The sequence below is a fragment of the Capricornis sumatraensis genome, chromosome 2, assembly GCF_032405125.1.
Source record: "Capricornis sumatraensis isolate serow.1 chromosome 2, serow.2, whole genome shotgun sequence".
Lineage (NCBI taxonomy): Eukaryota > Metazoa > Chordata > Mammalia > Artiodactyla > Bovidae > Capricornis > Capricornis sumatraensis.
The window spans coordinates 27,035,495-27,090,293 of NC_091070.1; the positions used below are offsets into that span (position 1 = coordinate 27,035,495).

A 54,799-nucleotide genomic window follows, 5' to 3' on the forward strand; every position below is an offset into this window, starting at 1 on the left:
TTTTTTACCACTCATACATATGTAAACATATACATATATGTGATTAGGTTTCAAAGTTTATCCTGCTATATCATGTTCACAATTTTTAAAAATACATATATATATATAGACATATATATATATATATATATAGACATATATATATATATATATAAAGAAAAGTGTTATAAGATTCCCACTGTCCCTACCTACTATCCAGTGAAACCACAGCCAAGGGAATGGGCTTGGCTGAATCAGCAGGGAGAGAAAACCCTGTTGAGACTGATTCTAGTCTAGCATGGTGAAGAGAAATGAGAGGTGTCGAATAAGTGGGAGGGCCCCTGGTGCCCCACCACCCCTGTCCCTGCGAGGGAGCGGGGTGGGGTGCACCGCCCTTGCAGGCCACCAGTGAAATATTCTGATCATTTTTTCACTGACCAAGTGAGGCACAGGGGTGGGGAGAGCGGAGTGTGTGGCAGTTGCAAGCCCTAACAGGCTCTCATTTCTGGTGCCAAGTGCCCCACCGGAGCCAGTGCCAGGTGGGGAGTTTGACTGAGGCCGTACACCTGCAAATGGTGTCCTAAGGCGAGCTCAGAGAGAACAGAAACCTCCCATGGAACAGAAGGGCAAAAGCTCACTTGATCTTGATTTTTAGTACAAATACAGACCGTGAAAGCGGATCCTCACGATCCTTCTGACCTTTGGGGTTTTAAGCAGGAAGTGTCAGAAAAGTTACCACAGGGATAATTGGCTTGTGGTGGCCAAATGTTCATAGTGACATTGCTTTTTGATCCTTTGATGTCGGCTCTTTCTATCATTTTGAAGCAGAATTCCCCAAGCGTTGAGGTGTTCACCCACTAATTGGGAACGTGAGCTGGGACTAGACTGTGGTGAGACAGATTAGTTTTACCCTACTGATGTGTTGTTGCCATGATAATCCTGCTCAGTAGGAGAGGAACTGCGGGTTCAGACATTCGGTGTATGTGCTTGGCTGAGGAGTAAATGGGTCAAAGCTACCATCTGTGGGATTATGACTGAATGCCTCCAAGTCAGAATCCCATCCAGGCAGAACAATATGGCAGCGCTGGGAATCCTTGGTTGGCCTCAGACAGCCAGTGCCCTGCCATCCCTGCCAGCGGCCTGCCGCCCATGTCCCTCTGTGCACAGCATGGCGTGCCCTGCTGCATGTTGGGACCAGGTCATGTATTAGGACCGGGTCTGGTGCAGAAAGCCTTTCATCCTAAGACAAGGGCCACAGTCAGAAAGGCAGCTGCCCTCTCGCCTGTCACCACCACAGGTTTGTGGGGAACCTGGTGCTAAACCATTGGTAGACGACCTGCTTCTGGGTTGGGGTTTCATAGGCAGCAGAGCAGCTCCCTTGCTATGATCTATTGAAAGTCAGTCCTGGACACAAGGGTTTGAAAAAACGAAAAAAGCAAAAAACAAAAAAAGATTTTTTTAAAAAGTGTTGATATTAAAAAGTAAACACAGGAACTTTCCCTGGTGGTCCAGGGGCTGGGACTCCACACTCCTGATGCAGGGGGCCCAGTCTGACCTGGTCAGGGCAATAGATCCCGTGTGCTGCAACTAAAAGGTCCCTCCTGTCATGACTAAGACCTGGGGCAGCCAAATAAATAAACAAGTAAATAAATAGTTTCAAAAAGTAAACACAAGCAGGGATTGTAATATTCGTTTCCTGTATCTCAAAAGTCATCTTGCATTTCTCTCACTTTGAGGTCATTTCTTAAAACTATTTCCCGACAGATGGTGTACAAAGATGATTCTTGGGTTAAAGGGAAGTAGTGGTGACTGCTGCAATTTCTATTTTTAAATTCTCAGTTAAAAAAAAACAAAACTATTCAAGATATTTCTCTTTAAATGGAATACTTTGAGTGCTTCCGAAATACTCCAAAAGAGTGAACTTAGAACAGTTAATACAGATCAGCCAAATGTGCCCAGGATTCAGTTATTCAGTTGATTTGTCACTCTGCTGAACCATGCTAATCATAGTAGCAGTCTTGATATCTGCAATTTTTATTCTTAGTAATACAAATTTAATGAATATTCCAAATGGATCACTGATTTAAAATAGAGGGCAAAAGGAAAAATATTTTCAAAATGTTAGTTAAAGGAAAGCATTAAAACTAACAAATTTACATTTTTCTGATGGTAATTTTCATACCAATATATTTCACTGAGTACGTCATATCAAATATTTAAAGGAGAAATATAGTGGTGGTTACATTCTGTTTGGCTCTTTATGTACAGAGAATTATAAAAAAAAAAAAAAACACTTATGTTTCTCATGTTTCATTTACAAAGAAAACCTGAGACCTTCTGTCATCATTTACAAGAAACAAAAAATTACAAAAAATTGTAAAAGCAATTATTGCAAGCATCAGTTATAAAAGCAGTTTCTGCTTGGCTTAAATCCTCTAAATTGTACTTAATTTTTTGTCCAGCAACAAGCCCTGTTTTTTCTTACACATATGAATGTTTGTATTACATATTAAATAGAAAAAAAAAGTTGTAAAGGGTCACTCAGAAAAACTTTTGGTGTTTATAGATTTTCACTTTTGCTAAACACAAAGCAATGAAATATTACTAAATGTGCTTACAGAAGTGAAAGGAGTTCATGATTCAATAAAACCAAGGAAGTGAAGTGAAGTCACTCAGTCGTGTTCGACTCTTTGTTACCGCATGGACTGTAGCCCTACCACGCTCCTCCATCCATGGGATTTTCCAGGCAAGAGTACTGGAGTGGGTTGCCATTTCCTTTCCCAGAGGATCTTCCCGACCCAGGAATCGAACCAGGGTCTCCCACATTGTAGGCAGATGCTCTACCATCTGAGCCACCAGGGAAGTCCTAAAATCAAGGAAACTGCCTTAAACCAGCATGTTTCCAATAAGATTGAAAACGGACTTCATAATACAACGTTGAATAATATACAGTGTGTGTGTGCCTCCTGAAACTGGTCATGTTTGACATTTTAACTACAGCATTATTTTCTTATCAACACAGTAGCCAGTTCTGCTTTTATCTTAACACTTGATTTACGTAAACAGACGAAACAGTATATATAACTGTCAAGTTTAAAGCATTTTTCAAATATTGTCGAGTGAACACGAACATGAAAATCAAATACCATTTTGCTGTAAAAGCAAAAAAACCAAGACTTTTACTATCCACTTTGTATGTTAATCACGAACATCTAGCAGAGGGCTTCGCTGGTGGCTCAGTGGTAAAGAATCATCTTGCAATGCAGGAGACCGGATTCGATCCCTGGAGGAGGAGGGCACGGCAACCCACTCCAGTATTCTTGCCTGGAGAATCCCATGGACAGAGGAGCCTGGCAGGTTACAGTCCATAGGGTCGCAAAGAGTCAGACACGACTGAAGCAACTAAACAGCATCAGCAGAGGCACAGTAGAAAAATGTTTTAAATACTAGTATTTACCTTTACATACATGAAGACCTTCTAGTTTTCCTAAGTGTCCTTTGGCTTTAATACTGCTGATAAGCGAAAGGATAAGAAAGCACAACGGAAAACAAGAAAACCACACTATCAGAGGTTGTTAACATGGAAGAAGTAACAACAACAATCACATTCAAAGCTATGGGACACTTGCCCCCAGGACCACAAATCCCAGGATTGCCTGGGGTGGACGCGGAGGTACGTTCAAACTGATAACTTTTTCAGCCAATGACACAGCCACGTCAAAGACCGCGAAAAGGCCAGACTCCTCTGCGTTCCAATACTGAAGTCATTATTTAAAAGTTCTGAGTGTATATGGGTGTTTCAGGGCCCGATTCGAAGTACTAAGTATTTCTCACCCGCAGAAACGTAATGGTCAACGTACCAACTGTCTACCCGAGTCTTGCTCGGTGGTAGTTCTAGCGTCTAAACGCTGAAAGGAACTCACGTCGCCTTCTGTCAACGGAAGGACCCAGTCGCCCAAGGAAGAGGCGGAACTCGCTTTCTTCTTGCCCTTTCTTGGACACGCTGCCAGGAGACATACGTCTTCGTTACAACCAATGAGTTATTAAAACTTCCGTTAACGTAACGTACTTCCGTAACGTAAAGGGCGACGTTGCCCGTCCCTATACGGAAGCTGGGTCTACGTCTGCGCAGATGTCTAGCGTTCTTCCAATCCGGAAAGAGGGCAACTCCCGACGTTTCTCCTCACCTCCCCGCCCCACCTCTTTCCCCTCCCCTGGGCAATGGCCCGCCTCTCGGCTGTTGACCAATCCTCTGCGAGCTCCTTTGCACGTTTACCCAATCAGAGAGATGGAGGGTGGAGTTCCGGTCGTCCGCTCGGCTACTAGTCTGTGCTCGAGTTCGTTCTCGCACCAGTCGTGGGCTTCCTGGTCAGGTATATTTTCCAGGCCTGGGGTGGGTAAGGTTCTTGGGATGGGTAGCTGTCTTGACGGTCGGCGACAGTGCCAGCTGACTCTAAAAAACCGAAGTCGCTGAGCCTGTAGCACTAGGGGCAGAAGGAAATTAGGGGAGGCGGTGAGAGGAGGGAGCCACGTGTTGGGACTTCTGGTGCAGTGATCCGAGCCCCTGGGTAATACCCGTGCTGTCACTGCTCCGCCGATCTTCTGAGGGTTAGGTTGGTGTCGCCAAAGCCGTCCTGTTTGGGTAAAAAGTAAGCGCCTGTTGGTCAAGTGTTCAAGGAGGGGTAGCTGGGACCTATTTTTCCGCTACCCTCACTCCCTCCCCTCGCATTCTTTCCTACCCACCTCCTGGGTTGGTTAATTTTCGGGGTCAGAAAAGCAGATTCTCCTCAGGGAAGAGACGTCCTGGAGTATGTAGTACGAACTGTGAGACTAGCTGCTCTGATAAGCACTTTACGTGTATTATGTCATTTAATCCACACAGCAACACCTAGAAGGGTAGATACTCATTTTCATGCGGAGAAACACATTACTCGTCTACGTGTTCTCTTCAGCTTCTTTCTAACCACTTGCGTGTGATATTCGGTTTCTATGCACGTAAAATTAAATTATGGTATTGCTTGTAAAATGTTGGCCTTGTTTTCTTTTCTAACTTGAAGTTATTTTAGAAGTTAATATAATATGCCTAGACGTAGATCGATTGCTGTTGTCGAGGTAAAATAATCTAGTAGAAAGACATCGGAGTAGGAGCCATTTACTAACCTTTAACTGGGCAAGTCACCCTCTCACGCTGCTGCTTTTTCCACTGCAGAATTGAATTCAGTACCAGATTTGACTGCTTCCTAGAGTTGTGAGGATCAAATGAGATAATGAATATAAACTATTGATGTTAATTACATAGGACTCTCTGATTTTCAGTTTCTTTCCCGTAGAAGCTAGACTACCTTTAATATGCAATATATAATATACTTAAAATATTATACACACACACAATACAGTGGATAACATGCAGCCTATTACCACTTGAGTTGAAATACCTCTTAAGCCTATGTAGCCCACTTAGCTGCTTATCCAGGGTTCAGGATCTTATTCCCTATTAATGCAGAAATGGTACTTGTCTGGTTTGTATTCTTATCTTGCACTGCTGTAGACAGCATAAAGCAAAAATAGTTCAGCTCATTTAACTGCTTTTCTGAGTTCTGATTACTTCTAGAGACTCTGAGAGGAAGTCCCATTTCTTTGCTTTTTTTCAGCTTCTAGTAGCCACTTATATTCCTTGACTTGTGGCTCCTATATTTTAAAAGCACATCTCTGAAATCTCTGGCACCCTCTGCCTTCCTCTTAATGGGCCATTTGTGTTTGCAAATAGGTCCCACCTAGATCAGTCAGTTCAGTCACTCAGTCATGTCCAACTGTTTGCAACCCCATGGACTGCAGCATGCCAGGCTTCCCTGTCCATTACCAACTCCTAGAACTTGCTCAAACTCATGTCCAGCGAATCAGTGATGCCATCCAACCATCTCATCCTCTGTCGTCCCCTTCTCCTCCCATCTTCATTGTTCCCCAGCATCAAGGTCTTTTCCAAGGAAAAAGTTCTTCACATCAAGTAGTCAAAGTATTGGAGTTTCAGCATCAGTCCTTCCAGCAAATATTCAGGACTGATGTCCTTTAGGATGGACTGGTTGGATCTCCTTGGAGTCTAAGGGACTCTCAAGAGTCTTTCCAACAACACAGTTCAAAAGCGTCAATTCTTCGGCACTCAGCTTTCTTTATAGTCCAACTCTTAACATCCATACACGACTACTGGAAAAACCATAGCCTTGACTAGATGGACCTTTGTTGGCAAAGTAATGTCTCTGCTTTTTAATATGCTGTCTAGGTTGGTCATAGCTTTTCTTCCAAGGAGCAAGTGTCTTTTAATTTCATGGCTGCAGTCACCATCTGCAGTTATTTTGGAGCCCCCCAAAATAAAGTCTCTCACTGTTTCCATTGTTTACCCATCTATTTGCCATGAAGTGATGGGACCGGATGCCATGATCTTAGTTTTTTGAATGTTGAGTTTTAAGCCAACTTTTTCACTCTCCTCTTTCACTTTCATTGAGGCTCTTTAGTTCTTTGCTTTCTGCCATAAGGGTGGTGTCATCTGTGTATCTGAGGTTATTAATGTTTCCTCTGGCAATCTTGATGGCAGCTTGTGCTTCATTCAGCCCAGCATTTCGCATGATATAATCTGCATATAAGTACTACTCTGCATATAAGTTAAATAAGCAGAGTGACAATGTACAGCCTTGATGTACTTCTTTCCCAGTTTGGAACCAGTCTGTTGTTCCATGTCCAGTTCTAACTGTTGCTTCTTGACCTAGATTTCTCAGGAGGCAGGTCAGGTTGTCTGGTATTCCCATCTCTTTCAGAATTTTCCACAGTTTGTTGGGATCTACACCATCAAAGACTTTGGCATATTCAATAAAGCAGAAGTAGAGGAGGGAAGTTCATGGTTCATGTACAGTTGAAACCTGGCTCGGAGAATTTTGAGCATTCCTTCACTATTATGTGAGTGCAGTTGTGCGGTAGTTTTGGCATTGCCTTTCTTTGGGATTGGAATGAAAACTGACCTTTTCCAGTCCAGACCACTGCTGAGTTTTCCAAATTTGCAGGCATATTGAGTGCAGCACTTTCACAGCATCATCTTTCAGGATTTGAAATAGCCCAACTGGAATTCCATCACCTCTACTAGCTTTGTTCATAGTGATGCTTCTTAAGGCCCACTTAACTTTGTATTCTGGGATGTCTGGCTCTAAGTGAGTGATCACAGCATCGTGGTTATCTGGGTCATGAAGATCGTTTTTGTATAGTTGTTCTGTGTGTTGCTGCCACCTCTTCTTAATATCTTCTGCTTCTGTTAGGTCCATAGCATTTTTGTCCTTTATTGTGCCCATCTTTGCATAAAATGTTCCTTTGGTATCTCTAACTTTCTTGAAGAGATTTCTAGAATTTCCTGTTCTATGGTTTTCCTCTATTTCTTTGCATTGATCACTGTGGAAGCCTTTCTTATCTCTCCTTGCTATTCTTTGGAACTCTGCATTCAAATGGGTATATCTCTCCTTTTCTCCTTTGCCTTTAGCTTCTCTTCTTTTCCCAGCTATTTGTAAGGCCTCCTCAGACAACCATTTTGCCTTTTTGCGTTTCTTTTTGTTGGGAATGGTCTTGATCACTGCCTCCTGTACAATGTCACGAACCTCCATAGTTCTTCAGGTACTCTCTCAGATCTAATCCCTTGAATCTATTTGTCACTTCCACTGTATAATCGTAAGGGATTTGATTTAGTTCATACCTGAATGGTTTAGTGGTTTCCCACTTTCTTCAATTTAAGTCTGAATTTTGCAATAAGGAGTTCATGATCTGAGCCACAGTCAGCTCCCAGTCTTATTTTTGCTGACTGTATAGAGCTTCTCCGTCTTTGGCTACAAAGAATATAATCAATCTGATTTCAGTATTGACCATCTGATAATGTCCATGTGTAGAGTCTTCTCTTGTGTTGTTCGAAGAGGGTGTTTGCTATAACCAGTGCATTCTCTTGGCAAAATTCTGTTAGCCTTTGCCGTGCTTCATTTTGTGCTCCAAGGCCAAATTTGCTGTTGTTCCAGGTATGTCTTGACTTCCTACTTTTGCATTCCAGTCCCCTATGATTAGTCAACAAAGGTCCATCTAGTCAAGGCTATGGTTTTTCCAGTGGTCATGTATGGATGTGAGAGTTAGACTGTGAAGAAAGCTGAGCACCGAAGAATTGATGCTTTTGAACTGTGGTGTTGAAGAAGACTCTTGAGAGTCCCTTGGACTCTAGTCCATTCTAAAGGAGATCAGTCCTGGGCGTTCATTGGAAGGACTGATGTTGAAGCTGAAACTCCAGTACTTTGGCCACCTCATGCGAAGAGTTGACTCATTGGAAAAGACCCTGATATTGGTAGGGAATGTGGGCAGGAAGAGAACGGGATGACAGAGGATGAGATGGCTGGATGGCATCACCAACTTGATGCACATGAGTTTGGGTGAACTCCAGGAGTTGGTGATGGACAGGGAGGCCTGGCGTGCTCCGATTCATAGGGTCACAAAGAGTCAGACACGACTGAGCGACTGAACTGAACTGATGATGAAAAGGACATCTTTTTGGGGTGTTAGTTCTACAAGGTCTTGTAGGCAGATAATCCACCTAGAGAATTCAGAGTAATCTGTCAATCTCAAGATCCTTAGTTTAATTACAAAATCCCTTTAACTTGCAAGGAAACATTCATAGGTTCCAGAAATTAGAGAAAGGATGTTCTGGGGGTGCATTATTTTGCTTGCCACAAAGGGTATAAAGAAGGGTAAAATAGGTTTTATACTAGTGCAGCGCAAAGACTAATAGGATACGCTGAAAGAAAAAATATTAAGTGACTTCTGGATTGCTGTGAAAAGTGCTTCAGCTTTTCTACTGTGGAATAGAAGAGGTAAATGAGTATTCCTGTGATAATGTGAATACAAAGCCTGAATTAATCCCTTAGAAAAGTGAAATTTCTTTGCATTCTAATGTGCTGTAAAAGTCAATGTGAGTTTTGCATTCAGTTTCATAATATTTGTGTTTGATACTCTTTTGAACTGTTGCCATATCATAATCTTGCTATTCTAGGGAGAATATAGTTTATTTTGTAACTTCTTATAATAGCCAGTTTTCTGTAGTCATAGTTGTGTCCCCTAGTTTAAGAAGCATGACCTCAGAAGATGGAGATGTATTATAAGGAAGTCAGCAAAGATTCAGTCTCATTCCTCCTAAGGCTAGAATATGCGTGAGTCTTCATGGAGACCTGGACTGATAGTCCGTCATCATTAATACCCTCCAGTCCCCCCAGGAAGGAGACAGTAACTCTGATGACTTCAGTTTTTACTCGTAGCTTCAGAAGGTAACAATCTGTTGCTGTCATGTCTGGTTGGAATTAATAATTTTCAAGAGACAGAATCTGATGAGTATATTACCATCCAAGTATAGATATATTGAAATAAGATAATATATGAAAGAACTCAGTTCAGTTCAGTTTAGTTGCTTAGTCATGGACCTCAGGGACTATAGCATACCAGGCTTCCCTGTCCATCATCAACACCCGTTCCCTTCTTCAAGGGATCTTCCTGACCGAGGGATCGAAACTCTGTCTACTGCATTGCAGGCATATTCGTTACCATCTGAGCCACCAGGGAAGCCCAAGTCCTTTTTAAGTTGGCTCCCTTCCTGTGCCATCATCAACTCCATAGGAAAAAACCTCACATCCTTTGCCCTGGAAATAATGCAGTGCAGTACAGCCATTTATCCTCGTTCTGTTTGAGCAGGTATCCAGCCACAGTCTCTTGGACCTTTCTAGGGATGGCTCTTGTATCAACAGTTAGCAGGGTACCAGGTCAAGGTCTGAGCTACTTTTATAAAAGCAGGCATGAAGAAAAAATTCCACAGTAGTTTTCCACAAATAACTTATTCCAAAAAATTATTTTTCAGCTTCTTCCGTGCTTTTATTCCTTAAAATGCATGTCATGCTACTGATTACAAAATTAGTTTTAGGCTACCTTCTTCGCAAGTCCAGTGTGAGTGGTCTGCTTCCTAACTTAGGACTGTGAGGGTATAGTACACAGTCTTAGACTCTAATATATTTTTGTACACTTAAGGTACAGTTTATTGGGTATTTTCTTGGTAATTTTAACTTTTTTTTTTTTTAATCTCCCAGTAGTTTGAATTAAAAAAAAAAATCCAAACCTAAGGCATTTCACTTGGGAGAAGGAAATGGCAACCCACTCCAGTATTCTTGCCTAGAGAATCCCCTGGACAGAGGAGCCCGGTGGGCTGCTGTCCGTAGGGTCGCACAGAGTAAGAAATGAATGATGCAACTTAGCACGCATGCAACGTATTTCACTTACTAAATGTTTCTCTTTGGTTCACTAGTCTTCTGTTTCTTTGCCCTATAGTAATTAATATGAAATAAATATAGAGGAATGAATATTTTTGAAACTGTCTTTGAAACTGATAATCTCTGGGAAGCTAACATTTAAGTGATTGAGATGAATGATAGAAGTGTTATTTTTTTTTAATCCTAGAAGATAGTATTATTGTAGAGTTACATTATTTCACATTTATGCATTTAAAATTGGATTTATTTAGCTTTATTTTATTTTTTGTTTTGTGGCCATGCCACGCAGTATATGAGATCTTAGTTCCCCTGCATTAGAAGTGTAGAGTCTTAACCACTAGGTCACCAAGGAAATCCTCACTTAGCTTTAAATGCAGATTTTTCTTGGGTTCCAAGTTTATTTTAGCTGAATTAACTAGTTCATCATTTCAGTTAGATAACTTGTACATCATACAATAATGAGATTTTTAGCAAATAGACCATAAAACTTCATTATGTTTTCTACTGTACATTTTCCAACTTTTCTTGGCTATAAAGCAACTTGAAAAGTATAAAGCTTAAAATTTTGGCAGCAAAATGTGATAAAAGAAGCACTTGGAGTCAGATCTATCTAGACCGTGTTAACTGTTTAACTTCTCTGAGCTTCCATTTTCTTATTAAAATAAGGATAATAGTATTTGTCCTATTTCAGGGTTTTGAGAAGTAGATGAAATGACAAATACTGTAGTCCTTAGAAAAATGTGGTTCTTTCATAAAATAGGTTATATTAAGTATCAGTAGTGCCTTGAAAGAGTTCAAATATAACACTGATTCTATTGTGAACTCCACTAGTTCATGTGATTTTTGAAATTTTGCTGTTTCATAAGTTGACTGGACCAAAATACAATAAAAATGCTGTATGTCAAGTCTTTTAATTTAATATTAGTGTTAGTTAATATTTGTCTCCAAATTTCATTGTTTTGCTAACAATAGAATTTTGTAGGAAAACTAAGAGCAACCTCTGTGCCATTATAGTTAAAATTGTTTCTCTGGTAGTAGATTAGTTTCTCATATCAGTTAATATATTTCTTTTACATGGTCCTTTGTATTGGTATATATACTGTGGTAAGTGATGGTGCCATTCTCTCTGTGGATGTTCATTCTGATCATTATTACTTCTTATTGGCTTTTTTAAAAAAGGGTTTCACTATTTCTTTTTTATTATTATTTAACTGGAGGAAAATTGCTTTACAATGTTGTGTTGCCGTACAACAATGCAATATAGCCATAACTATATATATATATCACCTCCTCCTTGAGACTGCCTCCCACCCACCCCCATCCCACCTCTGTAGGTCACCACGGAGCAGCAGGCTGGGCTCCCTGTATTACATAGCAGCTTCTCACCAGCTATCTTTCACATATGGTCATCTGTGTATGTTGATGTTAACATTCTCCATTCATCCCACCCTCTCCTTCCCACACTGTGTCCACAAGTCCACTCTCTATATCTGCATCACCGTTCCTTCACTGCAAATAGGTTCATCAATACCATTTTTCTGATTCTATGTATATGTTAATATACAATATTTTTTTCTCTCTTTCTGACTTACTTTCCTCTGTATAACAAGCTCTAGGTTCAGCTACCTCACTAGAACTGACTCAAATGTGTTCCTTTTTATGGCTGAATAATATTCCATTTATATATGTACCACAACTTCTTTATCCATTCACCCTTTGATGAACATCTAGTTTGCTTCCATGTCCTAGCTATTGTAAATAGTGCTGCCATGAACGTTGGGGTACATGTGTGTTTTTCAGTTATGATTTTCTCAGGGTATATGCCCAGTAGTGGGATCAGTGGGTCATATGGTAGTTTGGGGCTTCTCAGGTGATGCAGTTGTTAAAGAATCCACTTTCAGTGCAGGAGACTCAAGAGACTCTTTTCCTGGGCAGGAAAGATCCCCTAGAGAAGGAAGTGAGAACCTACTCCAGTATTCTTTCCTGGAAAATTCCATGGACAGAGGGGGCTGGTGGGCTGCAGTTGATGGGGTGGCATAGCATTGGACACGACTGAGCACGTATGCACATGTGTAGTTCTGATCCTAGTTTTTTAAGGACTCTCCATACTGTTCTGCATAGTGACTGTATTGATTTACATTCCTACCAACAGTGCAAGAGTGTTTCCTTTTCTCCACATCTTCTCCAGCATTTATTCTCTGTAGATTTTTTGATGATGGTCATTCTGACTGGTGTGAGGTGATACCTCATTGTAGTTTTGATTTGCATTTCTCTAATAGTGATGTTGAGCAACTTTTCATGTTTTATTGGCCATCTGTACGTCTCTTTGGAGAAATGTCTGTTTAGGTCTTCTGCTCATGAAGACTCTTGAGAGTCCCTTGGACCGCAAGGAGATCCAACCAGTCCATTCTAAAGGAGATCAGTCCTGGGCGTTCACTGGAAGGACTGATGCTAAAGCTGAAACTCCAATACTTTGGCCACCTCGTGCGAAGAGTCGACTCATTGGAAAAGACTCTGATGCTGGGAGGGATTGAGGGCAGGAGGAGAAGGGGACAACAGAGGATGAGATGGTTGGATGGCATCACCGACTCGATGGATATGAGTTTGAGTAAACTCTGGGAGTTGGTGATGGACAGGGAGGCCTGGCATGCTGCAATTCATGGGGTCGCAAAGAGTCGGACACGACTGAGCAACTGAACTGAACTGAATAGTGATGTTGAGCATCTTTTCATGTTTTGTTGGCCATCTGTATGTCTTTGGAGAAATGTCTGTTTAGGTCTTCTGCTCATTTTTTGATTGGGCTGTTAATTTTTCTGATATTGAGCTGTATGAGCTGCTTATGTATTTTGGAGATTAATCCTTTGTCAGTTGTTTCACTTGCAATTATTTTCTCCCATTCTGAAGGTTGTCTTTTAATCTTGCTTATTGTTTCCTTTGCTGTGCAAATCCTTTCAAGTTTAATTAGGTTTCATTTCTTTATTTTTATTTCCATTATTGTAATTCAGTTCAGTTCAGTCCCTCAGTTGTGTCCAACTCTTTGCAACCTCATGAACCTCAGCATGTCAGGCTTCCCTGTCCATCCCCAACTCCCAGAGTTCACCCAAACCCATGTCCATTGAGTTGGTGATGCCATCCAACCTTCTCATCCTCTGTCGTCCCATTCTCCTCCTGCCCTCAATCTTTCCCAGCATTAGGGTCTTTTCAAATGAGTCAGCGCTTTGCATCAGGTGGCCAAAGTGTTGGAGTTTCAGCTTCACCATCAGTCCCTCCAATGAACACACAGGGCTGATCTCCTTTAGGATAGACTGGTTGGATCTCCTTGCAGTCCAAGGGACTCTCAAGAGTCTTCTCCAACACCACAGTTCAAAAGCATCAATTCTTCAGCGCTCAGCTTTCTTAATAATCCATTTCTCACATCCATACATGACCACTGGAAAAACCATAGCCTTGACTAGACAGATCTTTGTTGACAAAGTAATGTCTCTGCTTTTTAATATGCTGTCTAGATTGGTCATAACTTTCCTTCCAAGGAGTAAGCATCTTTTAATTTCATGGATGCAATCACCATCTGCTGGAAGGTAATGACACCCCACTCCAGTACTCTTGCCTGGAAAATGCCATGGACGGAGGAGCCTGGTAGGCTTCAGTCCATGGGGTCGCTAAGAGTCAGACACAACTGAATGACTTCACTTTCACTTTTCATTTTCATGCATTGGAGAAGGAAATAGCAACCCACTCCAGTGTTCTTGCCTGGAGAATCCCAGGGATGGGGGTGTCTAGTGGGCTACTGTCTATGGGGTTGCACAGAGTTGGACACAACTGAAGTGACTTAGCAGCAACTGCAGCAGCAGCCATCACCATCTGCAATGATTTTGGAGCCCAGAAAAATAAAGTCAGCCACTGTTTCCACTGTTTCTCCATCTATTTGCCATGAAGAGATGGACTGGATGTCAAGATCTTAGTTTTCTGAATGTTGAATTTTAAGCCAACTTTTTCACTCTCCTCTTTCACTTTCATCAAGAGGCTCTTTAGTTCTTCTTCACTTTCTGCCAAAAGGGTGGTGTCATCTGCATATCTGAGGCTATTGATATTTCTCCTGGCAATCTTGATTATAGCTTATGCTTCTTCCAACCCAGCGTTTCTCATGATGTACTCTGCGTATAAGTTAAATAAGCAGGGTGACAATATACAGCCTTGACATACTCCTTTTCCTATTTGGAACCAGTCTGTTGTTCCATGTCCAGTTCTAACTCTTGCTTCCTGACCTGCATACTGGTTTCCCAAGAGACAGGTCAGGTGGTCTGGTATTCCCATCTCTTTCAGAATTTTCCACAGTTGATTGTGATCCACACAGGCAAAGGCTTTGGCATAGTCAGTAAAGCAGAATTATTGTAGAAGGTGAGGCAAAGAGGATCTTGCTGTAATTTATGTCAGAGTGTACTGCCTATGTTTTTCTCTAAGAGCTTTATTGTTTCTGGTTTTACATTTAAGTCTAATCCATTTTGAGTTTATTTTTGTGTATGGTGTTTGGAAGTGTTCTAGTTTCATTCTTTTACATGTAGTTGTCCAGTTTTCCTAGGACCACTTATTGAAGAGGCTGTCTTTTCTCCATTGTATTTTCTTGCCTCCTTTGTCAAAGACAGGGTGCCCATAGGTGTGTGGGTTTATCTCTGGGCTTTCTATCTTGTTCCATTGGTCTATATTTGGGTCTATGTTTCTGTTTTTGTCCCAGTACCATACTGTCTTGATGACTATAGCTTTGTAATATAGTCTGAAGTCAGGAAGTTTGAGTCCTCCAGCCCCATTTTTCTTTCTCAAGATTGCTTTGGCTGTCTGGGGTGTTTTGTGTTTACATACAAATTGTGAAATTGTTTGTTCTAGTTCTGTGAAAAATTCTGTTGGTAGTTTGACAAGGATTGTATTGAATCTGTAGGTTGATTTGAGTAGTATAGTCATTTTGACAATATTGATTCTTCCAATCCAAGAACATGGTATATCTCTCCATCTGTTCGTGTCATCTTTTATTTCTTTCAACAGTGTCTTATAGTTTTCTGCATACAGGTCTTTTGTCTCTTTGGGTAGGTTTATTCCTAAGTATTCTTTTTGTCGCACTGGCGAATGGGATTGTTTCCTTAATTTCTCTTTCTGATTTTTCATTGTTAGTGTATAGGAATGCAAAGGATTTCTGTGTATTATATTTATATCTTGTGACTTTACTGTATTCATTGATTAGCTGTAGTAATTTTCTGGTGGCACCGTTAGGGTTTTTTACATATAGTATCATGTCATCTGCAAATAACACCATTTCTTAAATTTCAACAGAGCTAGTGAGGTTAAGAGCACAGATTCTTAAACCAAACTACCTGAGTTGAATACTGGCTCCAGTTATAACTACTTTGTAGGCTGTTAGGAGAGTTAAATGAGTAAGTATTTGTGAAGTGCTTGAAACAGTGCCTGACACACACTATTTTTTTTTTAATTTACTTAGTTTAATTGGAGGCTAATTACTTTACAATATTGCAGTGGTTTTGCCATACATTGACATGAATCAGCCATGGATATACATGTGTTCCCCATCCTGAACCCCCCTCCCACGTCCCTCACCATCCCATCCCTCAGGGTCATCCCCGTGCACCAGCCCTGAGCACCCTGTCTCATGCATCAAACCTGGACTGGTGATCTGTTTCACATATGATAATATACATGTTTCAATGCTATTCTCTCAAATCATCCCACCCTCACCTTCTCCCACAGAGTCCAAAAGACTGTTCTATACATCTGTGTCTCTTTTGCTGTCTTGCATATAGGGTTATCGTTACCATCTTTCTAAATTCCATATATATGCATTAGTATACTATAAGGCTGACACACACTATTAAGTAAATTCCTTCCTTGAGGATTTTATTCATATATCATTCATCAAGTATTAACGTGAAATAATAGCAAGAAGAGAAGAAGCTCTAGATGATGGCTTATATTTTAAATTATATTTTGTACCTGACATTATTTTAAATCTTTCTTTAAGCCTATAAATACTTGGAAATTTGCACATCTAGGCATCTAAAATTGGCACTGGATTTCACATCATTGATATTGCCACCATCTTTTTAAAAACTTCCTTAGTATGAAGACTTTCCACATATATATGCTTTAAATATTTTTTGTATGAATTCATTTTTGTTAGTGCCAGTAAGAATTATAATAGCACCAGTTTATATTAAACTATTTATTTTTAATTTGGCTACACTGAGTCTTCATTGCAGCATACAAAATCTTTTAGTTGCAGCATGTGGGATCCAGTTCCCTGACCAGGGATCAAATCTGGGCCCCTGCATTGGGAGCACAGAGTCTTAGCCACTGGACTATCAGGGAAATCCTGAATGGCCATTTTAAAATGCTTTGTGAAATATGTTCTTTATATCATTTGAGAGGTAGTATAAGGAAGTATTTAAGACTGTGGACTCTGAAGCCAGGTTTGAGTTCCAATCCCTGTTCTACATTTGTGAGCTGAGTGACCTCTGGCATGTCACCTACCCTTTCAAGCTTTGCTTCCTAATTATAAAATAGGGAAAGTAAGCGTATCTACATTGTAGGGTTGTCTGGGAGGGTAAATGAGATACTCATACAAGGCATTTAGAACAGTGCCTGGATTATAGCATCAGTTCAGTCTATCCTTAGTTACTGTTAATGTCACTGATGTATAAAGAAGAATTGGTAAACACAGTAAGTAGAAATGTGAGGAAACTAAGATTCAGACCGAATCTGTGATTTACTGAGGTTCACATGCAACAAGAAAAAAGTAAGGCCCCTCACTTCTAGTGCAGATGTTTTCCCATGAAAAGAGTGTCTCCTTTTCTACCGTTAACACCTTTTTGCTCACACATAATGACTAGGTACATCGAAGAGACATGTTCCTTCATTTTCCATTGTGTTTCCAACTCTCGGCTGCTTGTTAGAATATCTCTATCTTGGTTCTAACTCTGTCAGACTGCTTCTCTTTCTCCATGAATCCGTCAGTCCTGCGGCATGCATGATAGGCATCTATTTTCAAGAAAGGAGAAAAGAGATCGAAACGGAATTTTTCATAGTTTATTTTAAAACATTTGACTTCATTAGCCTATCGTTAATTTGTATTTCATGTAGCACTGAATTATTTTTGCAGAGCTATTTTATTCTTTCTAAACTTACCCTCCCCCACCCTGCCCTGCAAATATAAAGTCGAACTGAAGTTATTTCTTAGGAACTAAGAAAGGAGCTTGAAAATCACACAAATACCCTGAGCCATTCTAAAAATAGGAAGGATGCAATTTGTGAATCATCAGTTTATTTTTTTTAATTTTGAAAGATTATAATTTGGATGTATTTTTTTGGCATCAAAAACATGTTTATATCATATGAGCAAACCAAGTAGTATTTAGTGCTCTACACTGGAATTTTGATTTTTTTTTTGAGCCTGTAAGATGTTTTGTGAAGGAAGAGTTGTACTTTTGAACATTTTTGCTCCAAATTTGGGTGTGTAGGACTAGTTATTAAATTACATTCAAATCATCAGGTGTTTGTTTGCTAAATACTTTCTACATATAGAGTGTTGTTCCTAAATCCTAGCCCATTCTTCAGTTGTGCTTTCATGGTGCTTTCTAGGAGGTCAAGTGAATTGACCTCAAAACTGTGGTTATGGGTTGTTGTTGTTGTTTAATCATTATTGATAAGATTATTACTATTTAATTTCTCTAGAAAAGGGATAGCTACTTCTAAAGGCTGGTCTGTGTGTGTGTGTTTCCCGTCTTTGGCTATCATTGTTTTACATCTGTGGGTAGTTCCTTATCTTTGCCACCTTGTCTGCCTCTCTTGAGTGTGTTTCGTATGTGCTTGTATTTTTACACACCTCTCATGGGAAGTAGGATTTCCTGAGGCATGCTGTAGAGTTAGTCTCCAGCTGATAAAAGATTGATATTAGAGGACTGAAAAATATAGTTCCTGTCCTTAAGAAATTTATACTTTATACTGGGGAAAGAAGCAAATATAAATATATAACACATACAACTAGGGATAAATAACATTTTAGTATATTTACTATGTGATTGCTGAATGAGTAACAGTTGATAGTTTGGCATTCAGAGTAAGTAGAAACACTTTAGGTTGAGTTAAGAAGGATTTTGTAGTACTGGTGAACTTTTAGCTAGATCTTAAAGCATGGGTATTATCTAGGTAACTCAAAATGATGTAGGATTCTTGGGAAGAGTAGCAACTCTTTTAGCAGCTGTATTGTGGAGAAAATATATTGCCTATTAAAATGTTGTTGAGTCTAGGCTTGCTATAAAATCCATTGTGTAATTCACATGTTCAAATGTCTGCAGCCCATGTGAAACAACAATAGAATATATGTCATACTTTATGAAAGTTATTTAGTTTTATGAACTTAAGAAATGTTCGTGAAATTATATATTTGCTTTTATTTCTGATATACTGAATGTCAATGTTTTTTACAAGATGAAGTTGGCATCTAAGAATAAAATGCTTACATGCTGTTTCTCCTGTGAGAAGTAAGAAATTTTCCCATTCTTGCCATCTTTGTTCAGGAGTCAGTTAGCTGTTGAATCAAGTGTTTCCTGTCGTGCTCTGTATCAGGCACGGAGGAAGTTATTATAGTTGCAGACGAGAGGTAATGGAAAACAGGAAGACAGTGGTAGGACGAACAGTGAGGAGGTGGATGTGAAGGGCGATTTTCAAGGTAGGCTTTATTAGCTGGTGGAATCTTGTCCTTGGCCTCCCTTTAGTCAAAGGTTATTCTGAGATTTTGAGTCTTGGTGACTGAGAAGACTGTGCAGTTAACAGAGATGAAGAATATATGTTTGAGTTACATTTTTCAGTATATTTAATTTCAAGTTTTAGCAGCATGTTCACCTAGTGGGCTACAGTTCATGGGGTCGCAGAGTCGGACACGACTGAGCGACTTCACTTTCACTTTCACTTTTCAGGGGCAGAGGTCTAGGCAGACATTAGAAAAACAGGATTAGAATTTTGAAGAGAGATCAGTGTTGAGGATAAAAGCTAGGAGTTCACATAGAGGTAGTAATTTATTATTGCCAGGGGAAGAGAGGAAAAGAACAACCAAGAAAGTCTTAGTTGTCCTGGGAACAGTTTAAATTTCTTCTGTTTAGAGACTTTGTAGTTAAGTCCTAAATGATGTTTTTGTCATTCTCTAATTTTTGCACTGTTGCTTTTTTCCCTAATAAATTACTTTATTTTAATTGGAGGCTAATTACTCTACAATATTGTGATGGGTTTTGCCATACATCAACATGAATCAGCCACAGGTGCACATGTGTCCCCCCATCCTGAACCCCTCTCCCGCCTCCCTTCCCACCCCATCCCTCTGGGTTCTCCCAGAACACCGACTTTGAGTACCCTGCTTCATGCACTGAACCTGCACTGGTCATCTGTTTTAAATATGGTAATATACATGTTTCAACGCTATTCTCTCAAGTCATCCACTGTCATCTTCTCCCACATAGTCCAAAAGTCTGCTCTTTACATTTGCTGTCTTGCATATAGGGTCATCTTTATTGTCTTTCTAAATTCTATATATATGCATTAATATACTGTATTGGTATTTCCCTTTCTGACTTACTTCACTCTGTATAATAGGCTCCAGTTTCATCTACCTCTTTAGAACTGACTCAAATGCATTCTTTTTTTTATAGCTGAGTAGTATTCCATTGTGTATATGTACCACAACTTCTTATCCATTCATGTACTGATGGACATCTAGGTTGCTTCTATGTCCTAGCTATTGTAAACAGTGCTACAGTGAACATTGGGGTTCATGTGTCTCTTTCAATTCTGCTTTCTTTGTGCACGTGTTGCTTAATGGAGCTAGTCATTGGTGCCAAGAGCAAAGTAGGCAAGTATTAAAAAAGAATTTGATAGTTTAAGTCCAAGCTAAACGTTTTCATGTTTAGTAAAGTTAAAATTGACAGTACATTATTTTCAGTCCTTTTTATCCTTCACATCAGATCTATATAGTAAGTGTGGAATTTTTTTTTTCTCTTAATATCCGGCTTTTGCAGGATGGTTCAAGAATTAGGCCTTTTGTTGGTTATTTCTCTGATATCAGGATCTTTCACTATGTTCAGAGAAAAGGAAATGAGTTTAGAACTTAACTACGTTCTTATCTTCCTGTGATATGGCACAGAGTGATTAAGAGCACTGGTCTGTCCTATTGAATCTTTACACAAACATAAAACTATAAATATTTATGTTTAAGGGTTTTTACCACTCTTTTGATTTCTATTTCAACAGATCCCTTTTGGCTATTCACCTAGGCTTTGAAATGTAAAAGATGTCTTTATCAATTTATAAATATTTATAAAATATAGCCTTTTGAATGAGAGATATGGTGACATGATTATAAGCTCTCCAGTATCAGGAAGCCTCATTCTGGCTTAATCTTATTTTAAGTACTGTTTAACAGTGGAAATTAAAAGAATGTTAAGGTGTTCTTCCTACAGTGTGTATATTCAATTTGATGTCAGTTGTCATGGTTAATCATGGGCTTCCCAGGTGCTGCTAGTGGTCAAGAACCCGCCTGCCAATGCAGGAGACGAGAGACACAGGTTCAATCCCTGGGTCTGGAAGATCCCCTGGAGGAGGGCATGGCAACCCACTCCAGTATTCTTGCCTGTAGAATCCCACAGACAGAGGAACCTGTTAGGCTATGTATGGTCCATTGGGTCACAGAGTCAGACATGACTGAAGTGACTTACCACAAACACATTGTTAATAGCATAGGTGTGTGTGTGTGTGTGTGTTTATATATGTGTGTAAAATCTAATAAGTTATTCTGCAAGTTTATCATTTGACACTTGCATTTCTTTGAAATTTTCTATGTTGACACTTACTAGTCTTATGGGCCAGCCATCATTTTGATCACTTAATATGTAGTAGTTAATTTGTATCTTATAACAACCCTAATAGGTTGTCTTATAACAACCCTATTAGGTTGGAACTGTTAATCCCTGTTTAAAGAATAGAAGCTGAAACACATAGCTAGTGAAGCCAAAATTTGAACCTTGACAGTCTGGCAGTGTACTCATCCTCTTAACTATTGTACAGTATCTATTTCTCTAAGTCTCAGTTTCCTCACCTAGAGGGCAGTAATAAAAAGATTATATTTTAGAGTTACTGATTGGTAGGACTAAATAAAGCAATGCTTGTGAAGAGACTGATTCAGGATCCTAGATATCAATGATCAGTTAATACTTATTTGGCTACTTTTTTGGGGTTCGTCTGTTTCTTTTTTCTTTGTCTCCTTTAGAGTTTTTATTTTTCCTCTGCCCATTTCTTTTAACTGGTGTTTCAGGGTTCCATTCTTGACCTGCTGTTGTATATCATTCTGTATAATTCCCCTTCAGGAGGTTCATCCACTTCCCTAGTTTTTAACTACTGCCTACTTCCTATAGGTCAGTGATCCAATTCTATACTTTCCTCCTGAGTTGTAAGCTAATGTAGCCAAATGTCTGCTGTACATCCTCCTTTGCCTACCCCTACATGTCCCTCCAGCTTGACATGGATAAAACTATAAAAGGTTTTAATCTAAAATGAAACTAAAGGATGGAGAAGGCAATGGCACCCCACTCCAGTACTCTTGCCTGGAAAATCCCATGGATGGAGGAGCCTGGTAGGCTGCAGTCCATGAGGTCGCGAAGAGTTGGACATGACTGAGCAACTTCCCTTTCACTTTTCACTTTCATGCATTGGAGAAGGAAATGGCAACCCACTCCAATGCTCTTGCCTGGAGAATCCCAGGGACGGGGGAGCCTGGTGGGCTGCCATCTATGGGGTCACACAGAGTCGGACACAACTGAAGTGACTTAGCAAAGGATATGAAATGGAGAATGCCACACTTTAGCTCTCAGAACAGCTAAACTTGAAGACTAAGAGACTGATTTTCCATAAATGCCTGATTTATAAAAGATTAAAACTTAACCTCTGACCAATGAATTGCTCCCCATCTTTGAGCCAGTTAACTCTGCATGGCCCCTAATTGGGCTCTCCCCTTTCACACTCTTGCCCATGAATGCAACCCATTCTTAACCTTCTTCAGTGGACTCACCTATAGCTCACTGCAGCTGTGTGTCCTGAATTACAGTATCTCCGCTGCTGCTGCTGCTAAGTCGCTTCAGTCATGTCCAACTCTGTACGACCCCATAGACGGCAGCCCACCAGGCTCCCCCGTCCCTGGGATTCTCCAGGCAAGAACACTGGAGTGGGTTGCCATTGCCTTCTCCGAATATCTCTGCTACTCCAGAATGAACTGGATTTTTGGTATCTCGTGTAGAAGGGAATGGCAATCCACTCGTGTTCTGGCCTGGAGAATTCCATGAACAGGGGAGCCTAGCAGGCTACAATCCATGGGATCACAAAGAATCAGAGATGACTGAGCGACTAACATACACACACATTTGGTATCTTGAGTTTGCCTCAGCTTACCTCTTTTCTTTTAGGTTGACCTTACATGGTGTCATAAGTGGGATCTGAAGGCACCAACCACTTGAACCTCTGGAATCAAGTGAGTTTCCTGTACTTGAGTCCTTTGCACTGTTAGCTTCTGTGAGCCATTCTAACTTTGGTAAGTCTCCTCAGAGCTCAAGCTGCCTTCTTTTGTTTGAGCTCTCCTATTTTATTTAGGATCTAGATAGAGACAGATTGCCCTTCTGGTAAGTACTCTTGTTTCTGGTGATTGTATCTAGTCATCTGAATGTGCTAAAGGTACATTTAGTACTGAATGTACTAAAGTATTCCCCCACAACCACCGCCTTGAGGGATCCTAGCTGGTTTTATGTTAAAAAAATTTATGGTCTTTCCTCATGTGCATGTTTGACTAAATAGACCAATTTTACTAAGGATGACACAGAACTCCAATGGCCATTATGTGGAAACTTCCATCACTGCAAACTTGTTTTCTTTGAACTAGTTAGAAGACCATGGCTACAATATTAAGCAATCTGAGTAGGATAGTTATTTTAATTGGTATCTAGAGGCTACTAAATGTTCATGATTCTAAAATTGCCTCCTTATTGTTTCTAAATCAACTGAAGCAAATAAACAACCAAAGATGGATTAAAAAAATCCCAGGTCTCTTCCTCAGGGCTAACTAAGGTCCTTTCTAACCCCACTATTCTGCCTCCTCCATATCTCCCTTTACCCTTCCTGAGTCTCTTCTCTGAATTTACTTTCCTTACCAAACAGAACCCATTAAGACCTTCTTTTTCAAAATTAGACCTTCTGAGCATCCTACTAAAAACTGCCCTAGATTTCCTACAACCCCATGGACAAAGGGCAACATAAGGGTTATAATAAAGGATTTCCCCTCGGTAGCTGAAGATCCCAATATATTTGCTGAAGAATTCAAGGCTATAACCCAAACCCACCAACCTCATCTCTCTAATCACTGTTAATTAGTCTACTTGCTTGTTGGAGAAGGTCAAGCCCCACAGTAGATTAAAACTGCAGCTTGGGGAAACCCTGAACAATTTCTAGGGTTTAAGTTAAACCAACCATTAGTCCTTTTATATGGTTAACCTCATGACAGAGCCAAACGGCTACACAAAGCCATCCCTGGAGCCTTCCCAAAACCTGTGGGCTGGAATTAAAGTCAGGCATGCATCCAAAAGCCTGCTGAATCCTTCCATGACCATTACAACAAACTCCAAACCATTTCCAAAGGAAATTCTGGACTCTATAGCTGTTGAGTCCTCTCAGGTAGCTTTTAATTCCATGTGTATAAATACTACATAAGGACTTATCTTTGTTTGTCAAAAGAACCTGTATCAAAGGGGAGAGAGTGTTCACCCCTGACCTTGTCAATCTAGCTAATAAATTAGCTCACACCATATAAGATGACTCCAGAAAGAAAAAAAAAATGATAACCAAGATTTTGAATCTACAGCACCAATAGATGGAAACTCCAAAGCAAATCCATCCTACAAGAATGTGTCATTGTAGAAAACCTGACCAGGAGAAAGGATTGCTACAAATTGAACTCCAAATAGTTACAACCTCAGAACCATGGCCAAATCCAGGAAGATGATGGGGCTTCAAGGACACACAGGGACTGTTCCTGTTCTGCCATTAAATAGACTGGGGAAAACTACTCTCCAGATCACGGACAAATTCCTTACAGTGTTAACTGACACAGGGGCTGCTCCTGTCAGTGCTCCATCCCACTGCAATTGAACAGTCCCTTCCCTGGAGTACTATATATGTTCAAATAGTGGGAGTCTTAAGTAAACTGCAATGTAAACTGCAATGTGTCCCTATTTCTCAGCCCATATTTTTTGGTCTGGACCTTTTGTAAGGCAAATGTCTGCTTCTTCTCAGTGATTTGGGTCCCAAACATTTATTGGGATGAGATTTTCTGGAGAAACACAATGCTGCCATTTTTTTCTATCAAAAGGTGTAAGTAAAAAAAAAAAAAAAAAAAGGTGGAAGTATCTCTTGAGATTAAGTTCAACAGTCAGGAAAATTCAACCCCCACTGCCATTATTTGCACTCTACAAACCAAGGCAGTCCAAACTTTGCGCTCATCTGCTCTATTAAACCTAGAATTCCCTGATCTTTGGGTAAAATCCTTAACTGAAATAGGCACAATTCATAGTGCCCCTCTCATTATGATCCAGGTGGACCCTGCAAAACCTCTCCTAAGAATAGACAAATACCCCATGAATAAGGAAGCTTACACGGCATAAGGCAAATTATAGAGGACTATAAGGCCCAGGCACTTACTATCCTTTGTACTATCCTTGTGTTAATAATACCCTTATTTTGCCTGTTAAAAAAAAAAAAAACACCAGTGGCTGAGAATGGAGATTTGTGCAAGACCACAGGGCAATAAATAGCATTGTAATTCTCTGCCATCCCGTGTTTTCTAATCCCTGCGTGCTATTAGTATCCATCCATGCTGGAAGCACCTTTTACATTTTAATCAGTTTAGGCAGTGAGTTTTTAGTATCCCTGTTGAAAGGGATAGTCAGTGTCTTTTTGCCTTTACCTGAGAAGGACAACAGTACGTCTGGACAGTCATGCCTCAAGGCTCTAATGAGGCCTTCTTACTTCTCACAATTTTGACAGGCTAATTTAAATGACATAAAATTCTCTAGGGGCTCCACCTTACTACTACATTTGGATGAGCTTCTTTTTTGTTTGCCCTCCTAATACTTCTTGCAATTTGCTGAAAATCTCAGCCCTTAAGGGACACACAGTCTTGAAGGAGAAATTACAATTTGTCCAAACTCAGGTTCAATCTTGAGGACATTTAATCTCAAAACAGGTGCCAAACCTAGATGCTGATAGGCTTCAAGACTTTTTAAACTTTTCAAACCATAAAAGCAAATGTTTCTTGGTTTTGGTCTTTTGGCCATGCCATGCAGTTTGTGGGATATCAGTTCCCCAACCAGGGGCTGAATCTGAACCTTGGCAGGGAAAGCCCAGAATCCTAACCACAAGGCCACCAGGGAGCTCCCAAAAGCAAATGTTAATTGTGTGGTTTTCTTGGTCTAGCTGGCCATTGGCATAATTGGATCCCAAATTTCTTTTTGTTGGTTCAGCCCCTGTATACCCTGCTAAAGAACACCAGCCTGACCTCATAGTTTGGGATGATCAAGATAGCTTGGCCTTTAAGATCTTGAAGGAAAGTTTAATAAGTCTACCTGCCCTTGGACACCTAAATTGTCAGCTACCCTTTTCCCTTTTTGTATATGAGAAAGAAGGGAATACCCTCAGATTACTTACCTAAAACCATGGGGCTATCACCAACCTCTAGGTTGTGCAGCCAACAATTAGATGCAGTGACCTAAGGATACCTCCCTCCCTCCCATGCCTGAGAGCTATGCCTGCTTCCACTCCTTTAGCAAAGGCTACTGAAGAAATCGTTATAGGATCCTCTTTAATCATCTTTGTACCTTAGCCTGTTGAGCCTCTCTTAAATTTCATGCCACACTCAACATCTTTCAGCGAGCCATCTTACCACCTATGAAATCCTCTTACTTACCTCCCCTTGTGTCACTCTTATTCACTCTAACAGTCTCAACCCTGCTCTCCTTCTTCCCTCTTGCAATGATGAAATTCCTCATGTCTCTTTGACTTTGATGGATCACCTCTTGACCCCTCATGATGACTTACAAGAAAGATGTAAGATGTAAGAAGAAAGAAGAAAGATGTAAGATGACTTACAAGATTCATAAGCTCTTACCCTTTGAAATAATTACAGGTCAGTCCCTGCTTCCTTTGACCTACAAATAATAAATAGGGGACATACTTCAGTTTTGCAAAGGTGTAATTAAATCCACTGAGAATAATAATGCTTTGGAAAAATCATCTTTCTATGGCACGCTCCCAGGAGACAAAGATGTCAAATACCACATTTGCAGCCTGGTCCATTGGAAAAGGCATCTCTATAAAGTTTCCTTCCAACTTTGTTGGAAGGGCCCCTCGCAGGTGTTGCTGACTAACGCCTGTGTTACTAAGCTCTGAGGGGTGGACTCCTGAATTCGTGCGTCTCTTCTATAAAAAGTGGATCTGCAACCTAACTGGTGATTCAAAGGTAAAATTTTCTAATGACTGAAGCCAATGACATCAGAAATAGACAGCTTTCCTGAGATAACCAGACCAGGCCTGTTTCTTGTTGCTTAAAGTTCTAATGGTCCTTTCTCTGGATTTCTTGCTGCCCCCACATTTAGCTTTAGCACATCCTTTGGTTCTCTGCTTAGAAAAACTCCCAGATTCTACCAACCTTACTGATAGTTTGACTTGTGCCAGAGCTAATAACACTTGTGATGAACCTGAACTGGTAGCCTGGGTATTATCCTTAGAAAGATGGCAAGGTCTCTCTGGCAGAGATATAGTATTTTCCTTTGGTCCCTTTGAACTGTTACACATTCTTCCTCCTGGCAAATTGGCACCAGACATTACAACATTCCACTGGGTTGCCCCCCATCCAGAAAGGTATGCCCCTCACTCAAGTCTGGACTCTTACCCATAATCTTCCTTTGTGTTTCAAAAACATTAATGGGACTGGTAAAAACTGTGGTGGGGTAACAGAAATTATAACGGTACTGGGGGATGGACAGCGGATGTCCTTCCATTCAATGGTAATTTGATTGATATGAAATCTAGTAAGTGGTGGGAACGTACCTTCTCCCTGGAGATTCCCCAGAACTCCGTCAGAACCTCACCCACGACACTCCAACTCTCCCATTATTCCAAATATATAGAAATTTAAGATGTTCTTATAGCCATTTCCACCATGCTGACTATCATGAGCTATATGTAAATGACTGTTTTGGGTCATGAGAGCTCTTCTTTTATCAGAGGGAAAAAAAATACCTGGACTAAAGGGCCCACTTAGGCCCTTAATTCAGAAACACTGGTTATTTCTTTCTGTGTGGAAGGAACATGCATTCCACATTCCCCCTTGAATGGAAGGGACACTGTGGAGTTGTTTCCCTCACTCCTGACGCCAGAGTCAGGAAAACCCTCCCCTCCACTGGAAGAACCCACTTGGGTTCTTTCTCCTCACAACTTAAAGGAGCATGTGAACCTTTTGTTCAGTTAAAGTTGTAAAGCAGTTGTGGTTTTAAAATATGTCCATAAATTCTTAGATATTCTTCCTTGCAATAGGTGGAACCTAATTGTCCTACCTTAAGTGGGCTGTAGTTAGTGACTCTCATCTATCAAGTAAAATGTGTCAAAAGTGACAGTGTGGTTTTCAGGACCAGATCGTGAAAGGCACAGTGGCTTTGTGTGTGTGTATGTGTGTGCTTTATCTCTGTCTCTCTCTTGGATCACATCTTCTGGGGAAAGTCAGTTGCCACATCTTGAGGACACTCAAGCAGTTCTGTGAAGAGGTCCATCTGATCTGGAATTTAGGCATCCTGCCAATAACCAGTAAAGAGGTGAGGAAGCACCCACAGTGAGGAAGCGTTCTGGGGAAGAAAGTCCTCCAGCATCAGTCAGGCCTTCCACTGACCACAGTCTTCGCCACCATCTTGGCTGTAGCTTCATGTGAGACCCTGGGTCAGAAACACTCGTTTAAGCCCCTCTCTTACTCTCAGCAAATGTGTGAAATAACGAATGCTTATTGTCTTAATCTGCAAAGCTTTGAGTAATTCACAATGCAAAAAAATTAACACACCATATTATCTTTGTCATAGGGGTTTAATTTTAATAAAATGTGAAAACTAAAAAATCAATGTGAAAACAAACAAAAAAACTAGGATGGATATAATTTTGGATGGATGCCCTCTAATAACCCTGTAGTAGTTAGAAAAGGATTTGAGTGTGTCTTTGGCTGTCTTTTCCCCCTTGGGTTAGAGTAATAGACTGTGAAAAACCAAGTCGAAACCTCTCCATAGTCATGGGAACTACCTTCAGTGCTTCTCTTAGAGCTTTTGAATAGCAGCAAACCCAGATAGATAGCCTAGCAAAAGTAGTCTTACAAAACCACAGAGCCCCATACCTCCTTACTGCACAGTAGGGAGGAACCTGTGCCTTGCTCTGGGAAGAATGCTATTTTTATGTTAACAAATAGGGAAACACAGTGCATGAACTAAAAATTATGGACAGTATCAATCTCTTAACTGAAATAGGCCAAGCCCTAGGACTTAAGACATTTTCAAGCTATTAAGTATAGGTAGCTGGGGAAACTGGTTGAGAAGTTTGTTCCAGTCAGTAGCTATAATTGGACTTCTAGCCCTGGGTATAATCCTTCTAATGAAATTTCTACTGTCTTGTTTCAATAGGCAAATGCCTTTCTCTCAGATATGTGTACAAAATAAAGTTCATAAGGCTTATCCTGAGGCTTAATTGACCATGAAACCAAATTGACTCCCTTAGAGAAGTGTGACTGAAATTCTCCATGTTTAAATGAGGCAAAAAATCTACTTGTCATGCCCTCTTCTGTGGGACAGAGCATCCTAGGTTGGTTCTTTGCAGCTTCAAGGGATACACAGCCCAACATCTAGCAACATCTCAGACTAAACAAATACCCAAGGTTGATCACCAGTACTTTTCTATGAAAGATCTTGCTCAAATGAGGAAAAAGTAAAAGGATTTTAATCTAAAATGGAACCAGAGGATATGAAATGGAGACCCATGTATGTGCCCTCAGAAAAGCAAAACTTAAAGACTGAGAGACTAATTTCCCATAAATACCTGACTTAGAGAATTATCAGTTCAGTTCAGTCACTCAGTCATGTCCTGACTCTTTGCGACCCCACGGACTGCAGCACGCCAGGCTTCCCTTTCCATCACCAACTCCCAGGGCTTGCTCAAACTCATGTCCATCAAGTCTGTAATGCTATCCAACCATCTCATCCTCTGTCATCCCCTTCTCCTCCTGCTTTCAGTCTTTCCCAGTATCAGGGTCTTTTCTAGTGAATCAGTTCTTCACATCAGCTGGCCAAAGTACTGGAGCTTCAGCTTCAGCATCAGTTCTTCCAGTGAATATTTAGGACTGATTTCCTTTAGGATTGACTGGTTGGATCTCCTGGCAGTCCAAGGGACTCTCAAGAGTCTTCTCCAACACCACAGTTCAAAAGCATCAATTCTTCGGAGCTCAGCTTTCTTTATAGTCCAACTCTTACAACCATACATGACTGCATGAAAAACTATAGCTTTGACTAGATGGACCTTTGTTGGCAAAGTAATGTCTCTGCTTTTTAATATGCTGTCTAGGTTGGTCATAGCTTTTCTTCCAAGGAGCAAGCCTCTTTTAATTTCATGGCTGCAGTCACCATCTGCAGTGATCTTGGAGCCCAAAATATAAAGTCTGTCACTGTTTCCATTGTTTCCCTATCTATTTGCCATGAAGTGATGGGACCGGATGCCATAATCTTAGTTTTCTGAATGTTGAGTTTTAAGCCAGTTTTTTCACTCTCCTCTTTCACCTTCATCAAGAGGCTCTTTAGTTCTTCTTTGCTTTCTGCCATTAGGATGGTGTCATCTGTATATCTGAGGTTATTGATGTTTCCCCCGGCAATCTTGATTCCAGTTTATGCTTAATCCAGCCCAGCATTTTGCGTGATGTATTACTCTGCATATAAGTTAAATAAGCAGGGTGACAGTATACAGCCTTGACTTACTCCTTTTCCTATTTGGAACCAGTCTGTTGTTCCATGTCCAATTTTAACTGCTGCTTTTAATCTGCATACACATTTCTCAGGAGGCAGGTCAGGTGGTCTAGTATTCTCATCTCTTTAAGAATTTTCCAGTGCTCACTTCAGCAGCACATATACTAAAAGAATTTTCCACAGTTTATTCTGATCCACACAGTCAAAGGCTTTGGCATAGTCAATAAAGCAGAAATAGGTGTTTTTCTGGAACTCTCTTGCTTTTTCAGTGATCCAGCAGATGTTGGCAATTTGATCTCTGGTTCCTCTGCCTTTTCTAAATAAAGCTTGAACATCTGGAAATTCAGGTTCACATACTGTTGAAGCCTGACTTGGAGAATTTTGAGCATTCCTTTGCTAGTGTGTGAGATGAGTGCAATTGTGTGGTAGTTTGAACATTTTTTGACATTGCCTTTCTTTGGGATTGGAATGAAAACTGACCTTTTCCAGTCCTGTGGCCACTGCTGAGTTTTCCAAATTTGCTGGCATGTTGAGTGCAGCACTTTCACAGCCTCATCTTTTAGGATTTGAAAGAGCTCAACTGGAATTCCATCACCCCCACTTGCTTTGTTTGTAGTGATCTTCCTAAGGCCCACTTGACTTCGCATTCCAGAATGTCTGGCTCTAGGTGAGTGATCACAGCATCGTGTTATCTGGGTCATGAAGATCATTTTTCTGTATTTCTTCTGTGTGTTGTTGCCACCTCTTCTTAGTATCTTCTGCTTCTGTTAGGTCCATTTCTGTCCAAAGGACCATTTCTATCCTTTATTGTGCCCATCATTGCATGAAATGTTCCCTTGGTATCTCTAATTTTCTTGAAGAGATCTCTAGACTTTCCCATTCTATTGTTTTCCTGTATTTCTTTGCACCGATCACTAAGGAAGGCTTTCTTATCTCTCTTTGCTATTCTTTGGAACTCTGCATTCAGATGGGTATATCTTTCCTTTTCTCCTTTGCCTTTAGCTTCTCTTCTTCTCTCAGCTATTTGTAAGGCCTCCTCAGACAACCATTTTGCCTTTTTGCATTTCTTTTTCTTGATAATGGTCTGGATCACTGCCTCCTATAGTATCACGAACCTCTATCCATAGTTCTTCAGGCACTCTGTCTATCAGATCTAATCCCTTGAATCTGTTTGTTGCTTCCACTGTATGATCTTAAGGGATTTGAGTTAGGTCATAGCTGAATGGTCTAGTGGTTTTCCCTACTTTCTTCAATATAAGTCTGAATTTTGCAATAAGGAGTTCATGATCTGAGCCACAGTCAGCTCTCAGTCTTGTTTTTGCTGATTGTATAGAGCTGTATAGATGATTATCAGATTTACAGATTTATTGAGGCTTAACCTGTGACCTTCCCTTGTAGTTCAGTAGGTAAAGAATCTGCCTGCAGTGTAGGAGACGCGGGTTCGATCCCTCGATTGGGAAGATCCCCTGGAGAAGGAAATGGCAACCCACTCCAGTATCCTTGCCTGGAAAATCTCAGGGACAGAGGAGCCTGATGGGCTACAGTCCATGGGGTCACAAAGAGTCGGGCATGACTGAGCGACTAACACTTACTTACTTAACCTGTGACCAATGAGCATCCTCCAAAACTTTCTTCTCATCCTTGAGCCAGTGGACTCTCTGCATATCTCCCGCTGGACTGCCCCTTTTGCACACTTTGTTCATAAAAGCAACCCACCCTAAACCTTAACAGGCTTGTCTGTAATTTGCTACAGCTTGGTGTCCCGAATTGCTGTTTCTCTACTGTTCCCAAATAAACTTGATTTCTGGTAACTTGAGCTTCACTTCTTTTAGATTGACATTTTATTTTCTTAACCAATTTTCAGAAAACAAAAGTTTTAAATTTTAATTAAGTCAAGCTTTTCTTTGCTGGTTTGTGCTTTTGTATTCTAAGAAATCTTCACCTAACCCAGGGTCATAACTTCCCTACTTCTTTCCTAGAAGTTTTGTAGTTCTTGCCCTCACATTTAGGTTTATGACAATTTTAAATAAATTAATAGTCCTTGTTCAGACCTCTCCTTTATCTGATATTAATAAGCCACCGCAGTGTTGGGTTGTAAGTTAGTATGTTGTTGTTTAGTTGCTAAGTCTTGTCCAGCTCTTTTGCAGCCCCATTGACTGTAGCCCACTAGGCTTCTCTGTCCATGGGATTTCCCAGGTGGCTCAGTGGTAAAGAATCCACCTGCCAAGGTGGGACATGCAGCTTCAATCCCTAGGGTAGAAAGATCGCCTGAAGGAGGATATGACAATCCACTCCAGTATTCTTGCCTGAAAAATGCTATGGACAGAGGAGCCTGGTGGGCTACAGTCCATGGGGTTGCAAAAGAGTCAGACATGACTTAGGGACTGAGCCTGCAGTGTGGGGATGCTAGAAGGCTTTCCTCATTGTCCCTCCTCCACTCATAACTTTAGGCAGGCACTGCTGTGCTGTGCCAGATAGGGGATTTCTCACCTCACCCTTCCTCCACCAGCAGTAGACTTGTTCCTTTTTACTCAGAATGAGAATCTTGATGGAGGCCGAAGGTCATTCTCCTCCATGATGGCTTGTTTTTTCAAACTTGTACACATCTGTGTATAATCACCACTCAAAAGTCCTCTTGCTCTCTTTCTCAGTCTGGATCCCACCAAAAGATAAGCAGTATTCCAGTTGCTACCATTACAGATTTGTTTTTTCTGTTCTTAAACTTTCCATCAGTGAAATCCTGTAGCACCCTGTTGTGCCAGGCTTCTATCATTAAACAGTTCTGAGGTTCATCCACCTTGTTTCATGTACTGGTGGTTTGTGGCTTTCTGGTTTCTTTGCTGTGTATAATTCTATTATATTGATATATCAATACCGCAATTTACGAGCGTCCCAGGTGGCGCAGTGATAAAGGACGTGATAACGTGCCTGCGAATGCAGGAAACATAAGAGATGCAGATTTCCCTGGGTCAGGAAGATCCCCTGGAGGAGGGCATGGCAACCTGCTCCAGTATTCTTGCCTGGAGAATCCCATGGACAGAGGAGCCTGGTGTGCTACAGTCCATAGGGTCGCAAAGAGTTCGACACTACTGAAGCAACTTAGTATGCACATAGGCTCCACAGTTTATAAAGACTATTTAAACAATTGGATGATTGATTATCTAATTAATCATCTTTTAATTGTCCTAAATGCTTATAATTATCCTTAAAGTAACATGCCAACGGTCTATCTGCCTTGTCCCTGAGGTCAGAAACCTAAGAGCCATCTTTGACTCTTCTCATACTCCTCTTGAAGTCTAATGAGAAAATTCTGTTGATTCCTCTTTCGTAATTACAGCCACAATCCAGCCACTTCTCCCTATTTTCGTATCTCTTGTCCACAGTTGTGCAACAGGGCTTTTCATTGCCTCATTCTTACCCAAAGGTATGTTCTCCAGGCTGAGCCAGCCAAGGAATTGGTCACAAACGTTTCTCACCCACTGTCAACCTGCAGTGGCTTGCTTCCTTACCTGAGAGTAAAAGCTGAAGTCCTCACCGTGGCCTGCAAAGCTCTTCTCTGACTCCAGCTACCTCTTCAACCATAATTCCTTACCACTTTCTTTCCCTGACACAGCTTTAGCTGCTCCGGCGCACCTGCTGTTTTTCTTTGCCCAGGAGGCTCTTGGCTCACATGGTCCAATACTGTGCTTCCGAATTTTATTCTGGTCTCGGCTCAAATGTCACTTCATGAGAGGGGCCTGCCTCTAATGACCAAATCTAAAAGGCTCTTCCTGGGACTCCCCTCACAGTCCAGGGATTAGGACTTCACCTTCTAAGGCAAAGGGTTCAGGTTCCATCCCTGGTCAGGAAGTTAAGATCCCATGTGCCATGTGGCCAAAAAAACAAAACGTAAAACAGAAGCAATACTGTAACAAGTTCAGTAAAGACTTCAAAAATTGTCCACATCAAAAAAAACATTCTAAAATAAAAGGCACTTCCTGTCTCATGTCTTGACTTGCACATTATTTTTTATCATATTTATCACTGTTTCCGTTAAGACTTCCCAGGGGGCGCTAGTGGTAGAGAACCTCCCTGCCAATGCAGGAGACATAAGAGATGCGGGTTCCATACTTGGGTTGGGAAAATCCCCTGGAGAAGAAAATGGCAACCCACTCCAGTATTCTTGCCTGGAAAATCCCATGGACAGGGGAGCCTGGCAGGGTATAGTCCCCAGGGTCTCACAGAGTCTCACAGAGTCGGACACGACTGAGGTGCCTTAGTACGCACGCATGGTTTCTGTTATAATCATCTATACATCTATATATATCTGTCTCTTCACCACCCTCTTTTGAGAGCAGGGACTTTGCCTGTGTTCTTTGCTAAATCCATTGTGTTTTAGGCCTGTCATGTCAGCCATTTGAGAATTATTTCTGAATTATTGAATAAGGATTTAAAGATATTACTTATCGGTTTCTAACTGTAACAGTATTCAAATGACTGATTCTTTGATGTTAACATCATTCTATTATAAGCCATGATTCTTTTTGTTCTCCCTCCTATCTTCCTTTTTCTTTTCACAGTTATTAAAGAGAACGTTTACTTAATTTTTAAAAGCATCTATTGAGAATTATAAAAAGAGGTAGTAAACATAGAGTACCAATTCAAGATTTGAACTCTTCCACGTTGCTACTGTCTGTTCCAAATTAAGACATCTGGTGATTGGGGAAGTTTGGTTCCTCTCTGTTTGGTTCACCAGCTGGTTGTTCTGGAAAGGCAAAAGCAATTTATTGTTCTTCTTGAAAGAAGCTGGGTGTTCATAGACTTACTATAAAGGATAGATTTGGGGTGGAAGATTTGCTTGAGAAACTGGACACCTCAAGATGTTACTGAGAAAAATGCCTGTTTTTTAAAAGATACTTTGAATGTTATATCTGGGAGCTGAAGGATAGTCTCATACTGCTTGAGAGAGTGTATGTGTGTCATTCCTTCCTCCCCCCTCCCCTCTTTCCCTTGGTAACAAATTCCTACACTTTAAAAACTGTGCTCTCCCTAAGAATTTTAGTGTATTTAATGCATGTAGTACCATATGTTGCTGCAACCAGTTATCTTGAACATTCGTGTGAGTAAGAATAGCATATTCAGTCTCACTAAGCAGGATTAATTTACAAAGACATTAAGTCTCAGTCATTAATGAATATGATATTTGAAATTACACTGAAATTGTAGCAGATGTCACTTTAGCATACCTTCCATTAAATATGTAGCACTTCTGCCCAATTTAAAACAAATGGTTCTTTGACAACCCAAAGGGTTGGATGGGGTGAGAGTTAGGAGGGAGGGAGGGACGTATGTATGTCTATGGCTGATTCATGTTGACATGTGGCAGAAACCAGTATTGTAAAGCAATTAGCCTTCAATTAAAAATAAATTTTAAAAAAATTAAAAAAATAAAACAAATGGTTTCTTGATAAATTGTTTTAAAGCCAATTTTCTGTTAGTTTAAAACATACACACAAATTTCTCTACATTTGTTATATGAAAGTTTTCTGAGAAACGTTCACCTGACATTAAACCAGTGCTTGCTTTTTATCCCAAGATATTCTCTAGGACATATTGGTAATGCATAGGAGTGACTGTTCTTTAATGTCCAGTATAGAACTTTTGTAACTACCATTAGATTTTCCCCATTTGCCATCGACCTTGCCAGTAGCACATGTCATGAGATATCAGCAGTTACTTCTTCCAAATTCTCTGCTAACACCTCTTCCCTTAAAAAATAAGTATAGTGTATGTTTATTATACAGATAACATAGCCTACAGAGAAAGAAATGGCAACCCAGTCTGGTATTCTTGCCCAGGGAATCCTGTGAACCGAGGAGCCTGGTGGGCTGCCGTCTGTGGAGTCACAGAGTCGAACATGACTGAAGCGACTTAGCAGCAGCAGCAGCAACATAGCCTACACCTATTTCTAAAATGCTAAGCGCTTACGATAGAGATAATATAGTATAGGAGTCCCCCACTCCAGTACTCTTGCCTGGAAAATCCCATGGATGGAGGAGCCTGGAAGGCTGCAGTCCATGGGGCCACTGAGGGTTGGACACAACTGAGCGACTTCCCTTTCACTTTTCACTTTCATGCATTGGAGAAGGAAATCGCAACCCACTCCAGTGTTCTTGCCTGGAGAATCCCATGGACGGGGGAGCCTGGTGTGCTGCCGTCTATGGGGTCGCGCAGAGTCGGACACAACTGAAGTGACTTAGTAGTAGTAGTAGGGCTCTGGAACAAGAATACTTGAGTTCAAAAGCCAGCTTTTTCAGAACCTCCCTCCCACCTCCCACCCCATCCCACCCTCTAGGTTAACTGCATGTTAGCTGTGCTTTTCTTATCAGTTTAATGAACATATAGTACTTATGGGATTATATCATCGTTAAAAATTTTAACAGTATAGAAAAAGTACTGAAAAGAAGGCAACATATTCCCTCCATACACACACACATACATACACACACACACTCCAGATACTTGAAATACATTTTTATTCCAAGATCTTTCTTGTGTATATACAAATAAGATGAACAGAAGCATGCATGAATAGGAATAATTTTATTAAATATAATATTTATATATTTTATATAATATTTATTAGTATATATTTTCTCTGAATAGTATTGCATTTAACTTGGGTTTAATTAACAAAAACATAAAATGAAAGAAATAGCTAGAATTTAGGTGTTTCTTTAATATGAGTTCCTTTGCAAATTCCCTTTGAGTTAACCCAAAGAAAAGATGAATGAGATTAAAAAGTTTCAGGTAGCATCCACATTGCTGATTAATTGATGCAGTCAGATGTAGGTTTTTCTGTGGTGATTGGCAGAATCAGACTCCTTTCATTTTATGACTCAACCATTCTTTTTCTTTGGTTGCACTGAGCCTTCCGTGTAGTGCTCGGGTTTCTCATTGCGGTGGCATCTCTTGTTGCAGAGCACAGACTCTCAGTGTGCGGGCTTCAGTAGTTGTGGCACTCAGGCTTAGTTGCTCTGTGGCTTGTGGGATCCTCCTGGACCAGGGATCGAACCCATGATTCCTGCACTGGCAAGTGGATTCCTATCCACTGCACCACCAGGGAAGCTTGACTCAACCATTCTTCAGGGCCTTGGAATCCTCTGCATCCAGCCAGCAGGTGGATGAAGAGAAGGTGAAGAAGGCATCACCTTTTGATCACCTGACCCAAATACAACCATTGCTTCACTACTACTGGCAAAAAGTCATCACAGGCTAGGGGTGAGGCAATCTTTGCTGGGGAACCTGGACTCTTTTCCCTTCTGGGATCCCGTGAATGTCCTGTACCAAATCCCAGATATATCTATTCCTGTGGGCTGCTTCTCATGTCTTAAACTCAGTGTGGAGACCTTGGAAATATAGTAGGCAGCCCTCCTTCACCCTTCTGTACCCTTCACATAGCCATGATACATTTGTCAAAACCAGAATTAACACTGGTATAATACTATTAACTAAAGTACAGAATTTATCTGGATTTAACTGGTTTTCCCACTGATTTCTATTTTTGGTTAAGAATCTAATCAAGAATACCACTAATCTAATCTAGAATACCACCAATCTCTCAGACCTTCCTTCTTTTTCATGGCTTTGAAGCTTGAAGAGTACTAGCCACATATTTATAGGTTGTCCCTCAGTTGAGTTTGATGTTTTCCCAAGAATAGACTGGGGTTATGAATTTGGGGGGCTTCCCCAGTGGCTCAGCAGTAAAGAATCTGCCTGCGTGTCAATGTATGGCAAAACCACTACAACACTGTGAAGTAATTAGCCTCCAATTAAAAAAAAAAAAGAATCTGCCAGCAGTGCAGGAGCTGCAGGAGACACAAGTTCAACCCTGGGGTTGGGAAGATCCCCTGAAGGAGGGCATGGCAACCTACCCCAGTATTCTTGCCTGGAGAATCCCATAGACAGAGAAAACCAGTGGGCTACAGTCCATAGGGTTGCAGAGTCGGACACAACTGAAGTGACTTAGCACTCAGACACACGTGAAGTTTTGAGAAGAATGTCACAGAATGTCATCACATCACATCGGGGGCAAGTGACATCAACATAATTTAGCACCAGTGATGTTAACCAAAAGCAGAGAAATTACTTTGCCGACTAAGGTCCGTCTAGTCAAGGCTATGGTTTTTCCTGTGGTCATGTATGGATGTGAGAGTTGCACTGTGAAGAAGGCTGAGCGCCAAAGAATTGATGCTTTTGAACTGTGGTGTTGGAGAAGACTCTTGAGAGTCCCAAGGAGACTGCAAGGAGATCCAACCAGTCCATTCTGAAGGAGATCAACCCTGGGATTTCTTTGGAAGAAATGATGCTAAAGCTGAAGCTCCAGTAGTTTGGCCACCTCATGCGAAGAGTTGACTCATTGGAAAAGACTCTGCTGCTGGGAAGGATTGGGGGCAGGAGGAGAAGGGGACGACTGAGGATGAGATGGCTGGATGGCATCACGGACTCGATGGACGTGAGTCTGGGTGAACTCTGGGAGATGGTGATGGACAGGGAGGCCTGGCGTGCTGCGATTCATGGGGTCGCAAAGAGTTGGACACGACTGAGCGACTGAACTGAACTGACTGAACTGATATTAGCCTTGATTGGTTTTTTAAGGCGGTATCTTCTGGTTTTCTCTAGTTAAAGTCTCTTTTTACTCTTTCCTTACTCTGTTCTTTGGAAGCAAATAATTAAGTCCAGCCTATACTCCAGGAGAGGAGAGTCATTTATTTTTACCAATATGGATTCATGGCTATTTATTCTTTTTTATCTTATTCTTTAGGTTATAACCCAGTGTTATTTTGCTGCTCAAATTGGTCTAGAGTGACCAGTGGGAGATCATAGCTCTTGCATCTTTTTTTTTTTAAATCACTTCTTTACTTTTGGGCACTATTTGTTGCTTTAGGCTCATCTTCTAGTTTCCCTGTCTGAGACCTAGATTCAGGCCATTTTTCCAAGGAGATCAAAGGGTATTTTTAATAGGGTAGATATTAAGCCTCTCTAATTGGTACCTAACTTCCCTGGTGGCTCAGTGAGAGACCTGGGTTTGATCCCTGGGTTGGGAAGATTCCCTGGAGAAGGAAATGGCAACCCACTCCAGTACTCTTGCCTTGAAAACCCCATGGACGGAGGAGCTTGGTGCAGGCTACTGTCCATGGGGTCACAAAGAGTCGGGCATGACTGAGTGACTTCACTTTCACTTAAAGAATCTTGGAGAAGTTGACTGAGAACTTGAGTTTCACTTCAGTGAAAGTATATTCTCTTCTAAAACATATTGAAGTTCATTTGCTGTTTAGAAATGTATTTTTCATTATGAAATGAAACAATCTTAAAAAAACACTCAATTTGATATGTTTGATATGGGGCTATTTTAGATATTCAAAAATAGGTTAATTTAAAAATACACAGAAACTTAGCAGATAGTTTTATATTAAGTTTTAAAATATTGTATCATTTCAGTGGTTCATTTTTTGTTGTTGTTGTTGATGTCTTTAGAATCAAGGATCCTACCAGTATTACTTGGCATAGATTTTTATAGTCTTCTGACAATTCCTTTTTGTATCCTATTTTTTCCCTTTTATTTTTGGGAAAAAACAACAAACACACTAACAAGTAAAAAGATAGGAAAGGGAGAGGATAGAATGTTCTAAAGGGAACAAATTTTCAAAATCCCTCTCTTTAAAATGAGTGAAATTTAACTTTTTAAAATACGTTTCCTAAGTCTTTCTTTTAGAAGCCTCTTACATTAAGTCAGAATAATGAACAACGAAGTCTTGGTAGTAAAACCCAAGACTTTATCTCTAATTAGTTTGGGTGGTTCTGACTGCATTAACAACAACTCTACTGCAAATTTACTTAAATAGTCAGGAAATGCTGAATCTCATAAACATGGAATAAAAGTTCTTTCCATTGGTTGGATTGGGTGTACTTTCAAATTTGTGTTTCACATGTGAACAGATTATAGTTGAGAGGGGGATACATGTGTTGAATTGGCAAAAATGTAAGATTTCTTTACCAATTACAGGTTAAAAGGAATGGCATTGCTATGATTAGGTTAATCAGAATTCAGTTCTGGGCCTGTGGTCAACCCCGAAACCATGTTGATGCCGCATGGAGAGAGAAGAGGGGTGGTTGGAGGGTTTCCCTCATACTAGATGGCCTCTAGACTTTCCTAATTGCCCTTCGAATAAAATATGATATATAAATGACCCCTCTGCCCCTAATAATAACTTTTGAGGAGTGTAATTGTGGTGGATAACAGGCTGCATAGGGGTTCTTTTACTATTCCCTAGTCCATACAAAGTCTGTGATTAAAAATGGGACCCCCAAAAATGAAAAGTGATGGTTACTAGGTGGCAGCATTGCTTTTACTTCTCTGCTGTTTTAAGAGAAATTTCAGGAAGAATGACCGTTTTCAGTTAATTTTGCATCTTGTGGCATTTGTGCACTTACTTGGTATTATCCTTACGGCATCAAACTCATCCTAGGAGAGAATTATGGGTTTGGTTTTTGTTCAGATTACAAAAGTTTTATGTTTACAAGGAACTTGTGGTGACAAAAATAGAAAAATAAAAATCTTTTTTGGGGGCAGGGGGGGCTCCAGTGAGGTTCTGTGCACATGTCTGTGTTGCTCTGTACTTAGCTAACGGAGGATTCACCTGTAACTTAATTTGGAAGTCAGAGGGCCCAGTAGGAAGAGTGGCAAGGTGAGAAGACATCAGGATGGGCAAGAACACTGGAAAGGCAGGCTTTTAGAATCTGCCTGTGGTGAACTCTTCCTCTCTCCTGTCCACCATATAGTTTCTGTGACTAAACCTGTCTGAATTCAGTCATAAAACATAGAAAAACGTATGTGAAATACCTGCCAAAGTTCTTAGTGTGAGCTAATGAATGACTCAATCTGCAGTTCTCAACAAAATCTATACAAATCTCTTTAAAATAAAGGTCCACTCCCTCTTAAACAGGAATTCTAACTTGGTAGTTAGGGGTGGGGGAAAATGGCCAGTTTTGTGTTTTTGAGCTCCAGAGAATTCTGATGTGTGTCCAGCTGGGATGGAAAAGAGTAGATTTGTCCCCTTCTAAGCTCAGAGCAGCACTTTGTCCACTCTTGATTTTCATGGTGGAAGAATAAGGCTCATGGATTTTAGCCAGTGGTTCAGTACCAGGCTTCCCTGGTGGCTCAGAGGTTAAAGTATCTGCCTGCAACGCAGGAGACCTGGGTTCGATCCCTGGGTCAGGAAGATCCCCTGGAGAAAGAAACGGCAACCCACTCCAGTATTCTTGCCTGGAGAATCCCATGGACGGAGGAGCCTGGTGGGCTACAGTCCACGGGGTCGCAAAGAGTCGGACACGACTGAGCGACTTCACGTTCACTTTCACTTACTGTAGCCTTTTTCCATGTTGGTGTGTGTGTTTGCAATCATCTTGCTCCCTTTTTCTCTCCATCTGCTTATGCTGATGTGTAATTCCTCCTCTCAAAGCCTAATAGGCATATTCTTTAATTAAAGTCAACACTAATATTTTAGTACTTACACAGAAGAAGAATAGCATAGAATTGAACTGAAGACAGGTTCACAGGTTTTGAAGTTACAATTTGAGTTTCAGATCAAACTCTCCCTGTATTTTCTGCTTATTACCTGTGAAAGCATTGGCAAGTTACTCAGTTTTTCTGAGCTTCAGTTTCTTCTGTAAAATGGTGATAAAAATGCCTATTTCATAGGGTTAAATGATTAAGATTTAAAAAAAATACTAGATGTAAGTTTCCAGCACACAGTCTAGCATTTGTTGAACTCTAATTATGATTGTTTTCTTTTCTACAAGCCTCTGTCGTCCTAGCCCACCTTGCTAGTTGTTTCAGTATTATTGTCGTTACATTATTAATGTGGACTGTGTTGTTGTTAAAGACCATCTCTGAATGACTTTTCTCATTTAGCTTCTCCCTACATTTAGGACATTAGCTGAATCTCTGCATTTTACCGTCATCAGAGTTCCTTGTGGTCAGTGGGCAATATTAAGTATCAGCCGTGGGGAATTTGGTTTTCTGACCCAAGTCTGATAAATTTTTTCAAAAGAAAACGAGTCCTTTATCCAACATATAGTTTAAATACAACTGTTATTCTTTAGTAGAAAAATGTAGTAGTATTTGTTGCTTATGTTGTCAAATCTTTCAAGTATGATGAACATTCATACCAGAAAGATAGAAATGCATCTATTTCTAAACATGCTCCTCATTTCTGACTTCCTACACAATAATACATGGCCAAAGATTTTTAGTATAGTGCCTTTTGTAATCAATAGTTTCTAAATAGGTATAAAATGTGTGTTTTCTTTTAATACTTTTTTTCATCTTGTTTAAATGGGAAAGAAAGCTACTTCCTCTTCCATTATCACCTTCCCTTGTGGCTCAGCTGGTAAAGAATACGCCTGCGATGCAGGAGACCTGGGTTCGATCCCTGGGTTGGGAAGATCCCCTAGAGTAGAGAAAGGCTACCCACTCCAGTATTCTGGCCTGAAGAATTTCATGGAGTGTATAGTCCATGGGGTCACAAAGAGTTGGACACAACTGAGCGACTTTCATTTCCATTATGGAATTATTTAGAAAAAGCAAAATGATAGGATACCAAAAGAGGAACTCCCCAGGTCATTAGGTGCCCAATATGCTACTGATCAGTGGAGAAATAACTCCAGAAAGAATGAAGGGATGGAGCGAAAGCGAAAACAATACCCAGTTGTGGATGTGACTGGTGATAGAAGCAAGGTCCGATGCTGTAAAGAGCAATATTGCATAGGAACCTGGAATGTCAGGTCCATGAATCAAGGCAAATTGGAAGTGGTCAAACAAGAGATGGCAAGGGTGAATGTTGACATTCTAGGAATCAGCCAACTAAAATGGACTGGAATGGGTGCATTTAACTCAGATGACCATTATATCTACTACTGCGGGCAGGAATCCCTCAGAAGAAATGGAGTAGCCATCATGGTCAACAAAAGAGTCCGAAATGCAGTACTTGGATGCAATCTCAAAAACGACAGAATGATCTCTATTCGTCTCCAAGGCAAACCATTCAATGTCATAGTTATCCAAGTCTACGCCCCAACCAGTAACGCTGAAGAAACTGAAGTTGAACGGTTTTATAAAGACCTACTAGCCTTTTAGAACTAACACCCCCAAAAGATGTCCTTTTCATTATAGGGGACTGGAATGCAAAAGTAGGAAGTCAAGAAACACCTGGAGTAACAGGCAAATTTGGCCTTGGAATACGGAATGAAGCAGGGCAAAGACTAACAGAGTTTTGCCAAGAAAATGCACTGGTCATAGCAAACACCCTCTTCCAACAACACAAGAGAAGACTCTACACATGGACATCACCAGATGGTCAACACCGAAATCAGATTGATTATATTCTTTGCAGCCAAAGATGGAGAAGATCTATACAGTCAGCAAAAACGAGACCGGGGGCTGACTGTGGCTCAGATCATGAACTCCTGATTACCAAATTCAGATTCAAATTGAAGAAAGTAAGGAAAACCGCTAGACTATTCAGGTATGACCTAAATCAAATGCCTTATGATTATACAGTGGAAGTGAGAAATAGATTTAAGGGCCTAGATCTGATAGATAGAGTGCCTGATGAACTATGAAATGAGGTTCGTGACAGTGTACAGGAGACAGGGATCAAGACCATCCCCATGGAAAAGAAATGCAAAAAAGCAAAATGGCTGTCTGGGGAGGCCTTACAAATAGCTGTGAAAAGAAGAGAGACGAAAAGCAAAGGAGAAAAGTAAAGATATAGGCATGTGAATGCAGAGTTCCAAAGAATAGCAAGAAGAGATAAGAAAGCCTTCTTCAGTGATCAATGCAAAGAAATAGAGGAAAAGAACAGAATGGGAAAGACTAGAGATCTCTTCAAGAAAATTAGAGATACCAAGGGAACATTTCATGCAAAGATGGGCTCGATCAAGGACAGAAATGGTATGGACCTAACAGAAGCAGAAGATATTAAGAAGAGGTGGCAGGAATACACGGAAGAACTATACAAAAAAGATCTTCATGACCCAGATAATCATGATGATGTGATCACTAATCTAGAGCCAGACATCTTGGAATGTGAAGTCAAGTGGGCCTTAGAAAGCATCACTACGACCAAAGCTAGTGGAGGTGATGGAATTTCAGTTGAGCTGTTTCAGATCCTGAAAGATGATGCTGTCAAAGTGCTGCACTCAATATGCCAGCAAATTTGGAAAACTCAGCAGTGGTCACAAGACTGGAAAAGGTCAGTTTTCATTCCAATCCCAAAGAAAGGCAATGCCAAAGAGTGCTCAAACAACTGCACAATTGCACTCATCTCACATGCTAGTAAAGTAATGCTCAAAATTCTCCAAGCCAGGCTTCAGCAATACGTGAACCGTGAACTTCCAGATGTTCAAGTTGGTTTTAGAAAAGGCAGAGGAACCAGAGATCAAATTGCCAACATCCGCTGGATCATGGAAAAAGCAAGAGAGTTCCAGAAAAACATCTATTTCTGCTTTATTGACTATGCCAAAGCCTTTGACTGTGTGGATCACAATCAACTGTGGAAAATTCTGAAAGAGATGGGAATACCAGACCACCTAACCTGCCTCTTGAGAAATCTGTATGCAGGTCAGGAAGCAACAGTTAGAACTAGACATGGAACAACAGACTGGTTCCAAATAGGAAAAGGAGTACGTCAAGGTTGTATATTGTCACCCTGCTTATTTAACTTATATGCAGAGTACATCATGAGAAAGGCTGGACTGGAAGAAACACAAGCTTGAATCAAGATTGCCGGGAGAAATATCAATCACCTCAGATATGCAGATGACACCACCCTTATGGCAGAAAGTGAAGAGGAGCTAAAAAGCCTCTTGATGAAAATGAAAGAGGAGAGTGAAGAAGTTGATTTAAAGCTCAACATTCAGAAAACAAAGATCATGGCATCCAGTCCCATCACTTCATGGGAAATAGATGGGGAAACAGTCGAAACAGTGTCAGACTTTATTTTTGGGGGCTCCAAAATCACTGCAGATGGTGACTGCAGCCATGAAATTAAAAGACGCTTACTCCTTGGAAGGAAAGTTATGACCAACCTAGATAGCATATTCAAAAGCAGAGACATTACTTTGCCAACTAAGGTCCGTCTAGTCAAAGCTATGGTTTTTCCTGTGGTCATGTATGGATGTGAGAGTTGGACTGTGAAGAAGGCTGAGTGCTGAAGAATTGATGCCTTTGAACTGTGGTGTTGGAGAAGACTCTTGAGAGTCCCTTGGACTGCAAGGAGATCCAACCAGTCCATTCTGAAGGAGATCAACCCTGGGATTTCTTTGGAAAGAATGACGCTAAAGCTGAAACTCCAGTACTTTGGCCACCTCATGCGAAGAGTTGACTCATTGGAAAAGACTCTGATGCTGGGAGGAATTGGGGGCAGGAGGAGAAGGGGACGACCGAGGATGAGATGTCTGGATGGCATCATGGACTCCATGGACGTGAGTGAACTCTGGGAAATGGTGACAGACAGGGAGGCCTGGCGTGCTGCGATTCATGGGGTCGCAAAGAGTCGGACACGACTGAGCGACTGAACTGAACTGAAGTGAAGTGAGGGTGTCCTTCAGATTTCATATTCAAACTTGGTCAATTCAAGAATAAGAGGAATGCCTAATTGCAGTTTGATGTATTTTGAATGTACTTTATATATAGAAATAACACTTTGTTGGGTTTATTTTAATAGGAAGTAACATAAAAGAACATTTTGATTGATAAAGATTACTTAAATCTTACTAAGGCAAAAGCCCCAGAAGAAATACTTAATGTTTAGGGATGTTGTTAACAAGTAAATCAGCTCTCTATTATCTAAGGACTGTTCCTCAGATTAGAGATTAATGAGCATTTTCTATCTAATGTGTTTCAAGATGGCTTAATGAAAACTTTTTAGCCAACACGGCTTTAGACTCTACTGAACTTCCTTTATCTGGACTTTTCCCCCCTGTCTCATCTCAGTATTGGGAAAGTACAAAGTGCAGTGTGAATTAAGAGGTGGTGGCAGTAACTGCCTTCCCTTCTCTTTTCTGTTCTGTTCTCTTTGGGCTTATCTTCATTTCTCCTCCCTATTCTTTGCTCAGTATTCTTTTCTGTTCTTTTCTATTTGTGCCCTTTTTCATTTGTGTGTGTGCATTAGTATAAGAAAGGCGTCCTCAGCTCTCACTAGCCTGTTGAGATCTAAAATGCTAACTTAGCTTCCTTTTATGTATCTAACAGAAACAAATAGAGAAAATATTAAAATTATGGTTAATCTTATTTGTTCTCTTTGTATGTTTTTGTTAGGTTGAACCACGTGAAGTTGTCAATATTGTTTTGATCTCCAGAAATAGATTGAACCTTATACTTCAGTTAGTAGCCTGCAGCAAAAGATTTGAAAAGGGATTGGATGAGAGCCTGAGTAGGAGAACTGGATATTCCCCAGAGATTCTGGCTTAGGTAACTGAGTAGATGAGAGTGTTGTTATGGTGCCAATACCATCGACCAACATGGAGAACATTGAAAAGCATAATTTGGTTTTATTTTTAAGGAGAATGTTTCATGGAGGGGAAGCATAAATAATCAGTTTAACTTGGAGTTGTAGTGGGATTCAAGGAGAGATGGCTAGTTGACACTTGGAAAAATGGACTTGTAAATAGATGAGCTCATTGGCATGTAGGTGGCACTTGAAAACATGAATTTCAATGAGGTTACTGAGTGAGAAGAAAAGAGAGACTATGGCTTATCTTGAGAGTGGGAAGAGGATCATGCCAAAAAAAAAAAAACCAACCTTCAGATAAGGGCATACATAGAAGTAAAAGGTTTATTTATCATTTTACAGTGATTCATTAGTATGTAAAATTAGGATTAACTGTGTAACCTTGGAAGCTATATTTCAAATATGGCTCATTTGCATAGGCATATTAATGTGTTAAAACGTAAGTCAGAGGTTTTCATCTTTTCCCAAGGAGATTAAAGTAATATATTACTATTTGTGCCTGTGGGCAAATGAATATAAACTCTATAATATTGAGAGCATTGTGGGATCTACCTGTCTTCTAATATCTTTCTCTTTTTTTTGAAGCACTATACTTCATTTAAACAGTGTGTCAGGTGGAACACTAGTGAGATTGTTACCATTACTGCTGTCTTAAAATGTTGGTTTGCTGTAGCATTCCATCTGGGGCCCACTCTGCCTGCATCGATCCCAGAATCCTTTGGATTAAAGCCTTGCAGGGGACTGTTCCAATGCGAAACAGACTCTGGGCAACACTGTTGGGGGAGGAGTACAGCACGGCTGTATTGCTTGGGGGTAGCAGTGCACAGCCATAGTGCTATAACTTACTGTTAACGTCAAAGTCGCATTCAGCTTCCTTATTGTTTAAAATTCTCATCAATCTGATATTTCATATGCAGAGATCAATATGAAACAGTAGCAAAGAATTGTTTCTTTTGTAATCTTATTAACACTTTGATTATTTCAAGAATGGGTAGTTGTTTTTTATCTGGAATTTAGAAGGATTTTTTACTTGAAGTGTGTAGGCAGTATACTCTTAAAGTGAACACACGTTTTAGGATGTAGTTGAATAGCTTGTAGTAAAAAAAAAAAATTATGTTAAATAATGTTTCTTTCACAAACATAAAGTCTTTTTATTTCCTTTTTGTGCTTTATTTAAAGTACTGCTAAAGAATGCCATTATGTTACTAATTTCCATAAGCAGAGCTCTCCCTGCAAACATACAGACATATGACATATCATTTTAGGTTTATTCTGCTTCTCCTGGAGCTCTTCAGCTCTTTATGCATGAAAGCCGAATCAATTATTCATTCATTGATTCAGCAACCATATTGATAACAAAAAAGCAAGAAAGTCAGGTAAAATCAAGTTTTTCAAAAATATTGAGTGAAAAGAGCAAATTGTAGCAAAGATACATATAAATGTGATGCCATTTTTAGAATTTCTTAATCATAGAAGTTGTATCTGTCGTTTCATTTCTTTAATAAAAAACTGAGGCAAATGTGGCAAAATGTTAACATCTGTTAAATCTAGGTAATACAGTATTTGAGTATGTTTCCTTTTTTCTACACTTCTTTGTACATTTGAAATAGTTCATAATTAAAGCATTTTTAATTTTTTATTTAACAAAATGGGCAATATGATAGGGAGTGACCGGCCACTTTAGGTTGGTTGATCAGGGAAGTTCTCTCTGGGGAGGTAACATATTGAGACCTGAATAACAGGCAGGAGTTACTCACACAAAAAATGTATAGATAGTATTCCAGACAGAGAAGCAGCTACTGCCGCAGTCCTGAGACAGAAGCATGACGCGTTCAAGGAGAGAAGGCCATTTAACCTATCTGGTTTTAAAACCAACAGTTATACTCTGGAGGTAAATGGTCTTCTAGTCTCTGAATACTTAAAGGAAGCTCAGCATTTTCAGACTTAGCTTATTCTTATACAGAGTTGTTCCGTGCAGGGACTTACAGCCTAATTGTGATAATGACATATCAAAAGCACACAGAAGCTGGCCTAAGGAGTTTCTCAGTGGTCAGGTCAGAGACAGTTTGAGCGCCAACAACTTAAGGAAGTGATCACAGTTGTTATTATGAGCCTCTGTGATGTGATGCAATAAGAAGTCCCCAGCATCACATAACGGAGAAGGCGATGGCCCCCCACTCCAGTACTCCTGCCTGGAAAATCCATGGACGGAAGAGCCTGGTGGGCTGCAGTCCACGGGGTCGCGAAGAGTCGGACACGACTGAGCGACTTCACTTTCACTTTTCACTTTCATGCATTGGAGAAGGAAATGGCAACCCACTCCAGCGTTCTTGCCTGGAGAATCCCAGGGACGGGGGAGCCTGGTGGGCTGCTGTCTATGGGGTCGCACAGAGTCAGACACGACTGAAGTGACTTAGCAGCAGCAGTAGCAGCAGCATCACATAAACTGTATCCCTGATAACAATGTTAAACTGGAATCTAATCTCAAAGAGGAGACAATTAGAAAAATCTAGAATATAGGACATTTTATGAGACAACTGGCCGGACTTTTCAAAAAATTCAGTGTTAAGAAAACAGAAGATTGGGGAGGTTCTCTGTGTCAAAGTATTTAGAAGTGAAATGATATTTTGTCTGCAGTTCACTTTCAAATAGCTCATCAAGAATGCGTGTGTTTGTGTTTATAGAGATAGAAGAAAGCAAGTTGGTGATCCTCGGAGGTGAAAGACTGTGTGTATGTGTGTGGGTGTCCATTGTACTATTCTTTCAACTTTTGTAAGTTTTAAAGTATTCAAAATTTAAAGTTGGAGAAGGTGCTTATTCTTTTGAACCTCAATCCAACTTTTAATATATTTTGCCTGTTGGTTTAATTGTGCTGTTTGGAGCCACTCTGATGGTTTGAATTCTCCACCATGTGGTGTTAGTGTTATTGGTAATGGTAATCCTTGTCATTTTTATGTAACATTTGTTGAATGTGCACCATGATCTGCCAGACACATTATTTCAGTTAATCTTTCTAACCACTCTTGAGTTCATATTCATTTCTCCTTGTAAAGATGAAAAGACAGCTTAAAAGCTATCACTAAAGCAACAGAAAAAAAAAAAGCATTTCACCTTAAGAATGAAAATGTGAATTTGTGAGGCTGGCAAGAATATCCATTTGGTGAAACCAAGATAGAAAAACTTGGGATAAAGTCACTAGACTTTATGCATATTTTTCTGGCCTGAAACTTGTTCTATATACAACCTACCATTGAGAAGCAATCTAGCGTGGTGGTAAAGGTCACCGTTCTTGAAGCCAAAATACCTGGGTTCAAATTCCAGCTCCACCATTTGCAAGCTGCTCCTGCCTGAGAAGCACATCTCTCCAATTCCTACTGGGTACCTCTATTAGTTTTTTTTTTTTTTAATCACTGCTGTAACAAATTACTGCAAAATTGGTGGCTTGAAATGACATAAATTTTTTTATAGCTCTGGAAGTCAGAAGTTCAAAGTGGGTCTCACTGGGCTAAAATCAAGGATCAGCAGGGTTGCAGTTTCACGTGGAGGCTCTAAAGGAAGCTATTTCCTTGCCTCTTCCACTCTCTAGAGGCCACCCAATTATTGGCTTCCCTCACCCAAATCAGTAATGTATCTCTCTGACCTTTCTTCCACAGGAACATCTCCCATTGATTCTCATATTCTGCCTGCTTCTACTTTTAAGGGCACTGGTGATTACTTTGGGTTCACCCAGATAATCCTCAATAATCTATTTTAATATCAACTAATTAGCAACCTTAATTCCATTTACAACCTCAATTCATCTTTGCCATGTAACCTAACATTCATAGGTTCCTGGGATGAAGGCATGAACGTCTTTGAGGGACTATTTTTCTGCCAACACATCTGTGTTAGATTCTATAACTATAAGGTAGCTGGGGCCAGGAGAAGATGATCCCAAAGTAGAGATCCTGGCTAATGCTGAGGACCATGAGTAGGACCAATAATTAGGTTTGAGCTGAAAGGAATTACTAAGCAATGTATGTACATGTACATACATTTTTATAATCTCTTACTGGCAGTAGATTCAGTATATAAAAAGTGGTTGAATTACAAGGAAGCAGCGGAGTTTTAGTTACATCATGGTAGGGGAATGATTAAAATATTAGATTTTATTTCTGTTTTCTTGTGCCAGCTCTCAGAGGGAAATGTTCTTGATTTAATTACAATGTAGAGACGCTTTGGGTTTAATTTCAATTTTTGTTTTTATTACAGATTTTTGCTACCCTTGGATGCACTCCTGATATGGAGAAGATTGAAGAACAATTTGCCAACTTGAACATTGTTAAACGTTCCTCAGAAACTAAAGAGCCTACTTACCTGCTTGGCATAGACACATCAAAGACTGTACAAACAGAAAAAGGAAGCTTGGTTGCTGTTTTATGTTCTAATGGATCAATCAGAATATATGATAAAGAAAGGTTAAATGTAATACGAGAATTTAGAGGATCTCCTGGACTTAATGGAGTCAAGTTTGCAAATTCCCATGACAGTGTGTATTCCTCATGCACTGATGGCACTGTAAAGTGTTGGGATGCTCGACTGGCCAGCGGAAAGCCTGTCCAGCTGTTCAAGGGTTACCCTTCCAATATTTTTATCAGTTTTGATATCAGTTCTAATGATCATGTCATTTGTGCTGGTACAGAAAAAGTTGATGATGATGCATTGTTGGTATTTTGGGATGCCAGAATTAATTCTCAGGACTTGTCTACTACCAAAGAGCCACTTGGTGCATATTCAGAGACACATAGTGATGATATCACTCAAGTATGTTTCCATCCCAGTAATCCAAACATGGTAGTCTCAGGTTCAACTGATGGCCTGGTAAATGTATTTGATATTAGCGCAGATAATGAAGATGATGCACTGGTCACAACCTGTAACTCAGTTTCATCAGTAAGCTTTATTGGTTGGTCTGGGAAAGATTATAAACAGATTTACTGCATGACGCATGATGAGGGATTTTGTTGGTGGGATCTTAATCATCTGGATACAGATGAACCAATTACATGTTTGAACATTCCAGATGTCAGAGAAGTAATTAACGTGAAAGAAGGGATTTTGGACTATTTGATTGGTGGCCTATATCATGAAAAGACAGACAAATTATTTGTTGTTGGAGGGACAAACACAGGAATCATTCACATAATGAGCTGTATGACATCAGGATTGGTCCATGTGACCAGCCTTCAAGGAGGGCATGCTGCTACAGTCCGGTCCTTCTGTTGGAATATGCAGGATGATTCTTTGCTAACTGGAGGAGAAGACGCACAGTTGTTACTTTGGAAACCTGGAGCAGTAGAGAAGACATTTACAAAGAAAGACAGCATGAAAATAGCATCCTCTGTATACCAGCGAGTTCGCGTTCACAGTAATGATTCTTATAAGAGAAGGAAAAAGCAATGATGTTACATTGGGCATTTACTTGATAGGTTTTATAGTTGCAAATAATTATTTCTGTGTACTACCTGTGGTAGACATATAAAAGCTCAAATATAAATAAAAGCCAGTTAGCAAACAATCCTGGGAAAATGCTGAGAATGGTTTAATTCAAGTCTTCGTGTATTCTAAAATTATTTTTTTAAAGCTGCCAGTTGAGTATATAATCAGTGAGTTGAAAGTAAAATTACATTCCTCATTTTAAAAACCCATCTGTTGAATTAGTAAATGTTGGGTTTGAAGAAATAACTTTGATAAGGGTTTTTTAGAAGTAGACGGCTGGTGTGACTTTTAAAAACAGGTGGTTTGGGTTGTGTTTTTTAAGCTCAATTTTTAACTTGTTAAATCATCTTTATTATTTATAAACCCAAATAAGACTTTTTTCTTTATTTGAGAAGCCCCTACTTGCTTAATACATGTAGATTACACTAGCATTGTAGTTGAGTCGCAAAATCATGTTCAACTCTCTGCGACCTCATGGACTGCAGCACGCCAGCCTTCCCTGTCCTTCACTGTCTCCCAGGGTTTGCTCAAATTCATGTTCATTGAGTCAGTGATGCCATCCAACCATCTCATCCTTTCTCATCTTCTTCTCCTTTTGCCTTCAATCTTTCCAGCATCAGGGTCTATTCCAGTGAGTCGGCTCTTTACATCAGGTAGCCAAAGTATTAGAACTTCAGCTTCAGCATCAGTCCTTCCAGTGACTATTCAGGTTGATTTTCCTTAGAGTTGACTGGTTTGATCTCCCTGTAGTCCAAGGGACTCTCCAGAGTCTTCTCCAACACCACAGTTCAAAAGCGTCAGTTCTTTGGCACTCAGCCTCCTTTATGGTCCAACTGTCACATCCGTACATGACTACTGGAAAAACCATAGCTTTGACTATGCAGAGCTTTGTTGGCAAAGTGATATCTCTGCTTCTTAATGTGCTGTCTAGATTTGTCATAGCTTTTCTTCCAAGAAGCAAGTGTCTTCTAATTTCATGGCTGCAGTTACCATCTGCAGTGATTTTGGAGCCCAAGAAAATAAAGTCTGTCACTGTTTCCACTTTTGCCCCTTCTATTTGCCTTGAAGTGATGGGACTGGATGCCATGATCTTAGTTTTTTGAATGTTGAATTTTAAGCCAGCTTTTTCACTCTCCTTTCTCCAGCCTGGCATTTCACATGATGTACTCTATATATGGGCTTCCCTTATAGTTCAGTCTGTAAAGAACCTGCCTGCAGTGCAGGAGACCTGGGCTCAATTACTGGGTCGGGAAGATCCCCTGGAGAAGGAAATGGCAACCCACTTCAGTATCCTTGCCTGGAAGTCTCATGGACACAGGAGCCTGGTGGGCTGCAGTCTATGGGGTAGCAATGAGTCGGGCACGACTGAGTGACTAACACTTACTCTATATATAAGTTAAATAAGCAGGGTGACAATATACAGCCTCGTCTTACTCCTTTCCCAATTTTGAACCAGTCATTTGTTCCATGTAGGATTCTAGCTGTTTCTTCTTGACCTGCATACAGATTTCTCAGGAAACAAGGTGGTCTGGTATTCCCATCTCCTTAAGTGTGTGTGTGAGTCACTCAGTTGTGTCTCACATGTGTTTGAGACCCCATGGACCATAGCTTATCAGGCTCCTCTGTCCATGGAATTCTCTAGGCAAGAGTACTGGAGTGGGCGCCATTCCCTTCTCCAGGGGATCTTTCCGACCCAGGGATTGAACCTGGGTCTCCTGCATTGTGGGCAGATTCCTTACTGTCTAAGCCACCAGGGAAACATTTTCCACAATTTGTTGTGATCCCCACAGTCAACAAAAAGCAGACTGGTGGCACCAGTAGTAAACTCGCCTGCCAATGCAGGAGACATAGAGATGTGGATTCGATCCGTGGGTTGGGAAGATCCCCTGGAGGAGGAAATGGTAACCCACTTTGATATCTTTTCCTGGAAAATCCCATGGACAGAGGAGCCTGGCAGGCTACAGCTCATGGGGTCACAAAGAGTCGGACATGACTGAAGTGACTTAGTACCAAAGTCAAGACTTTAGGGTAGTCAATGAAGCAAAAGTTTATGCTTTTCTGGAATTCTGTTGCTTTTTCTATAATCCAGTGCATGTTGGCAATTTGATCTCTGGTTCCTCTGCCTTTTCTAAACCCAGCTTGTACATCTGGAAGTTTTTTGTTCATGTACTGCTGAGGCCTAGCTTGAAGGATTTGAGCATAACCTTACTAGCATGGGAAATGAGCACAGCTGTACAGTAGTTTGAACATTCTTTGGCATTGCCTTTCTTTGGGATTGGAATGAAAACTGACCTTTTCCAGTCCGGTGGCCACTGCTGAGCTTTCCAAATTTGCTGAC

General features: G+C 40.4%; 1 protein-coding gene across 2 annotated transcripts; it reads left to right on the forward strand.

Moving 5' to 3' along the window:
• Positions 1–4,300: 4,300 nt before the first annotated feature.
• On the forward strand, positions 4,301–52,510 carry WDR89 (WD repeat domain 89). Of its 2 annotated transcripts, none has more exons than XM_068966081.1 (3): positions 4,301–4,352; positions 22,808–22,872; positions 51,235–52,510. In XM_068966081.1, the coding sequence occupies exon 3, from the start codon at positions 51,265–51,267 to the stop codon at positions 52,423–52,425; it is 1,161 nt and encodes a 386-aa protein (XP_068822182.1). In that variant the 5' UTR covers positions 4,301–4,352; positions 22,808–22,872; positions 51,235–51,264; the 3' UTR covers positions 52,426–52,510. The 2 variants fall into 2 exon arrangements, with proteins under 2 accessions (XP_068822182.1, XP_068822183.1); XM_068966082.1 differs by having other exon boundaries at positions 4,323–4,352; positions 22,808–22,932.
• Positions 52,511–54,799: the final 2,289 nt, after the last annotated feature.

Excerpts from the sequence above, each read along its gene's own strand:
- WDR89 (XM_068966081.1), top strand. The coding sequence starts at position 51,265 with ATGGAGAAGATTGAAGAACAATTTGCCAACTTGAACATTGTTAAACGT.